At 36.8% G+C, this 72089-nt stretch overlaps 1 protein-coding gene across 1 annotated transcript; it reads left to right on the top strand.

Annotated features, from left to right (window-relative positions):
* Window positions 1-51358: 51358 nt before the first annotated feature.
* LOC5569197 (origin recognition complex subunit 2) lies at window positions 51359-66984 on the top strand. Its single transcript, XM_021843978.1, has 3 exons — window positions 51359-51937; window positions 65103-65996; window positions 66430-66984. The coding sequence occupies exons 1-3, from the start codon at window positions 51397-51399 to the stop codon at window positions 66864-66866; spliced, it is 1872 nt and encodes a 623-aa protein (XP_021699670.1). The 5' UTR covers window positions 51359-51396; the 3' UTR covers window positions 66867-66984.
* Window positions 66985-72089: the final 5105 nt, after the last annotated feature.

The raw sequence follows: 72089 nt of genomic DNA, 5'->3' as shown, positions 1-72089 counted from the left end.
CTATTACCACTATTTGAAAGCTAATTCTATTCTGTTAAAGTTTGTCGAACACGCTAACAAGATTAAATTGAGTTTTAACATTGTTTGATCCAAATTTGTACTCCGCTGTACCCACAAATTACAGTTTTCTCAATATATATGGTATACTAGTGGTCCCGGCAAACTTTGTCTTGCCATCAAGTAGGCTGTTGAAAAACGTAATGAAACATCCCGTACAAAATGGAAGCTCCGTTCATTCCTGTTTATTCAACTTTCCCGTTCAATATCCTGTGCTTTTTATATATACAAACACGTCGGAACACTTCAGGAACATAACTATGGAATAATTTTTAGAATCCGATAGCCCGTTCTCAAGCCATTTCGTGACATACAAACACCATTCCATTTTTATTTATATAGATAAAACATGCATTGGCATTATTTTTTCAGGCCCTAGTCAACGGGAATTAAACATAATACATTTATGAATTCATTGACCATCAACAGATTACATGTTGCTTAAGGCAATAAATTACAATAAATGCCCAAAGATCGAGCACCGCGTCGCAACCTGATGATAGTCAAATCATGCATGACACATGTACCGGAAACGAATGAATTGAACAAGTTAGCATTGCTTTTTCTTTCCGAGTGATGATTGTTTTGATCGCATTTCACTGATCATTTGGAACGATTTGAAAACAATCATCATCATCGACTGAGAAAAGGCAGTGCTAACGTGTATTTTTTGTATTCATTGAAGCTCACGGTGGTGCTCTTGGCTCACCCACAGTGGATTTACAAATGTGCTTCATAATTACCCATTTTTTACAATTTATTTTCGTAAGATAAATGGTTACTTTGAACGGGATTGACTTTTAGATATGCATTGTCATCATGTCTGGATATTAAAATTCTGAAATTTTCATGCAGGCATGCTGTTCATTGAAAACAATGCCCGAAAAAAGAGATTTTCAAGAACCTCGAGATACAAACCTCAACCAAACTATGTTAAAACTTGCTCCAATCATAAAATTGTGTTCGGCAAAAGTTCGTAGAATTGGATAAACTACTATGTAGAAGTATTTCCGATAAATTTTGATGTTTCGTTCGGTAGATATGATTTTTTAAAGCTTGAAAATAGCCCAAAAACACATAATTGATTTGAAGCACAACTAAATTTACTCTAAATTGAATGAAATTTTGGCCAGAAGTTCATTTCGCAATGAAAAATCAAAGTATTGGTTGACTGGGTAGTTTCCAGACATTTTTGAAAATATGAATAGGTCTAATGAGTAGTTATATTTCCTTCTGTGAAGTGACTCTTCCTTGTTAAAAGTGAACCTGATTTACCTCACTGAGCTCGCCTTTATAAATATGGTTAGTCAGATCGAATTCTTGAACTCATATTAGTGGTTGAAAAAGAAATAAAGCAAAAAAAAAGAATGTTTTTGACTATATAATGACGTTTTATTTTCTTCAATGGCTATTTCTCCAGTTCATAAAGCGGAATACATTTTTTCGCCAGAATCTGTAATCCACTAGGGTAAGGTGGAAGAACGCAAATTTTTTGTATATTAATACAGAATCTAATTCGCATATACATTGACTTCTTCAGGCGTACAACTCTATCAATTCTATTGTATGCAGGTTCATAGGATTCTCTACAGACCGAACCATGTCTTGAGCTTGTTAAATTTAACTATCAGAATTGATCATTCGATGTAAAAATGAGAATCCTTGTTACTGATGGTGTTCCTTTTTTACACGAATGACATACATTCTAGGACCAAGTGAACTATGTTCCCCTGTGGATAAGTAGTTAAAATATCAATGCACTATTCCAGATAGATTTGCTTCCACTCCGCCTTGAGCACGCAATCCGTAACTACTTTTCGCTTTCTCTTGCTGGATGAATTCACCTTATCCAGTTTCGAATGTAGAATACATAGTTATCTCGAAAGGAAGGCAAACCGGGACAACATGGCTGAGGAGTCTGAAATTAAGCAACAATTGTATCAAGAAGAATAGTAAGAATTATTTTAACAATAATAAAATTACCTAATTTATCAACGCAAACGTTCGTTCGTTCCTTTAAATATTTTCTTAGTCTCATTTGTCCACGAAGAGATTAGAATCTACGTTATCCAAGTATTCGAAGTCGATTCTCAAATGCCATAAATCCGTAAGATATGATGATATAACAGCTCTGCTCAAGTTTGTGGAATGCCAAGTTTGACACTTCGACAAAGACAACAGCCAAACGTTTTAGCAAGCCATGAACAAATCTGCTGGACGTGGACATTTAAATGCATCGAAATGCATCAAATTTTCTCGAAATAACAGATGCATTAGAAGTGATCCACCCCTTGAAAGACACATAATCTGATCCTTGAGACACACTAAAATATTATTTGTGCAAATTTTCATCGTAATAGGCTATTTTTCATCACGCCAATCTGTCATGAAACGACCTACTTTCCTGCACTGATTTTTGCAGTGTTCTAATTCGCTCCCAAGACGACAATTCGTCCGCTGAGGTGTGCTGCTGTCGTAATGATGATGGTTTCCGAAAGCAATGTCAAACCCATTCATGATTTCAAAACATTCGGAAGAATATATTTATTTTCACTGCTTAAGTGAAGTAATGTATGAAATTGAATGAAATCCAATGGTAGAAAATTCATTTCACTATCCAATGGTATTTTTAGAGGCAGCGGAGAATGTTCCGAAACGTGTTTTATTCAAGCGCAAAAATCGCGCAGGCGAAAGTTCCAATGAAACTAACCTCACATATCCTAGTTTTCCAACCTCAAACTAGTGCTCCTACCAGCCGGATCTCAATTTTTATGAAAGGAGTGCAATAATACAAAAAACGAACGTATGTAGAACAAAGAGAATGGATATTCCTACCTTTTCCACCTAACTGTTTAACTGTTAACCGTCTTATATCAGGAAAATAAAACATTTTCCCCCCAGCGGCATGGGATGGATGCGTGAAAAATGTAATCTCTCATCATCTGACTAGTTGCGCTACCAAAGTATAGATGGCTAACAGTATGTTGCGTTTCGCGCTTGGAGGCCTCGTGTTGTAAAAATCATCATTGCGTGAACTACTATTTGCTGTATAATAAACGAATTCTCTTAATTGCTGAAAACTTAGTTGTGTCCGGTTTGATTGTAATAAAGTTGTACAATCTCCAATATCCAGATATTTGTTTACGTCATATTTTGGGATTTCCTAGCATAATGTCCATGGGAACCAGGTATTCATAAATTTGAAATTGCCTTCTGGAAAATAATCGAAAAATCAATAATTTTGCTCGTAAAACAAAGCCAATCTCAAATCAACAACTGGACCCAACATGATTGAGCAGGCACTTCTCTAAGAATTGTACCTCAATTATCCACATTTATTTTCAAATTTCGACCATTTACGAGCGTTTTTTTTTCTGGTCCATTCACGGAAACTCAACAAAGAAATTAGAGGTAAAAGGGCGCACCTACCGAGAAAATACACATTCCACTTTATTGTTTTTGTCCTCCATTCAAACCTTGCTGGCTTCAATCATCACTGGGACCAACCGGATGGGCCAAACAAAGCAAACCATGCCAGCCGTATTGGCGACTTAGACGCCGGCTGTATTTAGGGAATTTCATTCTGTACCTACAGGTTCCTGGAAACCGGGAAGTGAAATGTGTGAAATGGAGTGTTAGAAACAAACAGCTTAATCAAAGACGAAATAAAGACGTTCATGTGCCCTTGCAGTTGCCCAAAACTTTATGGCACATGAAGTAATAGAGCAAAATCTAGAATGATGAGAAAAGTGCACTACAATCTGTCAAACTTTGAGTGCAGTACCTAAGCTAAATAAAGATCTTCATGTTCCTTGCAAATGCTCACAATTTTATGCGATATGAGGTAAAAGAACTCTATCAAGAAAGCTGAGAAAAGTATACTGCGATCTGTCAAACCAGGCACCGAATGTAGTACTAGAAGCGGTGCCCATTCTGAGTCCGCCTACTATGTCTTCATTTCGTCTTTGGCTCCTACATACATGAATGAATAGATTCGTCTGACTTTCGTCATGTGCAAGATCTGTAGGTAGGTCTTATTGTTTTTGTTGGGATGTGGAAAACGTGACCTAACGGAAGATTATAGGAACCCAAAACGAAGATTAAGGACGGTTCGTTTGATGTTTGTGTGTGGTGCAAATCAGTCAGTGACTCGATAGGATAGATTTCCAATGATGTATGGACCGGCACGATGTTGAAATGCATCGGAATGCAAATTCTGCCAGATGTAGGTCATGCGAAACATAGGAATATCAAAGCAACAACAAAAGTTCAGCCGATGAGTCATTGTACTGGGCAAATAATTAAAGATTTCACGCAAAACAAATAATGTGTAACAATAGACTCATGTAAATTTTAAAGGTTTGACTACCCTTTATACCTTGCCTTATACTTGAACTATGCCATTTTTGATACATATCATACTCCCAAAGCTTGAAATAAAACTTGACTGTACACACCAGTGTCTGTTTCGTGGACAACAAAACGCGCCGCAAACTTCCAAACAGACCGACAAAATTGTCACCGGCAAATGAATCAACGGAGGTGATCTACTGTTGTGTTGGTAAAACTGGTGAAACGTCAAATTTGCAGCGACTGGTTGGCTGGCAACGGTTTCATTGGCGATGATTACAAAGCTTCGCGTTCGATAAGGTGCAAAATTTCCAATATCATACTTTAGGTTCAAAAAAATTATCATACATTACACAGTTTAGCACAGGGGGGCAAAAATCTTCAAAATTTGCATCAGTCTAGTGTGCAAACCACCTATATGATTCACTTCATACGTGCCTACTTGGATCATCCGCGCTGGCGGCGCCTGCTCCGTTCGAGTAAGCACGGAAAGGTCAACGGAACACGTGGGCAGTCCTGGAAAAGCAATTATTAATCGTGTGCACTCCACAGACACATCTCCCTATCTCGTCAACATCTCCGAATGAATGATCTGAAACCTCGGCCTCGTCCTCCGCAATCTCGTTCATATCTATATTCCAGTCCTGAAGAGCAGAAGATCTTTAGATACCTCCTACCCAACGAAATGGTGATCACCTTCCCGAGCAGGGAATGAGAACTGATTAAAAACTAATTTTGATGATTTTTGGATACTATTGTATATGAGATACCAAATATGATAATAATCTAATCGAGTTGATAACAATCATGACATAACATGATATCAAAATTTGTAAATAAACAGTATAACAAATTCTGACTAACCAAACTATTATCAATTTGCTATGAATAACAAAATTTTATTTCATTTCGATAAGATTCTGAAATCCGATTCTGCTCGGGTTGTAGGTCGGCCAAAGATCCAAGGAAACAACGCACAGAAAATGAAACGCGATCTTGCTTCACCGTCGTCGTCGTCGGATATGGCAGCCACCATTCAGCACCGATTCGAAATCTTGGCGCCACCAAGATGATCTTTCTCTGGGTTTCCTTTTCTGGATCCTATCCATCTATCTATCTCGGCGATCATCTGGTGTGGAGTGGGACCCGGTCGCGGTACCTTTTTTCGCGTGGTCCCTCTTCATCACTGCACGGGTTCTTTTGTCGCGATTTTGCGAATAATTATTTTAATATTTAGTAAACATAAATCTCAGCTTTTGCTGCCTCTCAGTGCCACGAGACCATTCGAGTACTGTTTTCTTTCTCCACCCACGTGCCCAAAACGGCTGCCGCTACTGCCGCCCGATGAAAAATATCTTCATTTTAGAAAGATAATTTTTCTTCACAAATGAGTTAGGGACAAAAGTAGACAGACAAAAAGTCGAATCTCATAACGTTGAAAGGAAAAAAGACAAAGTATTCATTCTTTTGAGAAAAAAAACATTATTTAAAAAAAAATCTTTTCAATTTCTCTCCTTTTGACGTTTTGTCCAAATACGTCGTTTCTTCGACGTTTTGTACTTTCGATGTTTTCGCATTTTGTCACTCAAACATTTCCAAACATTCAATATACATACATCCATACGCCAATATTCATTAGTAATAATACATTTGGAATTATGTTACAATAGGGTAGAAGTACCAATTATGACTATAGTACCAATTATGGCAATAGTGGGAACAATAAGAGATTTTTCTTATTGTTTCACTAGACTATAATGGCTTATATTCACAGGAATGATTAAACTATTTGTTTTTGATGGTAACTAAACCTTGAAAAGAACATTCGTGCAATAGGCTTCGAAAAATGAACATTTGAAAATATTGCCTCACATATATGTCACCTTCTTAGCAGTTGGCTAAGGGACCTCCGTTACGAAATGTATGTTTTCATCCGGATAAACTGTTTCAACCGATGAATGTATGTTGCCTAGTGAGAACAAATGAATAAATTTAGCTGGTATGCAATCAATTTTACTGTTTTAAGTTGGAAATCGTGTTATTTCCACTATGTCGATAACTGGTACAAGGAGTGTATGAGAACCCAATTATGGCAATACTCTGGAGGCGGATTGTTTACATATTTTGATCAGTGAAATAAAAGAAGTAAAACTATTTTACGGGTGACTTCCACGACGGGACGGTTCTATAAGGCATTATCTTTATGTTTTGTTCTCAATTACTAAGATTTTTCAATCACACGTTCGAAAACGTTCGCGAGCGGAAGATGCTAATTTCATGGTAGAGAGGGGTTATCAGCGACACTCAATTTTTGAATTTTCCCTCTTTTTTCGTTAAAAATTGGCACTGGAAAGGTAATGTGAGATCATTAATGCTGTTTTGTACCATAATTTGCATTTACACTACATTTTGACTTCTTTTTCGAAAATTAATTTTCTCCCATGAACCTATTGCAAAAAAATGATTTAACATCAATTTAACCCAAAATTTTTAGAAAATTTTATGAGCGATATCTTCATTACATTTTAGCGTTGCATTATCATTCGCTCTTCATGGCGTTTGAGTTCATTTCGTGCAAATATTCGATAGTCCATAATTGGTACACTTTTATGTCGAATGCTAGGAACGCTATTGCCATAATTGGTACAAAGACAACGCTTTTTAAAATCCATTTTTAGAAGCTTAAAGTCAATTTAGTACTAAAACTGTTTAAATCAACAGATTCGCAAGGCTTTAAACTAGTAATTGACACCAACAAGTCATGCTTGCGTTTTAGAAACGCGGTTACAACTTGATTTTTATCACTTGTTACCGTTGCGAAGATCTTAATTTGTTTATTTATTTTTCAGAATAATTGTTAGTATTTGTTGTTAGTTTGTTGTTTAGTTATATTAAATTAATTATTAGAATTATAAAGAAATGTTAGTAAAATTGTTATATGGTTGTTATTAGGCTGTTAATAATTGTTAATTAAATGTATTACTCCGGAATTAGTTATAAGGAACAAAATTTGTTAACACACGAAACACATTGAACACGTCTAACACAAATCATGCACGTAGTGAGCCAAAAAGGGGAACACGGTCAGCCATAAGGTATGCCACGTCAAAAAGGGAATAACAGAAAGGGTACGGAAAGGGAACAGGATGGGCAGGCTACTGGATTGAAATGCACAAAGCAAAAGGTCTATCTATTCCAATCTAGATCTCAGCGAGACCACACGGAAATATTTCTCAGTTAAAGTGACCGTTATTTTCTAGTGCATAATTGCATATGTGCAAATACAGTTCGAATCAGGACCCGTTATAGTTTGCCTGAATAATTAGGCAGAGGCTCCCACGACCCGTCTGAACCCGTGGTGAACCCCTGTAGCTGCCCTGAAGGCCCGCCTAAGGTCCAAGGATCACCAAGGATACCTGAAGCCGACCATTTGGAAACCCCGACGCCCTAGGAAGCTGGCGCAACCCGTTAAGGAACCAACTCCAACGCGGATACCGTTGGGCCACACCAAGCCATACAAGCCCCGTAGAGTTCACGTTCAGCCTAGAACGTGCCGATCAACCCCCACGTGCTCCACTTCCGGCCGGCCGCATCGAGACACGATACACCTCACACCCACACCACACCCAGTAAGTCCAATAAAAAGAATAGAAGAAGTTGAGTGCGTTTTACTTGGACCCTTGACGAGCTTAAGCCGACCCTAAGAGTCTCTGTATTTGAGCCAGGTCCCTCCGACCAGCCGGGTAACAATTGGCGCCCAACTAAATAAGCTCTGGTCAAGGATTCAAGCACCCACTTTTCCGGAGTGAACAGAACGATAGGTTATCAAATTAATGAAATTCACGTTAAATACGTGGTTGTGAAAAAAATTAGGTTATCAAATTCTAACAAAAGGTTTCTGAAAAATCAAATTAGCAAAGGCAGTGAAATCAAACCGGTAGCACCAATTTGTTCTCGCCGATAACGTGAAAAGTTTCTAGAAAGCATACTACTAGTGCGCGTACCCTCACAAAAGCCCACAGTGTTGCTGTGTATTCACGAAATAGCGATTAATTAGAAAACGATTGAAATTTCAATTAAATTCTTTTGTTAATGGGTCTTGATTCGACTAAATAACCTCCATTGTGATTTTTTCATTGAAAGTGTTTCTTGCGATTTGTATTGTGCATGAATAAAGCGATTATCTACACAATAGTCTGCATTGATTTCTTGAATAGCTCCATTCAACGAAACAATGGACCTACAAACAATGTACGCGTCCATGGATGTCTCCCATCTTTCAGTCGATGAGGTAGAATACGAGTTATTAATCAGGAACATTTTGTTTCACTTCGATGAACACGAGAGTATCAAGCGAAGAAAACTCAAAGATAAATTGAAAAGTGAGAAAGAATTGAAAACGTTTGCTTTTTCCCAGCCGTGGCGAAGCTTGGATGAGGAATTAGTCACGATAAGTCTGAAGCTAAAGGTCATAGGTGGTTTGCTCGAGAACCCTAAAACGGATGCTAGACAACGTCAGAAGTTAAAAACGCGTTTAGTTCATTACCGAGTTCGTAATTATATCTTGTCTAAAGCTTCAGGTGCGGATAAATGCAGAAATGAAATCGTAAAAGTGGGACGACAAGCTACAGAACTATTTCGTAGATTTTTCCCCGAAGTGAATGAGACGGACGTTCATTCAGAAGATTCCGAACGGCTTGAATCGGATTTGAATAACGTGCTAGAAGAAGTTAGGAGCGAAATCGAAATCTTAAATGAAACAACCGCGTCTGGTAAGGAGATAGAGGAGCATTTAGAGCAGGCAGATTTGCCTAACCAAGTGCTTGAATCAAAGAAGAAAGAGATGAATGAATCGGTTAGGAGGTCTGAAGAAATTTTGAAAGTACTTTCGGAGTATGAGGAAGGCAAAAAGGAAAATCCATTAGAGCTTATCGCGGTTTTTAAATCGTTCGTTCAGCAAACGACCGAGCAGCAAAAACAGATGAGAGAGAAGCAAATTGCTGAAGAAGAGCGAAAGATAAAAGAAGCGAAAGATAGCATGGAACGAAAAAAAAGATTGGAAAAAGTTTTGATCAGTTTAAATGATCGTTTGAAAAGAGAGCCAGAAAGTGTTGAAGAGAAAAATCCGGTGAGAGATTTAGAGCAGGAACGAACGAAGGATCTGTTTGAGGATAGGAAGATAGGGGAGAAAACGATCAGTTTTAATTACGATTCGGATAATTATAGGAATTATCGTAGGAAGGACAGTTCAGAGGAAAGTAGAGAGAAGACTGGTCGTAAATACAAAAAAGAGAGTAGAGCATCCAACATGCCTCATAAGTCGTCCAAACGCGGGAAGAAAAAACTACATCGTAGATCGAGCTTTTCGGCTACATCTAGTACTACATCCGGGACAGAAAGCTCCGAGTTTTCCAGTTCGGAAAGTAGTACGGATTCTAGCAAAGAGTGGAAGGGTAGGAGAGAAAGGAGAGAAGGTAGGAGAAACAGGGATCTGAAGAGAATACCAGTTGCTGAGTGGAGATTGAAATACGATGGGAAAGATCAGGGCCGAAAATTAACTGAATTTTTGAAAGAGATCAAAATGAGATGCATTTCTGAGGAAATTTCTGAGAGAGAGTTGTTTAGGAGTGCCATTCACCTTTTTTCAGGGCGCGCCAAAGACTGGTTCATTGAAGGGATCGAGAACAGAGACTTTCGGAATTGGCATGAGCTAAAAAAGGAACTAAAACGGGAATTTTTACCACCCGATTTGGATTTCCAGCTTGAGGTTCAAGCTACAGAGCGGCGACAGGCTAGGGGTGAAAAATTTACTGACTATCTGCATGATATAATGAAAATTTTCCACTCGATGACCCGCCCGATCTCTGAGCGCAGGAAGTTCGATATTATCTGGCGCAATCTTCGGTTCGAATACAAGAACGCCATGACCGGTGCAGGAGTTAGATCGTTGTCCAAACTGAAAAAGTACGGACGGATTATTGACGAGAATAACTGGACAATGTTCCACAAGTCTCATGACTATATGGCCCGTGGTAGAAATACTCAGGTCAGTGAAGTTTCTGCAACGGATTCGTCGAAGTCCAAAGCGCCTTTCCAAAATCCAAACTCTGCATCACGTGTTTTTACCAGAAGCAAATCTAAAAATGAACCTACAGAGAAAATCAAACCGGTATCGGAGACGAAAACCTCTGGGGAGAGAAAGGAAGAAAAGTCTGCTGATCCAGTAGAGGGTTCTTCTAAGGGCACTTTGATAGCGATGGCTGAAAATTATCGTCGACCTCCAATTGGAGTGTGCTATAACTGTAGATTGAGTGGACATCATTATGCTGATTGTCCCAAACCGAAGGGCAAATTTTGTCGAATTTGTGGCTTCGCAGATGTAATTACTCCCGCTTGCCCAGTGTGTCAAAAAAACGAGGCGTTTTCAGCTTGAGGGGGCAAGCTGAAGTAGATCGCCGAAACCCCCCAACAAATGATCGTGTCACTGAAGAACTAGAAATGAGTGGATTTGAACCTGTCTCTGAGAACGACTACTCTCCCGTGTCCAACGTGGATGAGCTTTTCGTTCGTGTTGATGGAGATACCCGACCGTTTGTAAAAGTGAGTGTGCTTGGAAGGGAAATAATCGGTCTTTTAGACAGTGGAGCTCACCGCTCAGTCTTGGGAGCAGGGTGTAGAAAGCTCATAAAACTTTTGAGATTGAAAATGTTTCCTTCCGATACTCACGTACAGACTGCATCAGGGTCCACTGTTGATGTGGAAGGTTTCGTGTATTTGCCGGTCACTTTCAACAATGAAAACCGCATTATTAAGACTCTCGTGGCGCCCAAACTAAAACGAAGATTGATATTAGGTTTTGATGATTTTTGGAGAGCTTTCCAAATTCAACCCGTTGTGTTAAGTCGAGAGTCTCGAAAAAAGGAAAAGGAGTTTGAGGAAAGCTTAAGGGTGGAAGAATTGGAATGGAAGGAAGGAGGGGTAAAGGAGGAAACTCTAAGCGAAACACAAAAAGCCCAGTTAGAGAAGGTCAAACTGAAATTCAAAATTGCAATAGAGGGGCAAGTCTTAGATGTTACTCCCCTTGCAACTCACAGAATTGAACTTAAAGATGAGTTTAAAAATTCACCCCCAATCAGAATAAACCCATACCCAACATCACCTGAGATGCAAAAACGCATCAATAAGGAACTCGATAACATGCTGCAACAGCAAGTCATAGAGCACAGTAAAAGTGAGTGGTCACAGAGTACCGTCCCAGTAATTAAACCCACTGGGGAAGTACGGTTATGTTTAGATGCGAGACGCCTAAATGATAGAACAAAACGCGACGCTTATCCACTCCCACACCAAGACAGAATATTGAGCAGATTGGGTGCAAGCAAGTATTTAACTACTATCGATTTGACGAAAGCTTTCTTACAAATACCGCTACACCCAGACTCTCGCAAATATACTGCTTTTTCAGTGTTGGGGAGAGGATTGTTTCAGTTCACCAGGCTCCCATTCGGACTAGTCAATAGTCCAGCTACATTAGCGAGACTAATGGATGACGTCCTGGGGCATGGTGAGCTGGAACCAAATGTGTTCGTCTACCTTGACGACATTGTCGTGGTAAGCGATACATTTGAAGCACACGTCCAAACCCTCTCTGAAGTAGCTCGTCGGTTGAAGGCAGCAAACCTGTCAATCAACCTTGACAAATCTCGATTTTGTTTGAAAGAACTACCCTATTTGGGATATATACTCTCACCCGAAGGCCTGAAGCCAAATCCCGATCGTATCGAGGCCATAGTCAATTACGAGAGACCAGCATCTCTCAAATCGTTGCGCAGGTTTCTCGGTATGACAAATTATTATAGACGATTCATTCCAGGGTTCAGTGAGCACTCTGCACCTCTAACTGATCTCCTGAAGAAAAAACCTAAAACTCTACTGTGGAACTCGAAAGCGGAGCAAGCTTTCCTAAACCTCAAAGAAAGTTTGATCGCTTCCCCCGTACTCGCTAATCCCAACTTTGACCTTCCATTTCAAGTCCAATCAGATGCCAGCGATAGTGCCATAGCCGCAATCCTGACTCAACAACATGAAGAGGGTGAGAAAATAATTGCTTATTTTTCTCAAAAGCTCTCTCCTGCTCAGAAAGCTTACGCAGCTTCAGAAAAAGAAGGGTTAGCAGTCCTCTGTGCCATTGAGAAATTCCGTCCATACATTGAAGGGACACATTTCACTGTGGTTACAGATGCGTCAGCTCTCACTCATATAATGAAGGGTAAGTGGCGCACATCATCCCGATTGAGTAGATGGAGTATAGAATTGCAGGGGTATGACATGGAGATCAGACACAGGCGTGGGAAGGATAACGTCATTCCCGACGCACTGTCCCGATCTGTGGAATTGGCCGAGATTCTGTCTGACCAAAATGTGTGGTACTCTGACTTATTCAAGAAGGTTGAATGTTCACCTGAAGATTATTTGGACTACAAAATTGAGAATCAACAACTCCTCAAACTAGTTCCAAACAAAACCGAAGTACTCGATTACCGCCATGAATGGAAGCTCTGTATCCCGGAGAGTGATAGAGAGCGGATTCTCCATCATGAACATGACGAGTCATTACACATCGGATACGATAAACTGCTCGATAAACTGAAAGCCCGATACTTCTGGCCGAAAATGGCAGAGCATGCAAAAAAGTACGTTGGCAGATGTCAGGTGTGCAAGGAATGCAAACCTAGCACCATATCACAGCACCCAACTATGGGCAGTCCACGTCTAGCCACAAAGCCATTTCAAATTTTGGCGGTTGACTTCATTCAGTCTTTACCGCGATCTAAAGCCGGAAACATGCACTTATTCGTCCTTCTCGATGTGTTCTCGAAATGGACAGTTCTAGTCCCGGTTAGGAAAATTTCTGCGGAACTGATCGTGAAGATCCTCGAGGAACAGTGGTTCAGGCGCTACTCCGTTCCCGAGATCATAATCACCGATAATGCCACAAGTTTCTTGAGCAACGACTTCAAGACATTCCTGGCGAAATATGAAGTGAAACATTGGGCAAATTCGCGTCATCACTCCCAGGCGAACCCTGTGGAGCGATTGAATCGGAGCATAAATGCGTGTATTCGCACTTATGTGAAATCCGATCAGCGCCAATGGGACACCAAGATTTCCGCTATCGAGCATACGATAAACAATACGTTGCATTCGTCCACAAACTTTTCTCCTTATCGCGTCTTATTCGGCCATGAGATCATCACCACTGGTCAAGAGCATCGGAGAGATCCAGACACGATCGATATTTCTGAAAAAGAACGAAATGAACAACGATTAAAAGTTGATGATGTTGTGCATGCCCTGGTTCGAAAGAACTTAGAGAAGGCTCACGATCGAAGTACCAGAGCGTACAACCTTCGTTTTCGCCAACCCGCTCCTGTGTACCAAATTGGTCAACAGGTTTATAAAAGAAATTTTGCCCAATCGTCTGCTGGAGACAATTATAATGCCAAACTTGGTCCAGCGTATGTACCATGCACCATTGTTTCGCGAAGAGGCACGAGCTCATATGAGCTTGCCGATGAATCCGGCAAGAATTTGGGTGTATTCTCAGCCGCAGATATTAAGCCCGGTATCTCAAATTGATCAGCACAGATTTCTCCATCGTTCAGTCCTGTTTTTAGAATTTTAGGAAGTTAATAATCACTAATATCGAGAATTTAGAAACTCGACCGTAATCAACGTGTCCGCGTCGGTGAATCGTATTGTATAGATAGAGCAAAAATCGTTAGAGTGAGCGATATTGATGTAGATGAATGTAGGTACGTGTTTTCTGTAGTAGATCTGTCTCTGTTCGACAAAAGTAGAACTTCAATTTTTAAATAGAACGTTGTTTAGAGGGATCGTAGCTTGCGAGTGAAGAACACCACCGACCAATGAAATATGACTAGTAGTGACCAAAATTCTTCCTCGTGATAATGTAGATATTTTTAAACCGGTTATATCTGCACTGCGGTCCTAATTAATGACATCCGTTGCACCAAATCCAATCATCCCAATCCAAAAAAAATATATAATAGCCCAGAATGCAGAAAACTATTATCAATTCATTCGATCGATTTGCATCAAGTAATTTCGCAAGACTAGTTTTTTATTTTGGTTCATCTTTCACGAAACTTCACAGTTTGGATAAAAAGGAAGATGATAAGGCCAATTAGCAGAATCGGGAATTTGAAGCGGTACAAATAGCATTCCGTGCATGAAAGGAATGAACTATTTGGTGATTACACGCGACAATGTCTGTTTTTGGGAAAGTCGAATGCATGAATGTTGCATCTCAAACCTGGTATGCTATTTAGTTAGGTAAACTTTATTAAAATTAATTGATAATAAATTATACAATTAATTTTGGGGGGAGATAGAAGGTGGTGTTACCGTTGCGAAGATCTTAATTTGTTTATTTATTTTTCAGAATAATTGTTAGTATTTGTTGTTAGTTTGTTGTTTAGTTATATTAAATTAATTATTAGAATTATAAAGAAATGTTAGTAAAATTGTTATATGGTTGTTATTAGGCTGTTAATAATTGTTAATTAAATGTATTACTCCGGAATTAGTTATAAGGAACAAAATTTGTTAACACACGAAACACATTGAACACGTCTAACACAAATCATGCACGTAGTGAGCCAAAAAGGGGAACACGGTCAGCCATAAGGTATGCCACGTCAAAAAGGGAATAACAGAAAGGGTACGGAAAGGGAACAGGATGGGCAGGCTACTGGATTGAAATGCACAAAGCAAAAGGTCTATCTATTCCAATCTAGATCTCAGCGAGACCACACGGAAATATTTCTCAGTTAAAGTGACCGTTATTTTCTAGTGCATAATTGCATATGTGCAAATACAGTTCGAATCAGGACCCGTTATAGTTTGCCTGAATAATTAGGCAGAGGCTCCCACGACCCGTCTGAACCCGTGGTGAACCCCTGTAGCTGCCCTGAAGGCCCGCCTAAGGTCCAAGGATCACCAAGGATACCTGAAGCCGACCATTTGGAAACCCCGACGCCCTAGGAAGCTGGCGCAACCCGTTAAGGAACCAACTCCAACGCGGAGACCGTTGGGCCACACCAAGCCATACAAGCCCCGTAGAGTTCACGTTCAGCCTAGAACGTGCCGATCAACCCCCACGTGCTCCACTTCCGGCCGGCCGCATCGAGACACGATACACCTCACACCCACACCACACCCAGTAAGTCCAATAAAAAGAATAGAAGAAGTTGAGTGCGTTTTACTTGGACCCTTGACGAGCTTAAGCCGACCCTAAGAGTCTCTGTATTTGAGCCAGGTCCCTCCGACCAGCCGGGTAACACACTACTGTTTACATATTGCATCCATAATTGGTACATCTACCCTATAGCAATTCTTATACGATTGATTCAACAATAGTGTTTCGTCAGTTATCTGTGCCTAAAGGATTCTATCAGAATCCTTAAACATTATTGCAGGATGCAATCTGAATCTTTCCCGGCTGCTTAAGATCTTTTACAGATTGCTCCCAATCTAAAACCTTGAGGAGTATCCTAAATACGTTTAAAGTGTTTCCAGAATCCTATCAAGATGCATTCAAAATTCTCTGTAAGAAACTTCCGTAACACGTGATTTTTACCTGAACCCTACCAAAATAAAAAGACACGGACACTGTCTTCAGCCATTTAGCAGCAGACTCCCTAGATAACGAACAAGCATGCATGGCACAACCGAGAAACATTCCTGACGAATAGTTTCAATGGCTGAAGCGGGAATCGAACCCACACCCCACGACACGATGCGCTTAAATGCCTGACGACACTAACCGCACGGCCACGAGGCCTGTGCTTCACAGGGTCAATTTTGTAGACAAGTTTTCACCACAAAATGCTTACCGAATATGAATTATTTTTGAAAACACCCAAAATGCTTTATGGATGCCTCCAAAATTCTACAGTATGCTTATGTCATTCTGGAACGATCAATCCAAAGTACTCCTAAAATTATACTAGGATTTTTCCAGAATCCATCCAATGCTAATGTTTTTTGGGACGATTCTACAAGAATTCCATCAGATTTTTTTAAGGTGCTTCCATGCAGAGTGCTTTCAGAATCAATGTCGAATTAATATATATATTCTATGACGTACGTTTTTTTTCTGAAATTTTAACCTTTAGATTCGTCCTTAAATAATACTGGGATACTTCCAGAAAGCGAAAATCCTCTGAAAAGTCATCCGGATATATCTCATGGATACATTTTTTTTTTTTTTTTTTGAGTACCTCTGGTATTCTACTGGAAGGGACGAAAAAAAAATTCCACTTAAAATTCGAGCAACTTCTAGTATGCCAATAATTGAACAAAATACAGTCCTACCATTCTCCCGGCGTGTATATCAAAAGCCAATTACAATGAAGACGATCCTATGACAGTTTTCTGAGATAATCATAAAAATGTGTGATTTTTGAAAATGCAAAATGGGGTGTTAAGGAATTTGAGCTTTGTATATAAAACTATATTTTGCCAACAACAAAAAAATATTATTTTGGTCAACATCGTTAATGTGTCCCTTCAGCTGTAAAGGTCTTGTTAAATCTAAAGATGATATTACTTCAATATAATTTAAGTTGGAACTCTGTCATGATTTGTCAAAAGATGGATAATTTCAACAAGCTTTAAGTGTGAATAGGGTAAGTGTACAATTTGCCTTTTAAATAAAGCACCACACCAAATAACGGATTTGCATATAACACCCAGTGGCATGACAGGGAAAAATCCTAACGAAAAGTTTACAAAACAGAGCGGAATCGCTCACACTATACCGCACACTATACATTTTCTAAAAAAAACTTGAAAATAACCTTATACTATAATTGTTTATCTAGGACCTAGGAAATACTTAAAAGAATTTGATGGAATATCAACCATCTAGACTGATTTTGAGATTTATTGGCGTAATTTAGGTCAAACCTGTTTAGATGTGCTCGGTAAGTTTGTGTAAGTTTGTGCTCCATTCAAAATAAAATTATGAAAGTTAAGTTATTATGTCCAAAATTTATTTGTAATTGCAGTGTAATGTTGTTAGCCGTTCAATCAATGTTTGTCCAAACCCACTTGACTTAAAAACAAATCAATGATGTAAGTAGTATTAATTAATGTTTCGGACTTGACCAGACAAATAGTATATATTTTTGTAAATTGTAGTTTGCCCTGAAGATGAGCAAATAAATGCTCGAAACGTCGGCTTTAATTAAACGATTGTTTATTAATGTAACCCGTAGACCGAAATTACGCCAATAAATCTTAAAACTTAAAAGAATTAATAGCTTCAAAACCATTTCAAATAAGATAATCATTCCTATATGCAAACTTTTAGTCAATGTGATGGAACAACTTATGAAAATATTATCATAAAAAACCATTTTCACATTAATCAGTTTTATTTAGATTTTCCTACCAATTTTACCAAATTTTGAAATAAGTCATTTTTGGAGATATTTAGTGACTTACTAAATAGATCCCTAAACTTTACAATGTAGCTCAACTTGACGGAACAACTCAAAGCTATATTGAAATATATTACGGCATAAATTTAATGAGTTTAGTTACTTAGAAAAGTTAGAATAGATAATTAACACCCCACTTATTTTCAAAACGAGACTTTTTTCATAAAAGTTTCTGAAAATTGAAACCCAGACATAATTTTATGAAGTTTTTGTATGTACTACGATCTCAATTAAATTTCCTTATCTTCTACCTTACTCGCGAATTTTTCTCAAATATATTTCATGGTTTTGTAGATAAATGTATTTAGCCCATAAAATTCGAACAAAAATGTTTTGGAAGGTTTTCAAATTCTAGAAACCACAATACTTCATATTAATCGACAGCTCCTATTACATAATGCAGTTCACAATCCTCTGAACAAATCGAGCATTTCAGATGACTTATATATCGATTTTCGAGGTTTCTGTGATTTGTCGAACTTGATTGAGAAGTTCAATCCCTTAAAACCCCACGAGTCCTTAACACCCCATTTTACGGTACTGATAAATTGCCATTTAAACTGCTTAATTGAAGGCTAAACTTAATCCATCAGTGATATCCATAGTCTATCGCCATCAATGCACTTGTGATGGAGTAGACAGCATGATATTGATATGATGTAGATTGATTCGAATTGTATCGCAGTCGGCCTGTACAAATCAGCAAATTTTAAGCGTTGCTTCTGTTTCATGGGAACGGGCAAATTTATTTTCTCGTTTCAGACAGCGAGTAATGGCCATTGGCGTAGGAACAGGGGGGGCCAGGAGAGCCAGCCCCCCCCCCCCCCAGAGTCATCTAGGCCCCCTCCTAAAGTGAAGAAAAATCTTCTGAATCAATTGACAAATATTTGCCAGCAGTTACGTTCTTTTATTCTGTTCAACAATAGTGGGAAAACCTCGCTTGTCGTACGACCATCGAAAGATTAATTGTTCGGCTGTTGCTCGACAACTCCGTTGCAAAAAATACTGTGATACTGAAGACTGTTAGTATCCAGGAAATGCGGTTCCTTAAATTCGTATTTTTTGAACAGTACAAACAATACTATTTCAAATGTTTTAGCATAGAGCAGCATTTTAACTGCAATATGGTTTTCTATGTTCTTGGAGGGTGCCTTGAATAATTACAACTTGGAGGGTCAATACAATAATTACAACTCGTATAAAATTAATACAACTCGTCAAAATTAATAGATATTAAAGCTGTCAGCAAATAAATAAATAGGCAAAATTACTAAAGGAACTCCTTAGACATAAGATAGCGGGAATTATTGACGAAAAACAAGGCTTTAGGCTTCTAAGAAAAGTTGAAAAAATCGGCTAAAGTTTTTTATTCTAGCAATATGTTCTTTCTTTGTTTTCGCTTCAATTTTTTTAAATAATTTCCTAAATTGAATTTAAATTGCTTAAGTTCTATACCACGTTTAACCTAGAAAAAAATGTGCAGTCTCTAGAATTTCAGTTTAATCAAGTTCGTTAAGGTATATCAAAGAGTCTTTGCTACAAATCTCTTAGAATCTCTTAGAAATTAGTCAAATAATATTGTGAGATTTGCTCATGTTAAAGTTGATCCCGATATGCGTTCCCGGATTTAACTAAAAAAATATACTTAACCTTTCAAAACTTCAAACTTTGCCTTAGCAATTTTTCCAAAAAATCATTGATTCTGTCAAATTCCTTTATATAGTTTTCCCAAAAAAGTTATTGAAAACTTTATCGCGAAGTTCATCAAAAGTTCTTCAGAAATATTTGCAAAATACTTCGTAAAGTGCGTCACAAATTATCCTGTGTTTTTTTCTGTAAATTCTACTTGAAATCCCCGGATTATGTAGAAATTATCTACAAAAAGTATTTTTGGAATGCCTTTCGGCTTCGAATCTTTAGAGGAAATTTATATAATTTGCTCCCGAAATAAGCATAGCGTGTGGAGAAAAAATTAGAATAATAACTTGGCAGCGATTAATTAACAAATTCATAAAGACATTTATAAAGATCTTCTTTAAAACATTACTTTAGAAATACCGTAATTTCGGGTGAAATTGATCACTTTTCAGGGTTTTTCTTGTCTGATTTCTATATTGTTGGCAATGCCAAACAACTGAATGCAGAAAACCAAGTACGAAGGTGAGCCTCATTGGCTCAAGTACCGGAATTTTCTAACAAAAGTAATTTTAGTGCTAAAAAATATCTATAAAATTAATTATCGGGTTATGTCATTTCGGGGTGAAATTGATCACTTATCAATGCGATTATTGTTAGTATTTAAAACAACTCTACACAATAAATATGAGCTCCCGGAATCCGAATATGCTTGCTAAATTCTTAACAATACAATATTTATAGAAATAATTAACAATTAAATTTTAATAATTACGCAGAAAACGCCTAAATGTATGTAATTTCCTAAGGAATTTCCTGATGTCTAACAGAAATTCAATTATTTCAACCAAATGAGCGAATTGGTACGAGTTTTCGTTATGAAATCTGGTTAAGGGATATATCTTAATTATCCTCACAAACTTTCAGGATTATACCATGTTCAAAACCTTGTCTAGAACTAGAAGTTTAGAGATGCTAGTCAATACTGCACCATACATGATTTTGAAATTTTTCTTTATTTTCATAGAAATACACATTCTTAAACGCATAAAACTTCACAACACACAATTTGACAATACTTACGACAAACAACGTTCATTCACTGCAGGTTACATTGATATTTGTGCTCCATTAGGAAGAAATAAAATCGAGTGACACGGTGATCAATTTCACCCTACTGATCAAGTTCACCCGAATTTACGGTACTTGTATCAATTCTGTAAAAAATCCATATTCTGGAATTAAATTCTGGTGCAATTCCAAGGCAGGGTTTTTTGGCAGAATTGGGCATCCAGAAGTCGAAGAAGGAATTCTGCTAGATTTCAAGAATAATTTCTAAAGAAAATTCTGATGGATCTCCTAGAGAAATTTATTTTTTAATTTATTAGAGAGATTTCAATTATCCTGTAATTATTCATCTCCAGAGAAAATAAAATAGATAATCACTTATTTTTGGTTGTTTCGTTATCCATCTTGTTTCTATCTGCTTGAACATTTTGTTGTTTCTCCTTCTTTGGTATGACGCTTCCTCGAAAAACATCGTTAAAAAATCATTCTCCAAAAGCAACATTTTAAAGAATCCGAAGGAAAAAAAATTATTCTAGGAGTTTGAATCAAATCAGGATTCTTATACGTATGGTTCCTGATTTCTGAATGTCCTTTAGGAATTCCTCAACGAATTTCCTAAGTGATGCAAAAAATTTCTATAAGTTTTAAATCGTAAATTTTATCATAAGACATTTTTGGTTATGTTCTCGAAAAATACCTCCAATATTTTCAAGTTAAACTACTACAGTTCTACCACAAAAGTTAAAAATATTCCCTCAATAAAGTGTGTTTGGAATTTCCGCAAGTATAAAAAATAGTTTTTAGATAAATCAGTTAGCCATACTACCATGAAGTTTCGGAGTTCATGCAAAACATTTTCTAACATGTTAGATACAAACAACTTCAATAAAAATTCTACCCGATTGAACATCATTGTCCATTATAAAAGACGATAAAAATGAACAAATTTTTTTTGTAGTTAATCCTACAAAAACAACCAAAGCTTTTTCCGTGAGGTACATCATCAAGAAGTTCGTCAAAAAGTATCAACAACTCGACGGTTGACTCATGAAATTCCAAACAAGAATTCAGTAAATCTTCCAAATTTAAATAGAATAGAATAGAACTTCATTGAAAAAAAAAAAAGAAGTCCAAGAAAAGATTCGTTAAGTAATTTGTAAGGATTTCCCTTTAAAAATATTGAGGTATTTCTGGAGAAGTTTTTGAGCCAAATACGGAAAGTGATTGGATTTTTAGATATTATTTATAAAAGAATCCTTGAATTAACATTTGGAAAAAATATGAAGTAATTTCTGAAACCTGAGGTATATTCCTTATGGAATTTCTGGAGAATATTATCTGAGATGTTCAAGAATTAATTTGAAAATCCTTTTGTAAAACTGTTAAAACATTCTTTTAAAAATCCTCAAATGAATCGATAATGCTGTTTAAAGTAGAACATATTTGAAAAATGCTTGGGTGGAGCTCTGGCGAATTTTTTTGAAATGATCGACGACATCTCAGGGGAAGCAATACTTTAATTCAATAGGGAAGGCGCTAAACAATTTTCCCGAAAAATTTTAAGTACTTTTACGTAAGAGTTTATGAATAGCTGAACGTATTCCGCTTAAAACTTGTGAATGATTGAATTTAAAAAAAAAATAGGTAGCCGTGATTGAATAAATTTTATAATATTACAGAGGGGTCTGTGAAAGAGAAGGAATTCGGTAATTAATATCAAATTGATTTTCAGACAAATCTTAAGGTGATTATAGAACGAAGCCAGACCTCAAATTTTCAAGAGCACATAACTTGAGAACCAAACAGCGGTCCGCGTTGAAAATTTACCCCTTTGTCACCACCAGCAAGCAAGCAATTTGAATGGTTTTCAACGCGAACTGTTGTCAGATTTTCCAGTCTTGTGCACATGAAAATTCAAAGTTTGGCTTTGTTTTGTAATCACCTTAAGAAACACTGATGAGAATCTCAAGAAAAACAGAAATGCAGATAAATTTGTGGAAAGCTTTTCTGACAAATCAATAAGAACATTTTCCCAATGGATCATTAAGATAACCAAATCAGCCGCTATGGAAAGCATAGATAGCGCCACCGTAGCCTTGTGTGTTTGACAGAACAGCAATGCTGTCACAATGTTAAATCTCATATACAGTGGCGCCTTTGTTTTGATGCGGTGAGCTCTGACAAAAACTACCTTCAATGATCCATTGAATCTTATGAAAATCTGGTGGAATATTATAATCTTGAATGAATCACCCATTTTTTTACAGGAAGTCCTGGATAATATTTGCTAAGAATTCTTCAAGCAAGCCTTTAAGAATTTCTGAGGGATTTTATGAGAGATTTTCTGAAATGAATCTGAAGAGAAATTTGAGGAAGAATCTTGAAGGCAAAGTTGGAAAAACCCTTATGTGCGCTGAATTTGTGAAAAGAATCCATTCTTGATAATCTTGAAGACAGTTTTGGTAGTATTTATTGTTCTATTTCTCGGAGAAATCCTCAATAAATCTAGTAAATCTTCAACAAATTAATAATGAACAACTGGATTATATTTTCAACTAACAATTAAAATTTATGTGTAATAAGTATGTACTTTACCTACATGAAGAAACGTTCGAAATTCGGAATTCTTCAAGAGATTCTGTTGAGCAATTTGATACAGATTCTTCGAAAAAAATTTATGCTGATATTAGAAAGCCTAAAGAAACTGCAAGAAAAATCTGTTTAATAATAACCTCCAATCCCAGAAATGATTTTTCGTGGGAGTCCCAGCAGGAATTCTATGAAAACTGATAAACGCGTTCTTGGGGAATATACTGGAAAAGCACAGAAATAATTCATGAAGAGATTCCCGATATAGTAAACCGGGGGCAAATTGATCACTGGGGCGAATATGATCAGCTCGGTACCAAAACACATTTCCTCCCAAGGATGCTGGAGGTTTCGTTGGTACCATAGACGTTCCATGTTTTCTAGTTTATAGATATCTAATGATGATTTTGAACTATTTCATTTTTATTAGCGTCAGTTTTGCATAGAAATATTCACTTTTTGAAGGTGTAATCAATCCAGTTGAAAATGTCCGTGCTAAACAATCCACTGGTGCTATGCTTACATGCCAACTTTGAGTGTTTAAAATGTTGTGTAAGCTTAAGTATGAACTACTGAACTCATTTTTGATATCATACAGCATAGCAGGTATAGTGTTTTGCTCATAAAACCGTTTATTCTCAAATAAAGTGTTTATTTGAGGGGAAATTGCCTACATTTAGGCATATTAGGCAGACTTTCAAAGACTAATTATGCTATAAAATGATCGAATACTCAAGTTGTTAGAATTTTGACATCATTTTCAGATTCAGGAGACCCTAATTTAGTAGATAGGGAAATTTACTATTATTATGGTGATCAACTTCGCCCCACTGTGTCATTTTATTTTTTTTTTTTTTTTATATTATTTTATGCAAAATCGATTACATAAACTGATTAAGATCAATGGAGTACTGATTTTGTAAAAATTCATTTGACAAAAAGTTGTAAAATACTGATTAATTCGCCCTCGGATTACGGTACCTGAAAAGTCCCTGCAAGAATTACAAGGGGATATTCCTTGTGAGTTCTTTGAAAGAATTCTTGAAGGATTTTTTACTGGATTAGGCATAGATTGAATATTTTCCGTAATGAAAAACTAAATTTACAAGTATTACTGATATACAGGATGTGAGACAATATCACAAACAAATAAAACTTACGCAAACTACGAAATTTGTGAAAATCATGATTATTACGAGCGACATTACTTCGGTAAATCAACAAATTTGCTGCCCCCCCCCCCTAGGCCCCCTCCAGAAAAAAATCCTAGCTACGCCAATGGTAATGGCGCTCAAACCAAAGCTTTTAAGCTAGGGCACTAGGTGGAAATACCTGTGTGGAACGCGCATGGAGTGACATTAACTTTCTTAGCTGCGTCACTCCCAACGATAATGAAACCATTACATTCACACTTCCACCCATTTACAAAAAGTATACTAAACTACACCTACACTAAATTTCAATAGGCCTATTCAAATGACGTCTCAAATCAGCTGATCGGGAAGCACTTTGACATTTCTTCTATGAAAATGACAGGCCCGTGTTAGCACCGGTCCTCCACCGATGTAAACAAATGCATAGACGGATCTGTCACATGAAAAGGCCTATACGGTTGCATCACTCGCGGGAATCCCACACTTCTTAAGGCCTTTTGGTGCGTCATCACAAAATGGCTTCTTCCAACATCATTAACATATTGTTATGATAGTATTGGTATTTGCAACATCGATGAAAAATAACTGCTTATCACCTGATTGAATGGATAATTTATGCGAAGAAAAATGCTTCAGGTGGTATTTCAATATTCAATCAATACTTTCAGATACAGCATTATCAATTTAGCGATAATATACATGAGATTTATATCCTAAAAAAAATCTCCGATTGTATGCCGCATTTCATTGTATCACACAACTACACTTGTAAATAGAAGGTGCTTACCTTTTCCATAGTAATTCTGCAGCAAGCATTTGTGTTTTGGATTTCATATTGCGTTCACTACTCTTCCATTAAACAAATCTTTCATTCACTTTCCTTAAAGGAACACATTTCAAACGGGAATCAAATATTTATAAACTTTTATCAACCGCAACACTCAAAACTATTATGGCGGTGGTTTTCACTTGCTGCGAATCGACGCTGCTACCGCACACTGAGACATGCCTGTGTTTATAGTCAAAAAAATACAGAACTTTTTTTCTGTTGTATTAATTTTCAGTGCGGAAAGGTTGGGCAAAGCAAAGAAACTCGAAACTCATACGTTGTTTGTTTTTCGATTCTCTCAAATTACAGAAACCATCTCTACGAAGCATAAAATCATACCAAGAGTTTATCAATTTGGACCACCCAAAATAATTGAAAAGCTCCACAGTGCGATGCGACGGGATGCGTCGGGACGCGTCTGTCGTGTGTGCACAATCATCGCGATCGTTGAGCGCAGTGATGTCAGGATTGCTATCTGTAAAATCATAGCATTTAATGTGAATTGATCACAAAAACCATTAAAATTTTATTAAATCAGTGATCTTGTGATGGAAAACTATTTGCAAAATGATAAGTTTAAATAATATGCAGCCAATGTTCCGAAAACAAGCATATTACAATTGGTAGAAAAAACTGTCACCAACCACCTGGCAACACCGTCATCTCTTGCAAACATAAACCGTACCGGTGCATAACAAAAATATGCGACAAATCCAATATAAAACAGAGAAATTCCATTGCCGTTCATTAAATTATAATGTTTTCTTTTGATATGTACGATTGAAGAGTTGATTTTGATTTCCAATACTCGTCAATCTACTAAATTTCCCATGTGTTTACATAAAAACATGCTTAACACATATGTTACATTTTTTGTTTGTTTGCTTTGAAAATATACATGGAAAGGCGACACTACTACTATTACATCAATGATTATTCTAATGATTCTTTGAGTTACACGCCGCTTCACCTTAACACGATGCGGCTAAATGCCTTGGTGACACTAACCGCACGGCTACGACAACCTCAAGCGATTGGTTCAAAAAACTTGTCCTCACAAGTTTTTTGAAGCAATTTGGAATCGCTTGGATGCAACATATGGTAGAGTTGCATATTTTTCATAGTCGCATAAAACACAACTTTTTTCGTCATTTGAAACCAAAGTTTTTGAAACTTAGGGTGTTTCTGTGGAGACACAGCTTGCCAGATTTACTTTCATAGCTACCTAGTTGCTTGTTCAATGCACTAGACAGCACCTATTGTGCATTCAGATTAACTTTAGACCGAAGTTCATAAGAGAAATGAAATATCACCGAAAGTTCGCCGAAGTTCGGCGTCGGCATTCTACCGAAGTGCTACGCCGACAAAGGCAATCCTTATGCGTCGGCGAAGCACCAAATTAGAATGCCGACGCCGAACTTCGCCGAAGTTTTGACTGCCGAACTTCTAATTGTCACTCGAATTGTCAATAAGTATGGTGCCGGTTGAGTTGACTAAAAGGAAACATTGGATCAAAATTATTTTCATTTCGGGGTGCATTCTCCTCACCCCACCTCTCGCCATGGCTCCATTGCCAGCAAACAATACCCACCTCAACGTGACCACCCCCAATCCCAAAGCAAGTGGCTACCTCTACATGATGGGTCTGAAGTCGTTTAGCTCTTGGGTACTCTTTGACGATGACTGACCGCGAGGACTGCGTGAGGCGTTGCTGGTTGCAAAGAGGAGAGGTGGACCAACAAAGATGAATCTGATGCGGGCGCGAGCGAAAATTATTATTCCTCAGCCGCGTTTGTTGCCCACTATATATTCTATAATGGGCTGATTTATGGGCAAGATCTTCTTCATCGTTGACCGACGACGACGTCGCCACCATCACCATTCACTGGAATGGACGGGCATTGCTGGTTGCAATCCATAAGTGAAATTAGATACTTTTTGAAGCAGTTATTGTTGGTCTTTGGGGTCGTCTCGAGGAGAGTGACGACCTAGGGGGCGGACGAGGCTTTGCTGCGATCGATGAACGACGACGGGGACGTTTAGAGGTGATCGCAAATGGACATCAGCAGGATGACGACGTGCGCACAAATGGACACACATACAGATTGTGGGAATACACTCAGCTCTCCATAGCTCGAATAGAATAGTTATTTTTGCAACAAGTTGCAAAATAAGGATTATTTCAGCACGAATCGTCCATCTATCCAACGATTGCTGCCCCAAATGGATATGAAGGCTTCCTGAAAATTTAAGATAATTTCTAAAAATGATTAGAGCCAAGGTCAAATTGAGTAATTTTATTTTCAAAATTTTTGTTTCTTAAAGAACCACTGTTGCACTGGTTTGGACCGCTTCAATATCGAGTTATATAGATCGGACTGTGTAAATGGTAATTTAATTCCGCCGGTGATGAAGACTCAATAAATAACGGAACAATTTAGTGGTTTGAATTTGCATGAGAATCGTTCCATTCATGAAATTGTATGTCGCCACCAACAACGATGGTGTCCGACCCAAAGCCGGAAAGTTTGGCTAGAGATTCAAAACTTTCCACCAAGGCTATGAATGGAGGATTGGACGATGGATGAATACAGGTTGGGGTTGAGAGATTTGAACAGCATGGATATTTCCTATTTCAAAAAGTTTATTAACATTTGATTGATCCATTTTTCAGTGGCAATTTTGTGGATGCTAGGTAGAATAAGAGGTACACCAAAACCTATGATGGTTAACCTATGAAATATAAATACATCTTATTGGACATACCTGCATACCTATGTAGATAAGTTCAGAAAATATATTGCTTTGATTTCGTTGGTGTATTCTTGTGTTATATTGAAGCGATGTTCTAAGCAATCCATCTACATCTACATTGGGGTGATTCAAAATTTAAAAAAAAAGTTTGAAAATTCTTCATATCTTCCTTACCATCCTTACCAAAAAAAATAGTGTTCTGTGAAATTTTCAGCTTTCCAGGTGGTGATTTAAAGGTGGCCCTTAAATCGGAGAATTCGGATCGTGTTGTTGGGATCGACCAGAATCAACAAGTGGTCGGCCCAGCGACGCCACTTCGAAGCGACGCTAAGACGCCCCCAGCCGAAGTCATCATTCGTCTGGCTGCGAGGAACGACGACCGGGCCACAGTCGAAGTCTACTACAACACGATGAGCATGGTGGGGGTATCTTTATGACGAGCTGTAAGTACCAAACCAATTTCCCCTACAGAACCGAAATACAAACCGAAAAGTAGTAGTAAGAGTAGTAGTAGTAGTAGTAGTAGCAGGGAGAAACCAATAGAAGAGAGAGAGAGTACTAGTTGAACCGCTCACGATGGAGTTTTTTATGAAACGTGACGTCACGAGTAGGTTTTTTTTGGAAAACGAATTACACAAAACCAAAATTACAAATGTTGCATGCAACTTCAGCCAATAAATCTAATGCGAAAGTAGCTTTGAAGATTAAAAACCCTTTCTTTTAAAAGTTGTAAAATTGTATGCATGGTTCTTCTCATCAGCTTCAATAAATATAATTTAACGTTGGGGACTTCGAATTTTGCGAATATATAATCAGTTTCGAATGAATTTTAAAACTAGAATTTTTCTAATTGGGAAGGAACACCAGTTTGGGAAAGAAGTCTTGGGATTATTGGGAGACGACACAAGGTGGATTCTGCATAGGTTTAGACACTGAGTTAGCTGGGCAAACAAAAGTGAATTCTAGCAGACGACTTGCGTCGTCTGGCGTTTAAGCTGGAATTTAGAGGACCTAGCAGGATCCTTCTTACAATGGTTTTGATTCCGATGAAATCGGAGATTTTTTATCGCAGTGAAATCCTAAGCGAGATCTTGAGAATTCTAGGCGGGATCCTGCGGATTCCTAGCAAGATGCTTCAGAGTCCAGGCATGTTTCTGCAGATTCTTTACGAGCACCCAAAGATTCCTATCAGGCCTTTGAGGTTTCATAGCAGGATTCTGTAAACTCTTTTTGATTTCATAAGGTAGTTTTATAACATATACCAAGCGCAATTACAACTTATTACAACTAAACATCCTAAACATGATAAGAGGCTTGTTTGTGTATTCTACAAAATTACAAGCCGTATTTATGTAGAAGCAATTCTAAACTTATTTTTGTCAAATTTCGGTTGTACATAACACATACAAATAGTGTGCACAAAGCTTATAAAAAATCATCTCCTTTGCTTTCATCCATTGTTGAAATTTGTATTGCTTTTACAACTAAGTATGTCAAACAAGTCACGGCGTGTATATGGGAAAGGTTTATCACAAAAAAATAGGCATCGCTAAATCTTTCACCATTCGAAAATATAGGTTTTTAGCTTTGATTTGACGTGTTCCCCAGAAAAATCCACCGAGGGATCCCGAACATTTTTTTTTATTTAAAATTTTTGTTTTTTAGAGTACATTATTTTTTAATGTAATCATTGTGAAAGACAGTTTCATTGGTATTGAGCTCGATGAAACTTTCAATTCCAAACAAAATCTCATCAAATATATATACATACATATGAGGTTAATTTTGTAAAAAAAAAACAAAACTGTCCTATGTCAATTTGAGGATTTAATGAGCCATAGGACACTTATTCGATTAGATATGTTCGAAGTTCGACTGTTGGACACTTATCCGTACTGTGGAAGTATATCAATCCGAGCACTGATTCCTTTCATGGTTAGAAAACATTAAATCTATTCTCTTCTTATGTCTGGCATTACACCTCTGCTGAATTATAGCCTGCTTCCCAGCTTAGAGTTCGTTGAGCACTTAGTTATTAATTGAGAGTTTTCTTTGCCAATCAACCGTAATAGGGCGATATTCAAAACTGAAAAGACAATAGATGGCTCTTTTTCAGTGGTAGTAAAAACGAAATCCTCAATCCTGAAGCAAAGAAAGCACCACGGAAGATGAACTAAACACAAAAAGTGATGTATTCACTTTACACTTGATTTCTTATCACTACTGTTTTGATCCAGGTTCCTAATTGCAAGTAATTCACGTTTTTCATTATTTTCCATACGTTTTGACATTTCTCCGACTACCATTCTTCCATGCGCTTGTGTTGAAAGTTTGAAAAATTTGAGAATCCAGCGTTGCGCGGTTCGTGATCAAACGTCAACATCCCTCCGCAAAATCGCTAGTGTTTGGAGGTGATTTTCACCTCCAAATCATCACCTCCAAGTTAGTGCTAATACCCTCCGTTATATGAAATATGGTGGCGCGTCGATCGTCGCAAGTTTATCGTTAAACAGTCAATCTCTAAAAGATACATTCCTGTTCATGTGGACATCAGCAGATATCCTGCGCCATCTTTTAGTCGGTATGTGAAAATTGAATAAATTTGTAAAAATATGACTCAATGATTTTTTGGCGCGAACGCTGGTCCAAACATGGCGTTTCTTGAATCTAGAATAGATTTTCTGTTCCTCGAATGTGGCATTTTTGCTTATTTATGAAGCCAAATGGTATCTGCCTGTTTTTCAAGGATATAAAAGTTGAGTTAACACAACTGCAAGACCATTTTCAATTCAAAGAGTCACTATGTTGGCATGTTGTTTCGGTGTAAAGTTATTCATGATTAAAATTGTACTGAATTGACGTTTTCAAAACATGTCAAACCTAACCAATCGGTTAATGTCAAAGTTATTCAATGTTCACACACCAACATAAAATATGACGCGCCCTATATACTATCACAAGGTGATCCATTAGATATTAAATATATTTGGAATTGAACATTTTATTGGAAAAATTACTGAATTACTTATATGTTCCACTTGCCTCGTTAAATTAAAATCAACTGCTCTACTGCGCTTACTTGTCCCATGCTCTAAGTAAACCTTATTGACCGCGGCACAAATATGCGTAGAACGGCAGTTAATCATTATACTGACTGAAGGATTAATCTCCTCTCCTTTATTTTCTTACTACCAAACTAGGAAATCAAGCATCTTTGTTTATCATTTTAATTGTGAAAAAGATTACAAATGAACTTTAACACTTCACTTTTTGCAAGTCGAGCACTCGACACTGAAGAAGTCTGTAAGTCGCAGACGAAATAGGCCTATCTGTCAAGATAAGCAACACATATTAGAGTTTAAAGGTATTTGCTCACCTTAGTGATTTTAGTATTTTATTTTTTTTGCAAAAAGTGAAGTGTTAAAGTTCATTTGTAGTTTTAAACATACTCTAATAATCCCTCCCAAAGTTTAATATAAAAAAGTGTAGTGTGAAAAAGATGGAAATCAATTAATGAGTAATTGAAGAAGCTGAGAAGCTGGCTTTGTCTCAATAGGGGTGTAATTCCAGACAGAAGAAAAAGAAAGTTCATGCATTCTAACCATGAAAAGAAACAGTTATACGCTAAAATCAAAAACACACTTAAATCAAAATGCCGATCACAGCAGTGCAAATCTCGATTAAAGGTCGTTTGCTGACATCTCAGTAAAAGGAACGTTTGATGTCAGCGGCACCCAAAGGTGCGGCTGTAATCAAACTTATTTTTTGCTCACATAGGTATAAGTTAAAATTCATTTGCTGACTACTGGGCTGTGCGGATCTTAGCAAAAGAATGAAAATTAGTTGAACCCAACTGAGTGTGTACTTCTATTTTACGAATAAGTGTCTCATGGCTTATTAAATCCACAAGATCACAAAGGACAGTTTTGTCGATTACAACATGTAACCTTATATAGCTTTGTTTTATCAACTTTCATTTGAATTTTAGGCTACCATCGAGCTTGAGAAAAAAAAGACAATCTTTAACCATGATTTAAATTGAAAATAATGTGCTTTAAGGAACAAAAATTTAAAATAAAAATAAATGTTCGGGATCCCTCGGTGGATTTTTTTGGGGAACACGTCAAATGAAAGCTTAAAACCTATATTTTCGTATGGTGAAAGATTTGGCGATGCCTTTTTTTGTGATAATATTGTTCTACCGGACACGCCGTGTATATCAATGTCTCCCTAACTCGACTGAGCCTCCATAATCGAAAAGTTGATTGCATTCTTTGGAGTCCTTGGAGAATTAAGAACATCTGAACAAATCAATACAATACTTCGTTAACCTATGTGGATGGTTAATAGAATCAATAGACCACTGATTACGCTTGTAAATCCTTCAAACTCATTGTTTTGTCGAATCTCAGCATTTTCCAAAGTTTTTCACCAATATTTGAACTGCCGAAATAAAAAAGAGCGATATATAGCTCCTTGCACTTGTAGATCTATAAACTTTACCCAAGTAACACACTCAGTTGAGCTCGGCTAATTTTCATTATTTTTCCGAGATCCACACAGCCGAGCGGTCAGGTCAGCAACTGAATTGTAACTGATATGTCAGCAAAATATTAAGCAGCACCCTTGGGGGCCACTGACATCAACCGTCACTTTTGCTGAGATGTCAGCAAAGGAACTTTAACCGATGCTTCTTTCTTTAGTTATTATTTTTCAAAGAAAAGGCTCAAAATGGCACATTTGCACATTTTTTACAAAATTGGCCATTACTCAAAAAAGAAAAAAAAATACATTTCAAAAATCATGAATCAAAGCTTATGAAATTATCTCCTCAAAAATATTTTTTTGAAAATTTTCCACGGGTTGGAGCATAGTTTTTCCGGCTTTTCTTTACGAATTTTCTCAACGGTGGAAAATTTTGTGGAAAACTTTTTCCAGTTAATTTTTTTTATTCCTGAGAAAATTTGCTTTCATTTTCATAAAAAAAAAACTTTGTTTCTATGATGCTTCGCTCTTGAGTTATGATTTTTCAAAGTAAGTAGTGTCAGGGGAAAACAAAAAAAAATCAACTGAGTTTTCCGGGAAAACAGGCGACTCTGTTTATTTCTCAATTTTTTTTATTCATATATTGATGAGTCCTGCCTGTGGAAAAAGTTTCATGAAAATCTGAGACCCTTCGGCCCACTTTGTACGGAAATAAAAATAAATATATACATGGTTGGGAAACTGCTAAAAACTACTATGGAAGTCAAATGGTTTTTGCCAAGCGTCTGTTAAGTTATTATTAAAGGTACTTTCCAAAGAATTTGACAACAAACAAGATAAGGAATAGCTCCACATATTTTCCAGGAATTCCTTCTCGAATTCCTTTTTATTTTCTTATAGATTCTTTAGACTTTCCAAGAAAGTTCTTCAATAATAATTACAGTACGTGGTAGAATCCAGTAGCCGTTCGAATCTTTCAAATTAGAATGGATTTACCTAAGGAAAAAATGGTAGTAGGTATTTTAAGCTCCTCTCCTCTTCTTCCTACGAGTAACCGTTCTAATTGTTTCAAATCAAATGGAAATAGTTTTTGAAACTTTAGGTGTTACTGTTGTAAATATACTTTCATAGCTACCTGCTTGCCTCTTTAATGCTCTGGCCAGCAAATTATTTTGCTTCAAACTGACTTGCGGAAATTGACTCGCAATGAGTCGAAAATGTTTGTCATTGGTTACTTTAATGCCAAACATCGGTCATGGATTAATTCTCAAAGTAATTCCAACGGCAGAATTTTGTTTGAGGGGTGCTCTTCAGGATATGTCTCAACTCGTTACCCTGATAGCCCTATCTATTTTTCTTCTTCTAGAACCCCTTTTTACGATTGATTTGGTCTTAACCGAATCTAATCACCTTTGTGGCCAACTGGTTACTCACGCAAATTTTAATTCTGATCATATCCCTGTTACATTTCAAATATCTCATGAAGCGATTCTCAATCCTATCAGCTCCACTTTCAATTATTTTCGAGCTGACTGGAATATATATGAAACATATATCGATAGTAATCTTGATGTTAACATTTCTTTACAAACTAAACTTGATATTGACAATGCTCTTGAAACTTTAACAAATTCCATTGTTGAAGCCAGGAGCATTGCAATTCCAAAATGTGAAGTAAAATTTGAATCCGTGATTATAAACGATGATCTTAAACTCTTGATCCGTCTTAAAAACGTGAGGAGAAGGCAATTTCAACGCACTCGCGATCCTGCTATGAAAATTATATGGCAGGATTTGCAGAAAGAAATCAAGAAACGTTTTTCACAATTAAGAAACAAAAATTTTGAAAATATAATTTCTCAATTGGACCCTGGCTCTAAGCCCTTTTGGAAATTATCTAAAATTTTGAAAAAAAAACCTCAGAAGCCAAAACCGGCATTGAAAGAGGAGAACAAATTATTACTCACTAATTGCGAAAAAGCTCCAAACCTCGCTATGTAGTTTGAAAGCGTGCACAATTTTAATTTAGGACTTACTAGTCCAATTGAAAATCAAGTTACTCAGGACTTCGAAAATATTCTAAATCAAGAGAACGTTTTCAAAAATGCCTGGGAGACTGATTTGGAAGAAGTGAGAACTATTATTAAAAAATTCAAAAATATGAAAGCTCCTGGCGATGATGGAATTTTCTACTTCTACTCATCAAGAAACTTCCAGTAAGTAGCTTATCATTTTTAGTTGATATATTTAACAAATGTTTTCAATTAGCATATTTTCCTGACAAATGGAAAAATGCTAAGGTTGTTTCAATTTTAAAACCAGACAAAAATCCAGCAGAAACTTCTAGCTATCGTCCAATCAGTTTGCTTTCCTCCATCAGTAAACTTTTTGAAAAGGTTATTTTGAACAGAATGATGGCCCACATCAACGAAAATTCAATTTTTGCCAATGAACAGTTCGGATTCCGCCATGGACATTCGACCACTCATCAACTTTTACGTGTAACAAATTTGATCCGTTCCAACAAAACTGAAGGCTACTCTACTGGTCTTGCTCTTCTAGACATAGAAAAAGCATTCGATAGTGTTTGGCATGAAGGTTTGATTGTAAAATTTAAAAAAAACTTTAATTTTCCAACATACATTGTTAGAATAATTTAAAGTTATCTGTCGAATCGTACACTTCAGGTTAATTATCAGAACTCCAGGTCTGAAAGACTTCCTGTAAGAGCTGGTGTTCCCCAAGGCAGAATTTTGGGACCAATATTATACAATATTTCACATTTGACTGACTTACTTCAGGGATGTCACAAATCTTTGTTTGCGGATGACACAGTCGTCTCCGTCAAAGGACGAAGCCTTCGTGTCATCTGTAGTAGATTGCAAAAAAGTTTGGATATTGTTTTTCATACCTGCAAAAATGGAAGATTTCTCCTGACGGGGTTGGTGGTCTGATGGCTACCGCTTCTGCTTCGTATGCAGAAGGTCTTGGGTTCAATCCCAGGCCCGTCCCTTTCCTCGTACTTTGTAGTTGTATATCTCTCACTTGCTTCTATCTTCCATTCTAAATATATCACACTCAAACTATTCGTTCATAGCAAACGCTAGAACCAGAGACGGACAAGAAACCGTTTCCCTAACGCTTCCTACTTCCACGCGCACGCCTTTCTTACGCCTGATACATAGGCAGTCTGCTAACCACAAAAGCAAACCTCTCTGCCATGCCTTTCCCCCAATCCATACACTCCCGCATGAACTGACGTGGATGCAGTGGAATATACGGTCTACGTGGGAGTCAGTTCAATGCATCATCAATTCCTCCCCCTTCCCCTCATTGGTCTGCATTCTGACGTGGCAGGTGCCATTGTTGCCTAAAAATAGAAGATCACCAGCACTTATACACTGAGGGAGCCTGTTAATCCCAAGCAGTCATCTGGTTGGTTCCTTGTGTAAGTGAAGCTGATCTGGCCATACTGGAGTAGCAACCACGGGCGGCCAATCAAGCTCAAGCTCAAGCTCAAGCTCAAAAATGGAAGATTTCTCCTAATGATTCCAGAACTCAACTTATGATATTCCAACATAAACCAAAAGCTCTTCTTTTAAAACCTTCAAGTAGACATGTTGTCACGATGAGAGGGGTTCAAATAAATTGATCAGATACAGTTAAGTATCTAGGGCTTATGATAAAAACTTAACTTTCAAAAATCACATTGAGGGCATTCAAGCAAAATGTAGCAAATCTTTATAAACAAACATGAAGTGGTGTTTGTATGTCACGAGATGGCTTGAAAACGGGACAACCGATTTGCACAATTCTCTCACTGTTACCTTCTTGAAGGGTTCCGACGTATTCGTGTGACAAAAAAAGTTTCGGGAAATCTGGTAAATCGGGGGAGTGTTAATATGTAATTTTGTATGGGAGGTTCCATGACATTTTTCAACAGCCTACTTGATGGCAAGACGAAGTTTGCCGGGACCACTAGTATATAATAGTTAGTTTTGCAATTCCGTTGCAAATCAATCAACTTTTTATTGAAAAGTTGATCAACCTAACGGCCTACTTTTCCTACCAAAAGAAACAGTGCTGAAAAGTGCTACTTTTCAGCACTCTTTTTTTTTGCTAAAGTTGTACTTTTCAGTACCGTTTTGGTAGGCGTCAACCGAATAACCCAGCGTCCCAGTCTCTTCATACCATTCTCATTCTGCGCGGCGTGTGAGTCGAGACGAGTCGTGACGTGAGGCGACTAATGTTAATCAAATGAAAGCGAGTCGACACCTCACCGACTCGTTTTGCCTCACATGCTGCACAGTATAAGCACAATTACATCTGATTATTGAGTTTTTTCTACGTCTGGCGTGAGGTGAGAATAGGGTCCTAAAGCCCTGTCCCAATTTTAGTGCCAAAGGCTTATGTTTAGGCCAAAAACACATGTTTACTCAATTTTCTAATGTTTTCCGTTAGTTTAAGCCCAAAAAACATTTTTTTTTAAATTTTGTCACATCCTTTGGCTTAAACTCAAATTTTGGGTGTATTTTGTTTTCCGTGTCCCTTACGAAATGTCAGATAAGAACAACCCCAGTGGTCATTGCTGTAGTAGGCCTTGAAGTAACAGGACGTGTTTTTTCAACGTCTGACATTTTTTTCTCTTTTTTCAGGAGGAGAAAATTTTTCCGTGGCTGCTCAAGAATTGAAGTTCGTGAGTGCTTTGGTGTTGACGAAAGACGTTTCGTCTTGGATTTTTGTGATCGTTTGGAGGGCGAAGATTTGTTTGAAGTTTGTGCTGTGTTTTCCACTGAGGAGGAATTGTGAACTTCGGACTGAGGATTTCTTTTTCGAATTGCTGGTGGCAAGTTGATCAAGAGATCTTTTGGCTTTAGAAGCGTTCCAGTTTCTGAAGTTTGAAGTTGACTTTCAAAAAGAGAAACATTGAAGATTTTGGATCGAGCTGAGTACAATTTTTATGTTTCTTATTTTTACTATTTTTTTTTTCATTTGTAGCTTTAATTAGGTTTTTTTTTATTTTGATTAATATTCCCCGTTGTTTTCCAATTATGGAAACCGACGGGGATTCACCAAATTCAAAAGAGGATGATCATTCTGCACCTCTTGAGGCAGCATCCAAACCATTTCGAGTTATGTTATTTCCTGCTAGTTTTCTTGGTCCATATCCAGTTTATTTTCGGAAAAAGGACAAACCTATAAATGTTTTGTTGATTTCTGCAGAGGTGTATAAACAATACAAATCTGTTAAAGAAATCAAAAAAATATCTTTTGGATAAGTTAAGAGTAGTTTTTGGTTCTCGTGGAGATGCGAATGCTCTACTTGAATCTAACTTATTTTCAAATTTATATAGAGTGTACGCACCTTGCGACTCATGCGAAATTAGTGGTGTCATTTATGACGAATTTTTGAGTTGTAATGATGTTATTGATTATGGTTTAGGAATTTTTAAAAATAAATCAATTTCTCCTGTGAAAATTTTGGATTGTAATAGATTATCCAAATTATCATTTACTGGTAGTAATTCAAATTATGTCCATTCTGATTGTATGAAAATTACTTTTGCGGGCTCTGTGATTCCCGATTTTGTTTCAATTGACAATGTTACATACAGTGTGAGGCTTTATTATCCTAGGCTAGATGTCTGCTATCAAAACGCTTCTTGAGCTGTTAAGTGAGGATCTTTTTGGGTAAGAAAGTTTATCGACTTCTCAAGAGTCATGGGCCATGACATGGTTGAATTTTAGGAATAAGAATTGATCAGTAATTCATTAACATATTATTCGAAATTAACAAAACTCTAAAATTGAATTTGGGAAAATAATCTGCAATTCAAACAACTTTATATGTAAAATGTCGAAGCTATCAATTTTAGGAATGATAGCAGGTCTCTGTTAAGAGACTTGGCCTCTTTTTGAAAGAAGTATTTTGTCTTACTTGCGAACTGACACTTGTATGAGTAAGTTGTGTGAGCATCGCGTGAAGGGTGATTCCTTTCTGGTTGACAATCTAAACTCCACAAAAACTAGGGCTATTTCGAAGGGTTCCTACACAACGCATGACATCTATCGTTCGTGGAAGATAACGAGCCATGGACGAAAACAGACAGACAAACACCACCCACTTTTTGGTGCTGATTACTGTGTGCCACCACTTGTAACTTTCGCTGGCCTCTACTCAAATAGGTGTCATATCATCATTATCCTTTCCTTTCCTCTTAACGGAGAAGATGGGTGTGGCCGGCAATGTCATGCCTTATCATTTCTGATTTCCGATTGGATAGTTATTTCATCGCAAATAGTTTTTCATAAGTAATTCTCTCCCCTTGGTGATGCGACCTTGTCACGATGGGAGGGCATAATCCATTAGCCCATTATGCACCCAAGAGACGCTCAGACGTTTTGACCAACATCGACTCCGCAATGCTTCTTCTAGGAATATCATAAAGAGTTCCTTTATAGATTCTATCAGGAGTTCCTTCAGGAAACTTATAGGATTTTCTCCAGAAATTTCATGAGGAGTTCATCTAGCGATTTCATCAGGAGTCTCTTCAATGATTCTATAAGAGTTCCTCCAACAATATCTTTATATTCCTCCAAGGATTCCATCCGGAGTTCCTCCAGGGATTCTATCAGAAATTCCAATAGGATTCTATCAGGAGTACCTTTAGAATTACCATTAGAGTTCTTCTGAGGATTTCATCAAGAGTTCCTTCAGAGATTCCAGAAATTATTTCTACTGAGATCCTATTAGAAGTTTCTTTAGAATTTATATTAGGAGTTCCCCTACGAATTCCATCAGGATTTCTTCATAAGCAATTCTAGGCATTTTATCAGGAGTTCCATCAGGGATTTCATCAGTAGTTCCTGTAGCGATTCCATAGGGAGTTCTTCAAAGGATTTCAACAGGAGTACCTCAAATGATTTCATCTGGAGTTCCTGCAAGAATATCTCAAGAAATTCCTAAAAGGGTTCCATCAAGAGTTCCTCCGGATTTCACCAGGAATTCCTTCAGGAATCATAATTAAATTCTTCAGATATTTTAACAGGAGTTCCCTTAGAGATTCCATCAGGGGTTCATGTAGAGGTTATATCAGAAGTTTCTCCAGAGATTTCACCTGGATCCTCCAGGGATTACATCAGAAGTTTCTTCTAGAGATAACATCAAGAACTCTTCTGGGAATTACATCAGGGATTTCAAAAAGTGTTCCTTCAGGGGTTTCATTAGCTTTTTCTTTAGACATGTCACCTGGAATTCCTTCTGGGATTCTATCAAAAGTTTCTGTAGGGATTACATCCGGAGTTCCCCTGAGTCTTTCAATAGAGTTTCCAATGGATTCATTAGCATTTTCTTTAGGGTATCATTAGCATTTTTTAGGCATTCCACTTGGAATTTCTTCTGGATTCTATCAAAAGTTTATCTAATGATTCCATCAGGAATTACTCAAGTTTTTCCAAGGATTCATCCGAAGGAGTTTTTCAGTAGATTTCATTGGGAGTTTCTGCGGAGACTCCATCGGAATTCTTTCATGGATTCCATTAGAAAAACTCTTTAGACTTTATTATAAAATCCTCTTGGGATTTCATCAGAAATTCTGTCAGGGATTCTATCAGAAAGTGTTCTAAAGGTTCCTTCAAGAATCCCACTAGGGTTCTTCTGGGTTCCATCAGGCAATCTATTATAAACTCTTTTCGGAATTTATTAGGGGATTCTACCCGACCGTTTAGAAAATTCTTCAAAGACTCTTCAAGAGTCCTCCTGGAATTCCTTAACGGATTCCTCCCGGAATTCCTGAAGGGATTTCTCTCGGAATTAATCAAGGGATACCTCCCGAAATTCCTCCCGCAATGTATCCAAAGATTCTCGAGGATTATCAGGAATTTCTTGTAAGGATTTCATTACTCGATTTACTCAAGAGATTCCTTCCGGAAAAAAAGACAGGCAGACGAGACATTGAAAAATGTATCATTTTCAACGTTTAATCTAGTCCCAAAATTATAAAAAAAAAATTTCTGATATATTTTTTTAACTTCTTTTGCTCGTTTCTATCTAAGACATGTAGCACCTCATTATTGTTAGATTTCTGCTCCTCTTTTATGATCTATATGTTGTCAGAAAACCGGGACAAAATAATGAATAATTGTACTCGTTGCCTTTTGTTTGGACATACTTCAAATTATTGTTCAAACAAACCAAAATGCTCGAAATGTGGTGAACCTCATTGGTCATCAGAATCAAGCATGGGAAAATTCACTCACTCACCCGAACGCTACCGATAAAATATCTGCAAAGTATCTGCTCCAACCGAATGTTCAAAGACTTCCGAACGCTACTAGGGTGAGCGCAATCCCGACGAATCGTAAACGAATGAGATAAACCGAAAATGAAAAGATATACAGAGCGGAGAGAGCACCTATCCTCTCTTAAATTGGAGACACGAAAGAACGCGTTCGCCATTCGATCACTGAAAGCTTCCTGCGAAATGTACAGATTTTGCGTTCACTGAAACATTTCGCCTTGTGTATTACCAGTCAGTGAACGCTCTTCAGCACTCAAATACGAATGCCGTTCGTGCGGAATCGGAATGTAAAGAATCATTCGCTACAGCAATCGGATGCCTTCGGCACAAGGAGTCGTTAGTGAATCATTCTGTTGCCGTTTTTGTCTAATTTGTCGCTCGGCGAACAAGAAGAAAGCGCATTTGAAATTGAAACACTCAGCTTGGTCGGAGAAACGACAATCTCGCACTTGACCGCTTGTGGATGTGAGCGAGAGAAATGCAATATTCGAGTGAATGTTTCCCATGCTTGATCAGAATGTGATAAACATTCTGATGTTTGTATTTATTGTAAATTAAATCATAGTTCAATCAAAGAGTGTTCAGTTTACAAAGCAAATCAACAAAAGTTCAATCAACAAATTAAATTAAAAAATCGTTTCTCTTATTCAGAATTTTTAAAAGCTTCTGGAGATTTTGCTTCTGCTAATATTTATGAAACATTATCGGACTATGATGATGATAATTTAAATGAAAATTCTAATCAATTTATATACAAACCGCCAACCAAGAGAAAAAGAGCAAATTTGTTATCTGATAAAATTAATGATAATTGTGATCCTCAGCCATCTACTTCATTTGATAAAAGTTTTCCTCCTCTTGATACTACTTCAAATCCCAAAAGTATACCAGGATTTCAAAGAGTAAATGATGATTGTTCCAACAATAATAATTCTAAAGAAAATATTGATGATTATGCAAAAAAAAATGACAATCATGATAATTCTATTTTGAACATTTTGGAACAGGTAATAGATTTATTAGAATTAAATGATTTTTGGAAAAAACTGATTAAAAAATGTTTACCAGTTTTAGCTTTTCTTCTTGATAAATTAAATTCCTTTGGATCCCTCTTTTCTTCATTATTTTCTTTTTAATGGCTCCAATTGTTTCTAAGACCCTGAATGTTTTACAATGGAATTGTCGTAGTATAATTCCTAAACTTGATAGATTAAAATCATTGCTGTCAAATTACAATATTGATGTCTTTTGTTTGAATGAAACTTGGTTGGTTGAATGCAAAAACATACATATTTCGTCATATAATATTATTAGGAAAGATAGAAATACTTCATCTGGAGGGGTTCTTATTGGGATTCGTGATGGTATTCAGTTTAAATATTTGGATTTACCTCCTAATTCTTCTGTAGAATGCATTGCTGTTACTATTAAACATAATAACATTCAATTTTCGATTATTTGTTTTTACATTCCTCCAAATTCTGTTTTTTCTTTAACACAAATCAAAAATATTTTGGATAGTGTTCCTTCTCCATTTTATATATTAGGAGATTTTAATGCTCATAATATAGCATGGGGTAGTAATAATACTGATGGCAGGGGAAATTTGATAATGGAATTGGTTGATGAACTCAATTTAAATATCCTTAATGATGGATCATTCACTAGAATTGCCGTTCCACCTGCCCATCATACATGTATTGATTTATATTTTTGTTCCAATACTTTATCGTTTTTTTCTTCTTAGAAAATTATTAATGATCCTAATGGTAGTGATCATCTACCTATTTTAATTGAAATTTCTTGTTCTAATTGTAATTCTACATGTAATGAATCATTTGTTCCTGATTTATATAAAAATGTAGACTGGGAAAAATTTTCTGATCTAATTTCCTTTTCATTAATCAGTTTTGATTATTCTTTACCACCACTAGAAAATTATAAACAATTTTCTAAGACATTGAATCATTGTTTATTAAAATCTCAAAGTAAAAAAATTAAATCAACAAATATTTGCACTAAAAACAGACGTCATTCATTTTGGTGGGATAATGATTGTTCAATAGCACTTAAAAATAAATCAGAAGCTTTCAAAAAATTCCGTCGTATTGGATCAAGGGAAAATTATTTTTCATATTGTAAAGCTGAAGCTCAATTTACTCGAGTTACTAAATATAAAAAAGAAATTATTGGAGAAATTTTGTTGAGAATCTTGATAGAAATTCTGGTTTGTCTTCTTTATGGTCGGTAGCTAGAAATTTGAGAAATTATAATTTTTCTCCTCCAAATATTTTAGAGTATTCCGAGGATTGGATTGATACATTTGCATCTAAAATTTGTCCAGCTTTTGTTCCTCGCGCTACTTCTTTCAAAAATAATCAAAAATATAATTATTTTCCTGAGCTTTGTGCATTGTTTTCTTTAGAAGAGCTTGATTTAGCGTTATCTATTACTAAAAACACTTCACCAGGAATAGATAACATAAAATTTATTGTATTGCAAAATCTACCCCATGAAGGAAAGTCTCATTTATTGGCATTGTATAACTCATTTCTTCAGCAAAACATTTTCCCTTCTGAATGGCGTTCAATTAAGGTTGTTAGTATTGTAAAACCAGGCAAAGATCCTTCGTTGGTTGATAGTCGTAGACCAATTAGTTTATTGTCATGTCTTCGCAAACTCATGGAAAGAATGCTACTAAATCGTCTTGAATTATGGGCTGAAAATAATCAAATTTTATCATCTTCTCAATTTGGATTCAGGAAACGTTGTAGTACTCGTGATTGCACTGCCCTTTTAGCTTCGCAAATTAATCTTTGCTTTAATAGAAAGCAAGATATGGTTTCTACCTTTCTCGATGTTTCAGGAGCTTATGATTCTGTTTTAATTGATTTAGTTTTTTATAAATTAAATAGTTTTAAAATTCCATATATAATTACAAATTTTTTATACAATTTATTCTCTTTTAAAATAATGCATTTTTTTCATGATGGTTTTTCTAAACTTGTTCGTTACAGTTATTTTGGACTTCCTCAAGGTTCTTGTTTGAGTCTATTTTTATATAATTTATTTACGAGTGATATTTCTTCTGTTATTCCAAATGGTTGTCAATTTTATCAATTTGCTGATGATAAGGTTATTTCTATTTGTGGTAATAATAGAGAAATCATTCGTCATTTTATGCAAAATGCATTGGATAACATTGATATTTGGGCTCATAATAATGGATTTTCTTTTTCCGTGTCTAAAACCAAATTCATTTTATTTTCTCGCAAGCGTTCCCCTGTTAACATGCGTTTGTATCTTGATGGTCACGAAATTGAACAAGTTGATGAGTATAAGTATTTAGGATTATGGTTTGATTCGAAATTATCGTGGAATAAACATATTCAATACATTCAAGTTGTTTGTTCAAAGAGAATAAATTTTCTAAGAACCATTACAGGTACCTGGTGGGGTGCACATCCTTCTGATTTAATTACACTTTATAAAACCACTATTCGTTCTGTTTTGGAATATGGATGTTTTACTTTTGCAAGTTCGGTCCAATCCAAGTTTTGTAAACTTGAAAAAATTCAATATCGATGCTTAAGAATTTGTTTAAAATTGATGAATTCTACTCACACTAAATCTGTAGAAGTTTTAGCTGGAATTCATCCGTTGAAAATTCGTTTACATGAATTGAACTGTAAATTTATGATTCAATGCTTCAGTATAAACCATCCAATAGTTAATATACTGAAATGCTTACACGACATAAATCCTCATTGTAGAATTTTAGATTCTTTCAATTATTGTTGTTCTATAAATGTGGCACCAAATTCAAATCATTCTCTTCATTTTCATAGTTTTGGTATAGATATTCATTCATTTCAACCTAATATTGATTTGTCATTGCATGAATAATTAAAACAAATTTCAAATACTGAATATTCTCGTTTTGCTCCATTATTTTTTAAACGTAAATTTATAGGTCTTGATGCCAAACAGTTTTATTTTTCAGATGGATCATTGACCCAAGGTATTGCTGGTTTTGGAGTGTATAATCATTATTCAGCATATTTTTTCAAACTCCAATCACCTTGTTCAATTTTCGTAGCTGAATTAACAGCCTTATATTTTACGTGTTCTTTGATTAAACAATTTTTACCCAATATTTTTATCATATGTTCAGACAGCTTGAGTTGTTTGAATGCAATTAAATCTATCAATTTTAATTCTAAAACTCATCATATCATTTTGAAACTTAAAGAAGAACTATTTTATCTACATACTCACTGCCCATAACTGCAAAACAGTCACATTCGACATTTTTGACAAAATGGAGTTAATACCATGGAAAGTCATCATATGATAAATACTTTCGATTAACTTACTGAAATCTGTGAGATTGTTCTAGAAAATTCGAAAAAAATACCAAGTTGTTTTGTCACATTGGTAATTATAACCGCATAACAGTCACATTGAGATTATAAATGAGCCTCGTAATGTGTTAGCAATGAAATTTCTCTCAGAATTATTTTCTGACAATTCACCTAGTATGCGATATGGGTTGTATGAAATATCAGCCTCAAATAAGCATTTTTGAGTTCCTGGTAATTTTTAGAAGTTTCAGTTTCCTCCCATACTGCCATAAAACACACACTTAGTATTCGATTTACTCAATGCCTACTTTTGTCGAATGTTACAAATATGCAGTTATGGGCAGCTCAGGGATACATTATTAAATTTGTTTGGGTTCCTTCTCATTCCAATATTTATGGTAATGAGCAGGCTGATTCATTAGCTAAATTGGGTGTTCGTTGTGGAATATGCTTTGATCGTCAAATTGCACCATCTGAATATTACACTGAATTAAAAAAACATTCTTTAAACAATTGGCAGATTTCTTGGAATTCTAGTGATAAAGGACGTTGGTGTCATTCTATTTTTCCTATTGTCAATCAAACTACATGGTTCAACAAATTATCTGTTGGAAGAAATTTTATTTGTACATTATCAAGAATAATTTCTAATCATTATATTTGTAATAGTCACTTATATCGTATAAATATAAGTGATTCTAATTTATGCGATTATTGTGAAACTTATAAAGATATTGATCATATAGTTTTCCACTGTACTCGATATATTATTCCAAGAAATAAATTTGTTAGCGATTTAAAGACACATCATGATCATCTTCCTTCATCTGTACGAGACATATTAGGAAGTAGATTTCTACCATCTTTGAAATTACTTTATAGATTTTTAAATGATGCTTCGTATTATGTTTGATACTTGTTTCTTTTTTATTTCAGAATTGGTTTGAAGAAAATTTTTCCAGATCTGTCCCGTTTTGATGATTTCAAGTAGATTCTGGTTCCTGGTCCTCCTTGAAGATTTTGGCTCTGCTATGGATCAATGCCGTTTGGGCCTTTAGTTTATATATATATATTTTTTTATAACGATTTTAGAAAAGATGAAGAGGTTTTATGCCTTTTTGAGAACGATTTCTTAAATGATTATCACTCAAAGGGGCTTTTCCCTCTTTCTAAATTATTTAGTTAAAATAAATAAATAAATAAATAACCCCAGTGGTCGAACTAAAACCCCTGTGGTGGTTTTGTTGACTAAGCGAACGTCAAACATGATCAAAAGTGTCAAGGTTCATTTATGGACCAAATTTCTAAATTAAAGTTTAAACATGATAAAGCCATTATTTGAGCGGGAAAATTGCTAAAGTAGTTACAGTAACATGCTTTTTCGTGTTATTAAATAAAAACAAGATTTCATTAAAAATTTTAGGACCCAAATTGGTGTCCTATAGCGAGGTGACAATTCTTGACTCGAGCGAAGTGACTTTCCATTCGGATTACACGGCGAGTCACTTCATTAGAGTCTACATCCGTTGTGCGATCAGGCTCCGACACAGGTTGGCGATTCTGATGTGGGATCGGATCGTCCAGCATTTTTAGTCAGCTGCTGGCTGTGCTTTCTTACCTGTTCATTCCTCTAATACGGAATATAGATCTGCCTGATACCGATGGGAGTGAGAAAATTTGTGACATTTATGGGTACTACTGTGTCCCAGCCTTCGTGTTCAGAGTTAGAGTTATTCCAGTTGAAACGGCATTTTTCGAAATAGCAAAAAATGTATTTATCTACTTTAACAAAAAATCAAAATTCTGTCTCAAGAACAAGTTTTTGATCTGCAAACTAATTATTGTATGCTGTACCAATATAGACTAGCTTTTGTAGTTCCAGCAAGAAAGCTCTGCAGAGGATTCAAAATAAAATTTTGAAAATGATTCTAAAACTCCCTCACCGGTATAGTACTAATGAGTTACATAGAATGTCTAATGTTGAAACATTGGAACAAATGTCGAATAAAATTACTAATATTTTTGACAAAAATCGTTGCAATCTTCTATTGCCATGATTGATGCGTTATATATGTAGGTTGAGCTAGCTTAAGTTTATTTAAGAGTGATTTGTTTTTTCTAATACACATCTGAATTCAATTCATCTGTAAAAAATCTGAATAGCTACTGCAAATGAAATGTAATATGTTGTTATTAAGAGCTTAATCAAGTTTTACCAAATCAGGACGATAGTGTTTCCTAACACAGGACACCTAGATATAAGAAATTGATGTAGTGTTTGAAATGATACTAATAAAGTAGTAAGAAAATCTTGTTTAACATAATGCGCAAATACATTATTTCTCAACAACGATAACATGACAAAACCTGATCTCTTAAAGGATACATTCCGATCAACTTCAAACTACTGTCCGTGGGAGCATCTCACCAGACCATGGCCAACACCTCGAACCGACGACGACCACGTAACCCTTTTTTTGACAATTCCGAAAATTAGTCAATGTGCGATTCCCAGAAGTCGGCGCATTCTCGGGTCGGCCGCCACCGCCGCCGAATAGCCAAGGTTCTCTCCGTTGCGCGCACGGATCGGAGGATTAGGTAGGCACACAAAAGAAACGAGAGCATTCCACAAGCGGTGAGTGATTTATTCGAAAATTCCTTTGTTGATTAGCTGCTCGCTCGGCGTTCGTCCGTGGTTAACCGCTAAGGCCGCCACCGCGCCGAAGACCATCATCATCCTATATATCGAATGACATGCGGTTGAGGATTTCCGGGAATTTCACCGTCCCTTTTTCTCATTAAACTTTGGCATTCGAATTTTTCGATATGGATTTTATTTGAAGCCCACCAAATGAAAGGAGCAAAACTTTGAGGTATCCACCTAATAGGTAACCTGAATAAAGAGTTTTAGTTAAGACTTATTACGTAATTGGATAATATTAGTAGTAATTAGTAATTTTTGCAATTTCTCATCGCAATAGGCTGTATTTCATCACGCCAATCTGCCATGAAACGGCCTACTTTTCTGCACTAGATTATACAGTGCCGTAATAGTAATAACGCAACTGTTCTGAATTGAGTAGTGCCAATGTTGATATTACAGCCTTTCTGTTCACCACGAGTACCGCAATAAAAGCAGCCTCAAATCCGAGATCCATTCTCGCACCGGAGCTATCTGTATTTCTCACCTTGGCGTTTCTCGAGTAGGTACATCCCGCTTACAGCTTGTGTTATGAATTCATATCATAATAACGTTTTGCGTGCATCAAATGGTTTTCAGAATAAAATTTTCATGCTATCATTTGAATAAGGTAACCCCAAGAATAGCCTTACTTATTACTTATTATTTATTTGGGCCATTCGCAAGCTTTTAGAATATTTACAATATTTCAAGTGAGTAAAATTACTCACGAGTGAGTAAGTGTTAGTCGAAAACTCACTCGCGAGTATGAGCTGTACAACTGAAACTCACGCCTGAGTATACTCACGCGAGAGTTCAAGCTGTACAACTCATACTCGCGAGTGAGTTTGCAGTTTTCAGTGAGTACTCACGAGTTTCCCAACACTGGCAACGGGTAGTGGATCACCGGGCACAAGTCGAAATCTGGAAACGATGCTCACACTTGAAATCTTGAGCGATTTCATAAGTCCGACGCTTGATTCGCTGCTCTTTTCTCTTCGGATCAGCTTTTGGAATTTAGCTCCTAACGGGCTTGCTTCTTGACCACCGATCACCAGATGCTGGATCGCTAGCTTGAAGGTCAGCAGGTGCGGACGTCGCTGCACAGGATCGGAGGAGCTCTTGCCAGCTCGGAAGTCGAAACGGAATGAAACCGAATCCAACGAAGGAAGCATGCTATATACCCTTCGATTAGCAGATTATGCTCTTCCCCTTCGTGCTCTTCTCTTTCTAATCGACCAATCTGGGAAATGCATATGTGCCAATAATGAGTTGGACTTAGAATTACTTGATAATTGCGAAAAATGATAATGCGTGAGAAATTGGTCGAACATGAATGAAAGGGTTGACAATTACTTAATATTCAATAGTTCGCTATTGATAATCAATAGTTTTCTCTAATATGAAGGTAAATTTCTGATCCATGGTGCCAAAATTATGAAAATTGTTCAATGGGAATTTCTTTTCAAAAGCATTCTAAACATGTCGCAATTTTGTTACATGTGATCATTTTCGTAATCGAAGTGTTCTCATAAAATATGGCAAATCAAAGACACTGTCGGAAATTCCACTCTAGTTTACAATCGTTGTGAAATGTTGAGCACTCACCCCGACGGCACTGCAGCAGCGTCCACGAATAGTCTCAAATTGACGTGCCATCAATTATTCATAACAAACTAAATTTTGTACGAAGCTGCGAGATTGATTGAGGAATATAAGATGTAATAAGGTCGGAAATATTATTCCTTCAACTCTTTCCCACAAATTTGATGGCCCTGACAAGGAGCACTACGGGATGTTATCAGTTGATTGTCATGGTCAAACGGGGAAATTGCTTATACGACGAACCAGCTGAATAGTTCGTGACTTGGATGGCGCACAACAGCAACGGGTATTGGATCCCCGGGCACAAATCGAAATCTGGAAACGATGGTCACTCTTGAAATCTTGAGCGATTTCACTAGTCCGACGCTCGATTAGCAGCCGCTCCTCGGATCAGCGACTCTGGGGGCTTCTGGTAATTGGCTCCTAACGGGCTTGCTTCTTGACCATCGATGCTGAAATTTTTTTATCACGAGTCTAAATCTGGGAGCGCGAATATATTTGCGGCGGCGATGACGAGGCAGTAGTCCCCCGCTCGGAGAAGCGCCCAAGCCATCGTCATCGCCGCCGCAAATCAATCTTGCGTCTTCCTCTTCCGACGACACAAATTGGACTGTGACGCGGGTGCAAAAGCAAAGCGAGAATGACTCGCCCGATCGTGTTCACAGTCCGACAGCAAAAAGAAGACTGAGGGAAGAAGCAGGGACCCGTTTGCTTTTATAGTGGGAAGCGATACCGTCGAAAAATGCCCGAACGTGATTGGTTGGATAAGAAAGGGGTCATTTATCAAATTTTCAATAGTTTAACAACAAAATTCACTTATCGGATATATTACTAACGATGCGTAGATACATTTCTGATCGAATGATACTAAAATCGTAATAATTGGTTATTAACGTTCAAAATCTTCCCTAATTTCGTTACATGTCTCATTTTTCGTACTTTTAAAGTGCACCCCAATATAGAAAACAAAGACGTAGTCCTACGTCAAAACATTGGACTTGATTTAGACTCCACAAAACGTATATCCGTCTGAGATATCATTGCGAAAAGCGTAAATTTCAGTTACTAAGGGGTCCATTCTTCTTCTTCTTTCTGGCGTTACGTCCCAATTGGGACAAAGCCTGCTTCTCAGATTAGTGTTCTTATGAGCACTTCCACAGTTATTAACTGAGAGCTTTCTTTGCCGATTGACCATTTTTGCATGTGTATATCGTGTGGCAGGTACGAAGATACTCTATGCCCTGGGAATCGAGAAAATTTTCTTTACGAAAAGATCCTCGACCAGCGGGATTCGAACCCGCGACCCTCAGCATGGTCATGCCGAATAGCTGCGCGTTTACCGCTACGGCTATTTGGGCCCCACTCCGGGGTCCATTACTAGCATTTTGAAACCCTTATTATTAATAAATTGCTAAAAAGGTTTTAAGTGGAATCCTTGGCTGATATTGCTTGAAATTTCCAATAGATTCGCAGAGATTGGGAAAAAGCTAAGCCAAACAATATAGTTTGCATATTTCTTTGGAAACCTACTTAAAACCTGGATAGATTCATTAAGAATTCCGTTTGATGAATTTCTGATATTGTTTATGATACTGATTCTTCATGAAGCTTTGTCTGCATTACTAGTTAGACTATTACTAGAGGCCCATGATGAGGTTTAGTGTGGATATCTGCAATTTACAGCAAACTCTTTCAATAATCCCCAACAAATTTCTTAGGATCATTCATAAATCCAAGGCAACCATTGATGGATAAATAAATAGCAAGGTCCTTTAAGACTCTTGATCGGATTTTTGTTATGTTTTTGAACAAATCATGATAGTTTGCTTGAAAGATGTAATCTCTGAAAAATTCCTATAAAAACTGTGGCCTTCTGATTCCTGTTTGAAAGACTAATAAGTTTATGTAACGTTTACACTATAATTACGATTACGAAATACAATTCAATATAAACAGATAGTAATACTCAATATATTTTTTCACCAGGAAAACAATCGATGCTGGTCAAGGAAAATACCATCGAAGAATCCTCGGAAGCGGAGGAAATGATGGAGGAGGAGTATGTGGCGGCACACGAACACGCAGCTCCCCCGAGACGCTCGCTTCGGCATCGATCCCCCAATAAGCGGTACACCGAGGGGTTTGTTAATACCCCCTCGAAAGCCGGTCGACGAAGAGCGGAACCGGAATCGGAGGAAGCCGAGAGTGAGCAGGACCAGTCGGAAGGCGAGTGGCAAATGGACGAACTGGTGGGGAAGGTCAAAGCGACCACCCTTTTCGAGGACCGACTGGACGTGGAAGGGCAAAAGATTTTCGGCTTCCGAACGCCAAGGAAGCGAGGCTCGATGAATGTGCTGGCCGCATCGAGTGTCCACCGGACGCCCACGGTTGGGACACCCACCACCGGGAGGAAAAGCATCAGCAAGCTGGCGGTGGCTACGCCGAAAACTCCCAAAACTCCAACGGCGGCCGGACGGAGGAAAAGCAAGGTTGATTTGGCCAAAACGCCGCACCGGGAGCGGACCAAGCTGAAGAAAAGTAAGTTGTAATTTTGCAAAGATTGCTTCAAACATTCATATTCATAAAATAATTGCGCCATAATACAGTCGACTCTGCAGAACTCGATATTCTATAGTCCATCGATACAGGAAGAGAACGTTTTGATTTCAATAGACCGATGCTTCGTTTTTGCAATTCCTGATATCCTGGTAGAGTTCATATGAGAAGCCTGATGAGATTTTTTCGAGAATTTTCAAATGATTTTGATCGAGAATCCTTATAGCATTCTGATGAAAATACTTAAAGGATTCTGATTTCAATTCTGAGAGTATTCTAATTTCAATTCTGAGAGGATTTTGATGAGAATTCCAAGAAGATTCTGATGAGAATCTTGTTAGTCATTGAAGAAAAAGAAAATTACGATTTTTTACGCACTGATTATTTTTTAAAGTTTTCGTCATCCGAAACCGATGGTTATCAAGCCTGATCTTGAGAAAGAATTCTGATGAGAATGCTGAGGGGATTATGAGTATCCTAATATGAATCCTGAGATAATTTTTATGAGATCCCTGAGAGATGGGTTTTATTGGACTTCATCCAATGATTCCTTCAAATATTACTGTAATGGTTTATTCGATATCTCTAAAAACATCTCAAATCTTTATAAAATTAATCTTTGTAATTGAAAAGAAATTTCATAACCCTTATGAATTTTACAAATCACTGGGAGAAATATTTTTAGAAAAATCTTGAACAAACCTTGACGAAACAACAAACAAATGTTTTTCAGATTTATTTTGGGCATTTTTTGATGTGGAAATCTTTGGAGGAGTTTCCAAAAGAATCCATTGAATTACACCCGATTCTGTTTTTGCACGGGGGAGGCGTATCGTGCAAAAAAAAGTTTTCAGTTCAAAAGTTCAAAAACCGTGCAAAAAAATAACACCATTTCTCGACGTTTCATGCAAAAATAAGGATTTGGCGGAAAAATATGTATGAATTTTGCATGGCCGTGTAAAAAAAACCGTGCCAAAACAGAATCGGGTGTATGCTTAGAGAATTTTCAAAAAGAGCTTCTTAGTGTTGAGCAAATTGTTGATTCCATTTTAAAGAAAATTTCGTTGACTTGATGAAAATTCTTAGATGAATTTTCAGAGACATATCTAAAATAACTTTGCGAGAAATCCTTTGATGGAAATCATGGAATGTTAATGGCAGAGCCCTAGAAAAAAATACTAGAAGTGACGTCTGAAGAAATACGTATTATCCTGTTATTCTCGAATGGAGAAAGGGGAAGCCACCTGTTGAGAAATTTTCTGGATGTGTTGTGTCATGTATCGGAACTCTCAGAAAAACACTTACTGCAATCTTCGATTTTTTTGTAAGAAAGAGTTTGTGGAAAAATCCTTGAAAGTCTAAACATAAAACTTATGAAATCATGTCTTGTGTTTTTGTAGCACTATTCTTAAAAGTATACATTGTTATTCCATAATAGTATACATTTGAAGATGGAGGAATCCCGAAATAAACTTCTGTCGGATTATTTCAAGGAATACTTCCTAAGACTCTGAGGGATACCTGGCGAAACTCAGGAGTTATTACGCGATTATTTAGTTCTTCAAGAACTTCTTCTCAGATTCATCACGGCAAAGCATTAACTATTCTTCTAGCGTTTTTTTTTTCAGAAAAATCTTCTGAAATACATTCAGGGACTCCTCCAGAAATTCCTCCAACAATTCTTCCTGCATTTGTTTAACGGCTGTTTATGAGATTTCCTACACTTATTCTTTCTCAAATTTCTTCAGTTGTTACTCTAGGAGACCTTTCAAAGATATCTACATGAGTTCTTCCAACAAAGTCAACGAAAGTATATCCATAGTGTTCAAAGAATTTTGTTTAGGGATTTTTACACAAAAAATTCTTCACTGATTTTTTTAATATTTTCCAGGCATTTTTACATTTTTTTTCATATTATCTTACTCCCAGACAGTGATTATTGGAGGAAATCTTTGAAAAAAAACTTTCAGGGATCTGGGACTCATCATGAAGTTCCCACATTTTTTTTTTTCGAGAAGTTATTTAGAAAAACCTACCTCCCGAAATTCCCCACTGATTTCTAGACATTTTCCTAAAAATATACCAGTAACAGGGTGTCAAACACCTTGAAAAACCTGGAAAATCTGAAATAATCAGGGAATTTTATTTAACCTGGAATTCTCAGGGAATTTCGGACACAATCAGGGAAATTATTTGGAATCAGTAATACCAGGTAGAATATGTTTTTTTTTGTCACAAAAAATCTTTTCAATCATAAAAATTTTCGGCTGCGCCGCTATCAAGTTGATACTAGAGATATTCAGTCCTAAAATGTTCCAACGATTTTTATGTATCCAACATAAAATATGTTTAGATAAGGATGTAAAACTTAAGATTGGAAAGTTGGTACAGGTAAGTACAGTTCCCATTTACAGTTAGGTGTCGTTCATTCAGCATATGAAACTTAGTTGACAACATTCCAACATTGTTTACAGAATTTTTCCGACTATTCCACAAATTTTAGAAGGAATTTCAAGATATTCTAGTGATTATTTCTAGAATTCCTTCACGAATTTTGTCAAGAAAATCGTAGAGCACTGCAACATTATTACCTCCAGCTATTTTCACATAGATTACTCTGAAAAAAAAACAGCGATTACCCCAGAATTTCCTCCAGATGTTTTTTTCCATTGATTCATTTACCGATTTTTTCCAGTCGGTACTTGTACACTGAGGAAAAAAATATATTGATTTCCATACGAAACGGGTATGAAATTTTACCAGAAGAAAATATTATAAATTTCATACGATGTCGTTATGAACGAATTAGCTTGTGGTATAGTATGCTTCTTGCAGTACAGTAGTATAGATTCCATAAATGTTTCGTATGAAATCTATGAATACTTGTTATGAACATCAAATTGTACTCGTATGAATCTCAATATATTTGAGTATGACCCTTGTACGACACTTCATATAATTTATTTTATATTATTATGACTTTTGCAGTATTTCAATTGTAACAAGACGTTTCTCGTAGTTTTCTTTGTCTTATAGAATATCACTTATAGCGTCCTTTTCATTCTAAACACGGACACTTATTGGAAAATGTTGTTTGCAACTTTTTAAATTGATTAGAAATGAGCAGTTCAATATATGTAAACTATGCTATATTTTTGCAAAAAATTGACAATAAAAACATCATTCACTTAAAAACATACATTTCGATCGCTGTTTACAAATCAACAGTTTGTATCCCCGTTGAAAATGACATCCAATTGAATATTGCCGTTGTCAGAACTGAAGTCTCCTGGCAGTTTGGCACCGCTAAAGAAAGTTTCTTTGAGATGTTTAACAGATTCTGAAGGAGATAGTCGATTAATAATATGAAACATAAGATAAAATCTAATAACTCAACTTACGTTTTGTTCTACCTTTCTTGATAACCTCGTATTCCCATTGTGCTCCCATTGCACGAGATAAAGCTTTACAAATTTCTTCTTTTGGCCGCCGTATTTACGCTCTACGTAGAATTATCGATAATTACTTTTTACCTCTAAACACGGCAAAGGCCTTCATCAAAACTATGAAATTCGCGAGCTTCTTCAGTACAAACGCCATTTTGATCCGAATAGAAAGTAGACCAGACTCCCTGGGCAAAGGCACAACCTTGTGATCAGCTTGATTGCTGTCAGGTCTCGGGGCTTAAATGTATCTTTACTCTGAAGAGAAAGATGCACACTAGTGGTGTCAATGGTGATAATAATCAAAAGTGTTTTCTAATGAACACTATTGATTACCATCGCCGTGAACTGATACTTTACGTGGTCTATGATGAAGCGGCCTTTGTTTGTTTTTTCTATACGCATTTTATTTATACTTCCAGACACTCATCCGGAGCATTATTTTATTTGTTTTAATGTGCATCAAAACCTCCTAACATTGAAGAAATCGCGCTGAACAGGAACACGCATGGCCGTACAAGGATACAGCAGAATCTTATTAAATCCGTTTCTTATATCAATAATATCGCTATTTACTAATTACTAATTATAACACTCTCTTCTCGTCAGCTAGCGTCATTTCAGGATTAAGTTTTTCATCATAGCATTGAATATGCGTTATGAAAGAAGTTTTGTGCTGGTCAAACGAATGCCGTCAGACTAAAAAAACTTGTGACTAATCGCTATCTCTATTTATAGGTACCCGTAACCGCAAATAGGAATAGTAACTCATGAGAAAAAACTAGGATATAAGTGAGTAGGAAATAATCACTAACACCCCCAACACTGAAAAGGTAAGCACATATACTATTCCATTAATTCCATTCTAAAATAAATCTGATTAAGGAGTGTTATCTTAGACGCGTACTCGGAGGTAGTTTTAGTGAAAACAGGTAGCCCAGTGTAAGTGATTAGTATAATCTGCGCTTGTGATTGCTGTGCGATGCGCTTCATTATTGCAGGACATTGTTCTCATTATTATTGCGGCCTTCAGCCCCTCGACGAGATCACCTTAAGAAGATATATGAATAATCTCGTTGCTGGTTTTGAAAATAGTGATAATGTAATAATATAGTGAGATGACGTTATTGTGTCGAATAAGTTTGTGTGGTTAATAGTAGTAAGCTACAAAGATGGTGATTATTCGAGTGATGATAGTTGGTGATATTATGAATATTAGTGATATAAGCAACAAAAACCTTACTTTTATTTTAATGAAGATAATGATATTGAGTGTTTATATGATTTATTTATTACAGTGATTATTTTGTAACGAGAAGTTTTATACTTTAAACCTGATAGAGCAGTAGTGTTGTGTTGCGGCTGGGTTATAGATGTGATGTTAATAACAAAATTGGTACAGATAATGGTGACGCTGTTAGTAGAAATTCAGTTGATAATAAAGATAGTGATATCAATACCAGTGAATAGTGCTATGAAGTAATCTAATAGTTATCAAGTGAAGTGATAGTGTGAAAAGAACGTTTTCCACCTTCTACCGTAACCTTCTGAGACAGATCGCAACAGTGTCTTCTTGGAAGCCATCTTTCCGTGCACGTCTGGTGAACTGCTTCAGAAGGATTACGTCCTCTTTTCTATCTAAAGTCTAGTTTAGAGCTTTGGACAGTATTCACTGTACGGCTAGCAACATACAAAAAAAAAAAAAAAAAAAGAATAGAAAGTAGACCAGACTCGATTCATAAGAAAAACGTATGAACTATTTCAAACAAGGCTTGCATTGGATTTCATAAGTACATCGTATGAAATGTTATAGAGCCTCGTATGAATCTTGAATTTGATTCGTATACTCTTCATAAACGATTTATGGGAATCATACGAATCGTATGAAATGTTTTTCAGCTAGCAAAATACTGTTTCATACGAAAGGTGTTATGAATAACATAACTCCAGTTTTCTCAGTGTAGGAGATTCATCACATACCCTAAAGAAGTTCTTCCACAAAGGTTTATTCCATAGTTTCGATATTTTTCAAGAAACCCTACAATAATTCCCACGCCGATTTTTTTCATTTTTCATATGGATTCTATAAAAAGCCATCCACGATTTATTACAGATTTATTCGATTGAATCTTTTATAAACTTTTATAAGAACTCCTCAGAAAAATCGATCTGAAATTCCTCATTAAATTCCTCCAGAGATTTCACTCACAATTTCTCCAGCATTTCGTCAAAATATTATTGCTGTGATTCCAACTTTTCTCTAATATTTTTTCAAATAATATTTCCAAACTCCGTGGGTTGTTCAACACTTTATTTAAAGTTCTACATAAATTATTACTACAGTCCTTCTTACAGGATATTTTCTAATTATTAATACATACATTTCTCCAAGGAGTATCTCCGAAATTCGTAAAAGATTTTCATAAAAAGTCTTGTAGGACATTGTACAGAAATTCGAGGGTTTTTTACAGTTATATTAGATTTTGTCAAGAAAATCCTAAGAGTAAGAATAATTTGATCAAAAATCCTGGAGTTTTTTTTAAAGAAATCCTCGTTGGAATTCATCAAGGCATTCTCAGAACTCACACAAAAAATTTCTTTATAAATTCCACGCAAATTTTTCTCAAAATTTCCTCCAAAAAATCTGAAACAAATCCTTGACATTTCCCTGGAGACATCGCTGGAAGAATGACTAGATTTTTTTTTTGGGATTTCTTTGGGAAATTAAAACAAAAAAACAGGAATTTATTAATGAATTTTAGAAATACTCCAAACGGGAATATTGGAGAAAGTCCTTGGAAAATCCATAATTCATAATCCCATTTTAAGGAAAACGTGTTTTCCTTTAAGTTCGAATAGACTATTTTCTTCATATCTGATTTTGATGATTAAAGACACGTTTAGATCATTTGATAAGATTAAATGATTTTTTTTTTTTGTAGCAATCAAATAAAAATCACCCTATTTTTGTACAGCTTTTGTACAGCTGATAATAAAATATTTGTTTATTATTTTATTAAAAAATAAAAAAATACTTGGAAATTTATCATTATTGTATGGATGCTTCGCAGCACGTTTAAAAAAATCAGTCATGTAAAATGGCGGTACACGGTGTGCTGGAACACAGATATTATCGAACTTGCATGAACCTCAGATCTTTATCCACTAAAAGTTCGCCTTGGTAGACAAGAAAAGCATGCGGCATATTAAAAAATCTTTCATCGGCAAAAATTTGAGAAAAGTCGATTTTTGTGTTTTTGGCTTCTCCCCATATATGGGGTTCATAGAACAATAATTGAGTTACAATATTTTCGATAAATTTCAACGCTTAAAGACCAATTTAGTACACCATGAAGCCAAGTATTTTATGAAGGTTCTGAATTTAGCATAATTTTTACATACACCCACACAATATGAACAGCCCATGATAGTATGCCGTATTTTACCAACTTCACATTTACTTACCGCACACCAATATTATCAATATTCGCGATTTATCTAAATAATTGGAATCTGGGATAAGTTATTCTAAAAAGCTAGGAATATAATCAAGATAATAGAAATTTTATACAAATATATGATTGCATACAGCTATTAGAATGTTATAGAGCACTACACTGTTTTAATTTAGTCTGTGATTTTGAGTTGTAATGTTTTAATAGATGATTTATGGTGTATTTTCTACAATATCACAGCATTAATGCAACCTCATAGACAATTCATCTAAACCCCAAACTAAAATTTAGATTTTTATATTAGTTATTATGCATCGTTTTGTATTTTATTTGTCTGAAGTAGTGCGCTTTATATACAATATACGAGAACAGCCTGCTACATCCGACACTAAAAAGTGTTGCTAGTCGAAATATCGCTATCCGGTTTCGCGCCAGTAATATTAAATTCGCGGTCTTCAGTAATGTTCTTCATTGTAAAACATCAAAGTCTGCGTTCAAATTTTCAAGAGCACAAATTTAGAGAACGAGTCAGAGCACGGTGCTCCCCTAACCGTTATTATCAGAAAAAAATCTCCATCAATTCTGTGCTCAACAGCCGTTTTCTATAGTTAAGCTGTATGTCTGGGCATTTTTTTTTTTCAAAATCGTAGGGCCCGTTTTGATGTTACGCTCTTTTGACTATATAAGTCCACAAATTCAAAGGAAATCTGAGACATTCAAACGGGTTTTAATAAGCCGTTATTATATAAAGAAATAAACCATCAAAATTTGGTCTAAAGTTGGTGTTTTTAGTTATTTGTAGCTTCTAGGTGGAGTTTTTAATGCGAAGATCAACAATATATTTTAATTTAATACTTTTCACTTTTTCAGCCATAAAACGACAAGCTTCATTTGACGTTTTATGACAGCGGAATCTGGGATGCATGTGCATATGACGTTGACATTTTTCCTCTTCGCTAGTCTCTCTCAAATAATAACGTTACAAAATTGGCTCCGTAATGCCTTATAGCACTTGAGCCTATGAAAAATCAGTTAGTTGTGAAAGACTTCTGCGGTATGTAAGATCAACGTGTCATTGAAAACATTTGAACATACTTGACGGTATTATAATGCCTAATTGATATATTCAAAATTAGTGGGCGTAGCTCCATATATTGTTGATCTTCGCATTAAAAACTCCACCTAGAAGTTACAAATAACTAAAAACACCAACTTTAGACCAAATTTTGATGGTTTATTTCTTCAAATAATTTCTGCTAATAAAAATCCGCTTGAATTTCTCAGATTTCCTTTGAATTTTAGGACTTATATAGTCAAAAGGGCGTAACATCAAAAAGAGGCCAAACGATTTTTTTAAATTTTGCCCAGACATGCAGCTTAACTATAAAAAACGGCTGATGAGCACAGAATTGATGGAGATTTTTTTCTGATAATAACGGTCAGGGGAGCACCGTGCAGGGGTTTGAATTGAAAACTTGGTCAATTGATCACTCGCTGGTGGTAATCAATCAACAAAATTTTCATATCTTCTTTTTTCTGGCGTTACGTCCGCACTGGGACAGAGCCTGCTTCTCAGCTTAGTGTTCCTATGAGCACTTCCACAGTTATTAACTGAGAGCTTACTATGCCAATGACCAATTTTGCATGTGTATATCGTGTGGCAGGTACGAAGATACTCTATGCCCTGGGAAGTCGAGGAAATTTCCAACCTGAAAAGATCCTCGACCGGTGGGATTCGAACCCACGACCCTCAGCTTGGTCTTGCTGAATAGCTGCGCGTTACCGCTACGGCTATCTGGGCCCCCGATTTCATATGGCACGGCTTTCTGATTCTCTAGATTTGTGCTCTTGATAATTTGAGGTGTGGCTTCGTTGCATCTTCACCTCCAAATAAAGTTATGTTCTAGAAATTATTTGTATGCAACATTCAAAAGATTCAAATTGCTGCTTTTGCAAAAAATGTTAAACTAATGTGCGAATTTATTACTTTATTTCAAACCTTTTGCACCATTTTCGAGCGTATTCTACTAGAATACTATCTAAATTATTAGAACACGTGTACCAGTAGTAACTAATTTTGGTACCGGTAGCGGCTGCAATGTGATTAATGAAATTTTTGATTACATAAAATGCGGCATACTGCCATGGGCTGGTCATATTGTGAGGGTGTATGTAAAAATGGTACTTAATTTAGAAGCTCTTTAAATTGTTTGGCTTCATGATGTGTCAAATTGGTCTTTAAGCGTTGAAATTCATCGAAATTAGTATAACTATATTATTGTTATATAAACCCCTTATATGAAAAGAAGCCAAAAACACAAAAATTAACTTTTTTCAAATTTTTGCCGATGAAAGATTTTTTAATATGCGGCATGCTTTTCATGTCTACCAAGGTGAGCTTTTCGTGAAAAAAGATCTGAGGTTCATGCAAGTTCGATAATATCTGTGTTCCAGCACACCGTGCGGTATTGGTGGCCAAATGGCTACCGCTTTTGCTTCATATGCAGAAGGTTATGGATTCAATTCCAGGCCCGTCCCTTTCCTCGTACTTAGTACCTAGTAGTTGTATCTTTCACTTGATACTATCTTCCACACTTAATTTATCACACTAACACACTACTCGTTCATAACAAACGATAGAACCAGAGACGGACAAGAAACCGTTTTCCTACGCTTCCATTCTTTCATTCATTGGTCTGCATTCTGAAGTGACAGGTGCCATTGTTGCCTAAACATAGAAGAAAACCAGCACTTATACACTAAGGGTGTCTGTTAGTCCCAAGCAATCATTCGGTTGGTTCCTTGTGTAAGTGCAGCTGATCTGGCGATACTGGAGTAGCAACCACGGGCGGCCAATCACGCTCAAGCTCAAGCACAATGAATTTTCAGCCATGTAAAATGAAATATTCGTCAATCATTTATCAGGGTGTCTACTACCTGGAAAAACCTGGAAAACCTGGAATTCTCAGGGAATTTCGATCACAATCAGGGAAATTATTTTGAAGCATTAATTCATGATAGAATATGTTCACGACAAAGGATTTTTGCGTTATGACCCAGAGCTATCATTAATTGCCAGACAACTATCTTCATTCGAAAAAAAATTCGGCTGCGCCGCTCTCCAAAAACTATATGAGCTGTTCAGTGAGAATTCTTTCGAGTATGAAATTTCATCAGCTTATCAAAACATGATTGATGTTTTTAATGTATCTAAATTTATTCGGTAAAGGATTAACATATCTAGGGCTGGTAGCAGGTTTCTTTTTATATACAATTTTTTTGCAAGTCTCTATTTTTTATAAAAGGTGTCTGAAGTCTCTATTTTAAACAAAATAGTATCTAAAGTCTCTTTTCTTTCCTTATCTTGCTTGCAGATAACTGAGATGCAAAATTTCTTCTCGTATTTCTCGAGAACAGCCTCAGGAAATATCCTTGTGGTTTCTCCAAAGATTTTATAATGAATTCTTCAAGAAATTGCTTCAGCATTTTTTTTATAGGATGCTTACAGGAGTTCCTCCATAATTTGCTTCAGGAAATCCTGAAGTTTCCCACAGAATTTCTCCCAAGAAAACTTGACAAGAATTTCAACGCCATTTCGTCTACGGTTATTCCAAAGAATAGATCCAAAAGCTCCTCGAGGGGTTATTCGAGTCAATATATTGAGAACATTTCAAATAATTTCCTCAATTCGACCTGTGTTTCATTATTAAGTTTCTTTAGAGTTTTTTTTTCTAGGAATTTCTCCAGCATTTCATCCAAGGATCACTGGAGTTCATCCAAACATTTTTCAAAAAATTGCTCAAAAAATCCCCATGGAATATTGATAAGTTCTTTTAAGGTTCCACACAATTTAACACCACAGCATTTTTTTCTATGAAATGCTTCGACTGTAGGAATGATTATTCTAGTAATTTCGTCCAGTGTTCCAGGAGATCTTGCGCAATATCCTGCGAGATATTATGATTTTTCTTTTTTATTATTATCCTAGAAATAATCTTGGAAATCTTCTAAAAGTTCTTCAAGAGTAAGTCTTCCTGAAAATCCTCTTTAATCAAGGGTGGCCTAAGAAATTACATAAGTAACTGTAACAGAAGATACCCATAAATTCACGTCAAGGATTTTTTTTTTAATTCTCAGCTTTCTGGGAAATTACATTCAAATTTCCTTGGTGAAAACTCCTGGAAGAATACTTGAGAAAAAGGTTTTGAAAACTTCCTTGAGAAATATGTTAGAATTAATAGAAGAATTTCCGAGAAGAAATCCTAGGCGCAATCCTGAAGATATCCTCAGAGAAATTTGTAGTCAAAATCTTATAAAAATTCTAAAGAACAATTTTGTAGAAAATCCTGAGAAATCCTTGGAGGCATCTGGAGACGTTTCTAGTTGAATATTACAACATGTTTTAAACGGGAGTCTTGGAGGATGTTCTAGAAAAAACTAATTGGAGAATCACCGGATAAAATCCTCGAGGACTAAGGGTTTTTTCACAAAAAAATATCTGAAGGAATTTCTGATGAAAGCCTTGTGGTATTTTTTGTGATAATGTTTGGAAAAATCTTGGTTCTATTTTGAGATATAAAAAAAAAACAAAATTTTTGGAGGAATTCCTTAGGAAAATTTTTGGAGAGTGAATATTTTAAATATAGATATGAATCCATCACTTCCGTAATGTCGTCGTAATACATCAATGAATGTTTGTCCTTTACTGGCATATACCAGATGTGCTGGTATGTCGTCGTAATGCCGCAAAAAAAAAATATTTGAAAAAAAGTTTTAAACATATTTTAAGAGAAATGTCTGGTCTGATTAAACTATTTTGTCCTGGTTCCTGTTAGGTTTCGGTTTTTGATTACTGTTTTGTCTCTTTTCGTTCTCTTTTTAATTACTTTTTAATCTCTTTTTTACTGGAAAGAGGTTTCTAAATTTCATATTTTCAAGAAACTCATTCATTTTTTAAATTATTGGAAAATATTTAACATCAGAAAAAAAAAAATCGAAAAGTAAACTGAAACTTGAACAACAATCAATTCGAAATTTCGTAACAATCATGACTAATTTAGAACTTTTTCGAATGAAATGAATGAAACATTTATAATTTAATCATATTACCACAGTCAAATGTTATACGGTCGAACGCGATTACCCAGGGGCTTGATAATCCGTGTTTCTATCATAAAAAAATGGATCCGGGATCCAAAAGTTTTACGAATTATTTGTGTTAATTTAGATTGTAGATATATTGCCACATATCCAAATAAAGTTTAATTTAGCGCCCATGAAGCTGTCTATGTTATCCAAACGACCGATGGAAATGAATGGTACATAATCTGTACAAAAAATACTTTCAAGAAGACACATACTGATGTACTTGAAATTACCGTTCATTAATTTGTTTTAGACATATAAAATTACAGTATTTCTTGAACCTGGAATTATTTTTATAAAACCTGGAAAAAACCTGGAAATATCAGGGAATTTCATTTTGCTAAACGAGTAGACACCCTGTTTATGTATTTCTACGAATTTCTAGAACCTGGAATTGTTTTTTAAACCTGGGAAAACCTGGAAATCTCAGCATGTCTTGAAACAATTTTTGAAGGCTTATGTAGGGATTCCTGAAGGAATATTATGAGAAATCTCTGGCTTATTTCTTGGAAGTATTGTTGGAAATTCTTTGATCCATCTCTGATGAAGCTCCTGGTTGAATTCTTAAAGAAGTTCTAAACAAAATTCCTGTAAGAAGTCCTAGGGAAGTCGATCAAAAAATTACTGGAAATATTCTGTATATGACTTTCTAGATAAAAATCTGAAATAATCTTTTGTGAAATTCCTGATGGAATCTTTGAAATAATTTCTGTTGTTATCCTTGGAAAATTTAGAACGAAACTTTTGGAGAAATCCATTTGGAAGTCCGTAAAAATACCACTTAATGAGCTCCTAAAGAATTTTTTGGGTAATATCGGAAAGAAACACATACCAGGATTTGTTTTATGATGAAATTCATAGGAAAAATCATTTATAAAAAGTCTTGCAACTATTCTCAAAAAAAATGACTGGACAGATTCTATGAGGTATCAAACTGTTATCTTCTGGTTCTTGATAGATTTCTTTGTTGTTTTTTTTTTATTAATTCATGTTTAGTCTCTTTTTAGTCAAGAGGTATTTAAAGTTCCTATTTTTAAGACACTCGGTCGCCACCAGAACTGCCATGGTGACTTACATTGAAATGTAATCTTTTTTATATTTCAGATATCAAAAAAATCGTGCAGGACGAATCAGGTTCGGATTTTACGGCCAGCGACAGCGAATATGTTCCGTCGTCCGAGGAAGATGAAGACGATGAGCATGAAGATGATGAAAAGGAAGAAGAAGATGAAGATGATGAGGACGTGGAAGAAGCGGAAGAGGCCAAACCAAAGCGACCAGTCATCCGGAACCAGTTGGGATCGATCGATATCGCTCCGGAGAAAGTTGGACCTTCTACTCCAGTACTGTCTGGTCAGCGTGTCAGCAGTCGTATCCAAAGTCGCCGGAAGGCCAATCTGGACTACGTTCTGCAGAGCGATGACTACTTTACATCACATGGTTCGTCCAAAGTTGTCACATCGGATTCGACTTTGGACCGACTGAAGACTCCTCGATTGCCTCACGATCAGCTGTTCCGGTTACTTAAGGAACTTCAGGGTTCTAAGGAACATCAAAAAGCCATTAAAAAGTTGCACGAGGAGTACGACAGCTACTTCACCAAGTGGCTCTTGCTGATGAACGAAGGCTACAACATCCTCCTGTACGGATTGGGATCCAAGCGAAATCTCCTGCAATCCTTCCACAGCAAAATGCTTGCCGACAAACCCGTCATTGTGGTAAATGGCTTCTTCCCCACCCTCACCATCAAAGACATCCTGGAGGCCATAACCAGTGACATACTAGATCTCAACGTGCACAGTGCCAACTTTCACGAGCTGGTGGACATCATCGAGGAGGAGTTCAGCTACCTGCCGGACACGCACCTGTTCCTGATAGTTCACAATCTGGACGGAACCATGCTGCGGAACAACAAGGCCCAGAACATTCTGGCACGGTTGGCCAAGATCGACAACATCCATCTGCTAGCTTCGATCGATCACATCAATACTCCGCTCAGTAAGTGATCCCTCTTATAGTTAAAATGTTTTTAATTTTATTATTTTATTAGTATAATTTCAAACGCTTTTAGAGAATTGGTCTCGATTTTAATGCAAGTATCTAAACTGCTTTTTCACTTTTCATTCTGATATGTAATCCAAAAAAACCTCCAAGATTTCCTCTGAAGTTAGGGAGCTCTTCAGAGATCCTCGTAAGATTTCAGAAGGAATTTCTACGCAAGCTTCAACAGAGCTTTATGGATTATTTCAGGAGTTACTTCAATAATGTTTAAAAAATGCTTCTAGGTGAAAATCTTGCATAGCTTATTTGAGAACATACTTGGAATATTTCTTAAAAATAGATTAAAGAAATCTCTGAAGTAATTTCTAAAAACATTCGTAGACAAAATCTTGGTTGAAAAACTGAAAAAACTGAACAACATTCCTTTCAGTCTGGGACTCATCGAAGCTGAGCTACTACAACTTCTCCTGGTGGGACGTCACGACGATGCTCCCCTACTCGGACGAAACCGCCTTCGAGAACTCGCTGCTGGTGCAGAACTCCGGTGCCCTGGCCCTATCCTCCATGAAGAACGTGTTCCAATCGTTGACGTCCAACTCGCGCGGAATATTCTTGGCCATCGTGCGCTACCAGCTGGCCAACAAGGGCAACCCGCACTATCCGGGCATGCTGTTCAAGGATCTGTACTCGAGCTGCCGGGAGGCATTCCTGGTAAGTTCGGATTTGGCGCTGCGAGCGCAGCTGACAGAGTTCATCGACCATAAGCTGGTTCGGATGAAGCGAACCGTTGACGGGGCGGAGAATCTGCTCATTCCGATCGAGCACGGACTGCTGCAGCAGTTTGTGGAGGAGAACGAAGAGTCGTAGCCTTTTGCGGGAAGGTAAGTGGTAACAGTTATTAGACCTGTTTGGCTATATTTATTGCTTGAAAGTACAATCCTGGGAGGGCTGATAACATTATTAAATCGAATTTTGTTAAGTAACAGAAGATGAAAATCATTACAGGAAAGAACTTAGCCCTTTAAAGTATACTAGTGAAGCGAAAACTGATGTTACATCAATTAGTATAATAAAACCTAGTTAACGATGTTACGCCAATTTACTCGGTCCATGGCTGTATCCCTCCAACTTCGATTTTGGTCCACGCTCTCCAGATCTTGTTGCACCTGATCAAGCCACCTCACTCGCTGTGCTCCCCGTCTTCTTGTACCAAGCGGATTCGACATGACGTACTCAACGCACCCTTCCGGCTTTCACCACCTTCTGGATACAGGGTTCCGCCGTAGAGTTGGGCGAGCTCGTGGTTCATTCTCCGCCGCCTCACACCGTTCTCCTGCACATCTCCAAAGATGGTCCTAAGCGTCCTTCGTTCGAACACTCCAAGTGCTTGCCGGTCCTCTTCCAGCAAAGTCCATGCTTCATGTCCATAAAGGACCACCGGTCTTGTTAGCGTTTTGTACATGGTACATTCGGTGCGGGGGTGAATCTTTCTCGATCGCAGCTTCTTCTGGAGCCCATAGTAGGCGCAACTTCCACTGATGATGCGTCTCCGTATTTCACGACTAACGTTGTTATCAGCCGTTAACAAGGATCAGAGGTAGACGAACTCATCAACCATCTCAAAAGTATCCCCGTCTATCGTAACACTGCTTCCTAGGCGGGCTCTGTCGCGCTCGGTTCCGCCCATCAGCATGTACTTTGTTTTTGACGTATTCACCACCAAGCCGATTTCTGTCGCTTCACGTTTCAGGCGGGTGTACAGGTCTGCCACCGTTCCAAATGTTCTGTCGACAATATCCATATCATCCGCGAAGCAAACCAATTGGCTGGATCTTGTGAAAATCGTACCTCGGTTTTTGAACCCGGCTCACAGCTTGACACCTTCTAGCGCGATGAAGAACAGCAGACACGAAAGTCCATCACCCTGTCGAAGTCCCCGGCGGGATTCAAACGAACTGTGATGTTCGCCCGAAATCTTCACGCTATTCTGCACACCATCCATCGTTGCTCTTTATAGTCTTGTGAGCTTCCCAAAAAGCTGTACTCGTCCATGATTTCCCATAGCTCTTCGCGGTCTATGCTATCATAGGCCGCTTGAGAATCGATGAACAGGAGGATTTGCCATACAGTGAAGATTTGGTCCGTCGTCGAGCGGCCGTTGATGAAACCAGCTTGATAACTTCCCACAAACTCATTTGCTATTGGTGATAGACGACGGATGATAATCTGCAGCTCCAGCAGTGCAAGGCAATCTGTTCCCCTTTGATCAGGTCAAATATGAACAGACGTTGCTGATTGGTACGTCTGGCTAACAAAGATTCGTAACCCCTAGGTCGCAAATCGATTAAACGCGGATTAGCTCCTCCGCCCCGATGAAGTACCGATGCTGATAAGAGGTGTTACAGCGAGTAAACGAAATGATTTTACATTTCCCGCTGTTCACACGCATGCCGATTGACGGTAAAAAATGCCGTTGTTGTCACACCAGATGAGTATGATGTCGATGTCCTCCTGGAGGGCGATGCAGTCCTGAGGAGATGATATGGTGCGGTAGAATTTCAAATCATCCGCGAACGACAGATTGTGTGAAGAGAGCAACGAATACAAGTCGTTTATAAAGACGTTGAATATAAGTGGCCCCAAAACACTCCGGACGTAATGTTGAACGTACGAGAACGTTGAGTTGACCATCAGAAAGGCGCATCGGTTCGTTAACCCCTCTACCGGCAGCTTCACTTTTTACCGCTAAAAAAATATTCAAATCCCGACAACTTTTTTTGTTTTTCGATATTTTTGCACCATTTTTTCACAAGATCTCAAAAAACTCTTCTAGTTCAAGAATCCGTGTCGATATTAATCATTGGTGATCTAGTTTTGAAGACATTCAGATATTCCTTGGGGACCGACTTTCTCCATATAAAATGTCTTTGGCGGCCATTTGGTTTTTAGTCAATTTATCATAAAAATAAAATGTGTACAAGACAATGCCAGGTAATGAGGAGGTACTCTGAAAAAATCATACAAATCGGTTCAGTATTCTTGGAGAAATCTGAAAATTACGATATGAGGTTTTTTAGAGTTTTCAAGATCTTTATTTGTCCAGCGTGTTACCAGCGTGCTCATTACTCAAAGATGGCTGCTCCAAATTGCTTCATTTTTTCATAACAAACTCGCATCAATGTATCATACCGAGGAGTGAATATCCGAATACGATTAAAATTCTGTAGCCTGAGAAATTAACGTGGGTTATGGTAAACGCGTCGGTCCCCCAAGGAATTTTGGAATATCTCCGGATTCGAATGAACAATGATCAATTTCGACACAGATTCTCAAACTAGAAGAGTTTTTTGAGAACTTGTGAAAAAATGGTGCAAAAATATTGGAAAACAAAAAAGTTATCGCGATTCGAATATTTTTTTGACGGTAAAAAATGAAGCTGCCGGTGAGCCATCGTAGAAAGCCCAAGCGCTTGAACTTCTCGATCACCACAATATGCGGCACCGTGTCGAATACTTTGGCAAAGTTTACGTAAATGGAATCGACCTGTTGCCTTGCTTCCACTTCCCGAAACAACGTCGATACATAGCTCATTAGGTTCGTTGTCGTTGAACGATTTTTCATGAAGCCTTGTTGACTTTCGGAGATGATCGATGTCAGTGTGTTGCTCAGAGTTTTGTGAATCATCTTCTCCAGAATTTTCGAAAGACACCCCAGTATGGATACACCCCGATAATTAGAAACATGATTACGGCTCCCGGATTTGTATACCGGAACAATGTAGGCCATTTTCCATGCAGCCAGAAACGTCCTTTCACGAAGGGAACAATTGAAAATGCATGTTATTGGAATATACAAAGCAGCAGCGCAATTTTTTATCACCAGGGGAGGGATACCATCGGTTCCGGGCCCTTTTTTATATCCAGATTTTTCACGAAGTCCAAAAAACGAGACGGATTTTACTTGAGACTTGACTGTACTGCAGAAATGTAGCTCTCGTAGATAGATAAAAGAAGCGTTTTATACCGTATCTCGAGTTTTTTTTTTTAATTTCTTTATTAGTATCATTCCAAACATTACATTAATTTCTTATATCTAGGTGTTCTGTGTTATTTGACAACACTATCATCCTAATTTGGTAAAACAAATTTAAGATTTAATTAACATTTTGTTAACAACATATTACATTTCATTTGCCGTAGCAGTTCAGTTTTTTTTTACAGGTGAGTTGATTTCACCTGCTTATAAGAGAAAAAAAAACGTTTTTAATATACTTAACCTAACTTAACCTAAACATATAACGCATTAATCGTGGCAATAGAAGATTGTAACGATTTTTGCCTGAAATTATTAATGATTGTATTTGACATTTGTTCCAATGTTTCAACATTGGATATTCTATGTAACTCATTGGTACTATACCAGGGAGGAAGCCTCAGAATCATTTTCAAAATTTTATTTTGAATTCTCTGCAGAGCTTTCTTCCTGGTATTACAACAGCTAGTCCATATTGGTACAGCATACAACATGGCTGGCCTGAAAATTTGTTTGAATATCAACAGCTTGTTCTTAAGACAAAGTTTTGATTTTCTATGAATAAGGGGATAGAGACATTTTACATATTTATTACATTTGGCTTGAATGCCCTCAATGTGATTTTTGAAAGTTAAATTCTTATCTAGCATGAGCCCTAGATACTTAACTTCATCTGACCAATTTATTGGAACCCCTCTCATCGTGACAACATGTCTACTTGAAGGTTTCAAATAAAGAGCTTTTGGTTTATGTGGGAATATTATTAGTTGAGTTTTGGAAGCATTAGGAGAAATCTTCCATTTTTGCAAGTATGAAGAAAAAATATCCAAACTTTTTTGCAATCGACTACAGATGACACGCAAGCTTCGTCCTTTGGCGGAGAGGCCTGTGTCATCCGCAAACAAAGATTTTTGACATCCCTGAGGTAGCTCAGGTAAGTCAGATGTGAAAATATTGTATAATATTGGTCCCAAAATGCTGCCTTGAGGAACACCAGCTCTTACAGGAAGTCTTTCAGATCTGGAGTTCTGATAATTAACCTGAAGTGTACGATTTGACAGATAACTTTGAATTATTCTAACAATGTATGTTGGAAAATTAAAGTTTTTTAATTTTACAATCAAACCTTCATGCCAAACACTGTCGAATGCTTTTTCTATGTCTAGAAGAGCAAGACCAGTAGAATAGCCTTCAGATTTGTTGGAACGGATCAAATTTGTTACACGTAAAAGTTGATGAGTGGTCGAATGTCCATGGCGGAATCCGAACTGTTCATTGGCAAAAATTGAATTTTCGTTTATGTGGGCCATCATTCTGTTCAAAATAACCTTTTCAAAAAGTTTACTGATGGAGGAAAGCAAACTGATTGGACGATAGCTAGAAGCTTCTGCAGGATTTTTGTCTGGTTTTAAAATTGGAACAACCTTAGCATTTTTCCATTTGTCAGGAAAATATGCTAATTGAAAACATTTGTTAAATATATCAACTAGAAATGATAAGCTACTTTCTGGAAGTTTCTTGATGAGGATGTAGAAAATTCCATCATCGCCAGGAGCTTTCATATTTTTGAATTTTTTAATAATAGTTCTCACTTCTTCCAAATCAGTCTCCCAGGCATTTTCGAAAACGTTCTCTTGATTGAGAATATTTTCGAACTCCTGAGTAACTTCATTTTCAATTGGACTAGTAAGTCCTAAATTAAAATTGTGCGCACTTTCAAACTGCATAGCAAGTTTTTGAGCTTTTTCGCAATTAGTTAGTAATAATTTGTTTTCCTCTTTCAATGCCGGTATTGGCTTCTGAGGTTTTTTCAAGATTTTCGATAATTTCCAAAAGGGCTTAGAGCCAGGGTCCAATTGAGAAATTTTGTTTTCAAAATTTTTGTTTCTTAATTGAGCAAAACGTTTCTTGATTTCTTTCTGCAAATCCTGCCATATAATTTTCATAGCAGGATCGCGAGTGCGTTGAAATTGCCTTCTCCTCACGTTTTTAAGACGGATCAAGAGTTTAAGATCATCGTCTATAATCACGGATTCAAATTTTACTTCACATTTTGGA

The sequence above is a fragment of the Aedes aegypti genome, chromosome 1, assembly GCF_002204515.2.
Source record: "Aedes aegypti strain LVP_AGWG chromosome 1, AaegL5.0 Primary Assembly, whole genome shotgun sequence".
Lineage (NCBI taxonomy): Eukaryota > Metazoa > Arthropoda > Insecta > Diptera > Culicidae > Aedes > Aedes aegypti.
The sequence above is the reverse complement of the archived record's forward strand: the minus strand, read 5'-3'. Positions and strand labels throughout refer to the sequence as shown.

Excerpts from the sequence above, each read along its gene's own strand:
- LOC5569197 (XM_021843978.1), top strand. The coding sequence starts at position 51,397 with ATGCTGGTCAAGGAAAATACCATCGAAGAATCCTCGGAAGCGGAGGAA. Across the intron at positions 51,938-65,102 it reads GCGGACCAAGCTGAAGAAAA|ATATCAAAAAAATCGTGCAG; the intron begins GTAAGTTGTAAT and ends TTTATATTTCAG. Across the intron at positions 65,997-66,429 it reads TCACATCAATACTCCGCTCA|TCTGGGACTCATCGAAGCTG; the intron begins GTAAGTGATCCC and ends CATTCCTTTCAG.